Source organism: Ursus maritimus, unplaced genomic scaffold, assembly GCF_017311325.1.
Source record: "Ursus maritimus isolate PB19 unplaced genomic scaffold, ASM1731132v1 scaffold_23, whole genome shotgun sequence".
Lineage (NCBI taxonomy): Eukaryota > Metazoa > Chordata > Mammalia > Carnivora > Ursidae > Ursus > Ursus maritimus.
The window spans coordinates 33,386,036-33,458,124 of record NW_024424786.1 but is presented as its reverse complement, the minus strand read 5'-3'; the positions used below and the strand labels follow the sequence as shown (position 1 = coordinate 33,458,124).

Genomic DNA, 72,089 nt, shown 5'->3' with positions numbered 1-72,089 from the left:
TATTGACCTTTATGTGGTGATGCTGATTTGGTAGTTCTGAGAGGCAGGCTGGGTACCTCTATTCAAATGTGTACAACAGATTTTGGTGTACACTCATCGATCAAGGACTATCAGAAGACAGAACAAAAATGTTTATAAAAACAATTTAAAAAAATAAAAAATAAAAAAAATAAATAATTAAAAAATTTTAAAAAGTTAAAAAATTAAAAAATTAAAAAAAAAATAAAATAAAAAAATTAAAATGTCCCTCTAATGATATAAGGAATTATCACAAACATGATTCCTGGAATGTCTGATGATATCACGATACAGTGCATATATTACACACAATAAAGAAGGCTGATATTTAGAGTAGGGAGAGAGGAAAATCTTACAGAATCTGTTTATGAATCAACATGAAAATATCAACGATTGTACTCTAGGTCTTTCACTAATAAGTTATATACATTATATTAATTGCATTAAAATAATTGCAATCATATTTGGTTAGCATTCAGAATGTTAATTTTATCAGTGGTATTTTTTTTAATCAAACAATATTAAGAAAGAGTTAGAGAGTTCTGTTTTATATATACTTTTCAGTTTAATTTTCCTAACTTGGCTGTGGAAAGGATTTTAGCCATCTGTAATTACAGTTCCTTAGATGGCGTGATCCACTCTACCCCAACATACCCAGTCAGAAAGCAAAAAGGAAGCCAAAGGATAAGAAAGATCAGCTTACTTCTCTCAGCCATGTTGTATTGCTCTGTTCAAACCTATTTAAATTTTTTTTTTTAACTTCTATCTCTCCTGACTCCTGAAAATATTTCTTTCAAATTGGGTACCTACGTATGAAGTTAGTGAATAATTCTTGTTTCTGTTTTAACCTCATATTTCCAAGAACTTCAGTTTACTTTTTAATTCAGTACTTCCCAAATCCCAGCAACTTTTAATTCCTGGAGTTACTTGTAAGCCTATGAGTCAGCCACCCAATGTTTGTTTTCTCTGACATGTGGTACCTTATCTTAACGATCTCATCATTTATCTATGGAGCTCTAAAATTACATTGATTTAAAAGAGCAGCATGAATTTGCCAGAAATCTCTGTAAGGCAGCCTTCACATCCTTATTCCGCAGGCTATAGATCATGGGATTCAACATGGGGATCACCAGTGTATAAAACACGGAAGCAATTTTATCAGTATCCAATGAGTAGTTAGTTTGAGGCTGCAAATACATGAATAGTAGTGTCCCGTAGAAAACCATGACTGCCATCATATGTGACGCACATGTGGAAAAGGCTTTCTTCCTTCCTTCTGATGAACGCATCCTTAGAATGGACAAAACGATGTTGAAATAAGACACTAGAACTATAATCAAGGATAAAACCAAATTTGTAGCTGCAGATATAAATATGATGGTCTCTGGAAGGTAAGTATCAGAACAGGACAACGTCAACAGAGGGACAATATCACAGAAAAAATGATTGATTACATTGGAAGAGCAATAAGACAGAGAAAATATACAAGATGAGACCACAAGAGCTGTGGAAAAGCTGTAGAGGTACGTGAGGGACACCAGCAGTATGCAGACCTGTGGAGAGACCACCACCATGTAGAGCAGGGGGTTGCAAATGGCCACATAGCGGTCGTAGGCCATCACAGCTAACGTGAACACCTCAGCCACAATGAAGACCAAGAACCCTCCCAGTTGCGTGGCACATTCATAGTAGGCAGTGGTTTTCTTCTTTACTAAAAAATTGATCAGCATTTTAGGGGCAATGACAGTAGAATCGCCAAGATTGATGATAGCCAAGTGCCGGAGGAAGAAGTACATGGGTGTTTGAAGTTGAGAGTCAATACTGGTGAGGATGATGATGCCCAGGTTCCCTGCCATAGTTATCCCATAGATCAGCAGGAAAACAAAGAAGAGTGGAATCTGGAGGTCTGGATGGTCTGAGACTCCTGTGAGAATAAACTCGGTGACCTGGGTGAGATTTCTAGGAGCCATGTAAGTGTTTTCATAGTCATCTGTTTTGAGAGGCAAAGGAGAATAGTTACAAACTTTAAGAAATTATTTTCGAGGATGGTCATTAGATGGTATATTCCTTAGGTGAGATTTCCTGGAATCATGTATTTATCCAACTCAGTTATTACAATCAAGGTGCAGGGACTAGGAAATAAATTTTGCAATCATTTGGAAGAGAGAAAAATCAAGTATAACAAACAGATGATCCAGGGTCATGCATTATTTGAGGATTTACTTCCTCACAATCTCATTAAATTGTGAGTATCTTATTAGCTTGCAAACATTGAAGATTCATATCTTCATATCATGTCTTTTGAGTGTGAGAAATGTCTTCTTGTGATTTCCTAATCTAGGACTTGCTTTTTCTGAAGATTGCATGATTCTAGTCTCTGTCCTGCCTCATTCTCTTCATCTTATTTTTCTATAATTTTTATTTGACAGACATTGAATTTGTAATTTCTACCATCCATGTTTGTCAATTGCTTTTTCTCATTTTCCATTTTGTTAACCCAGACAAAAATACATGGAGATATGTCTTTTATTTTTCTGATAACTGATTTTTTCCAGCTTTCAGAAAATGAGATCTGTGAAAATTACAAATTTTTGTAAAACAACCAACTATGCTTTATTGGATACTACTTCCTTTGCCTTCCCTCTCATAGCTTTTCTTCTTCTTCTTTTTTTTTTAAGATTTTATTTATTTATTTGTCAGAAAGAGAGAGAGAGAGTGCGCAAGTGAGCACAAGCACGGAGAGTGGCAGGCAGAGGGAGAAGCAGGCTTCCTACTGAGCAAGGAGTCCATGTGGGACTAGATCCCAGGACCTTGGGATCATGAACTGAGCTGAAGGTAGATGCTTAACTGACTGAGCCACCCAGGTGTCTCATAACTTTTCCTTCTTGTCCCACAAGTTATAAAATTCCTTGTATTCTTTCCACTATGTTTATTTTTAAGTAATATTTTTAATTTATAGAATTTTGTAACATTATTTTTTTAAATGTCTAATATATCTAGACTTCTTTTTCTCAATATATTTTCCTAGTTTTGGCATTTTTCACTACAGTAATGATGATAAACCTCCTTACATTATAGAGCTTCTATGATAATTTCATTGCATATATTTGTCAAAGAATCAGCATGCTATTTTAACATGACTGAATATTCTCCTAGACATGTTTTTTTTAAAAAGATCATCATCTGTTCATAACTAAGCCAATTAGAATCCCTTCCCAATCACAACTGATAGTTCCCATGGTGGGCACCTGGCCCAAAGAAGTCCTATGATTGTGTCTTATCTGAAGACCTGGACTTAAAGTCCAGAGAGTCAAGACTATATCATCATTTAACCTAACATCTACCCTTTAACAACAGTTTAAGTATGCATACACACAAAATAATAATAATAATAATAACAATAATAATGATAATAATAATAAAAGTGGGTGGAAGGAAACATTTGGAGATGATGGATATGGTTATGATACATTGTGGTGATGGTTTCACTGATGTATCTTCAAACTCATCACATTGTACCCATCAAACATGTACACAGTTTTTTGTATGTCAACCTCCACCCACCCCCAGGCCTCTTTCTGATCTTATCCTCTCTGTATTTACAATTTTTAATATTTTATCTGCAGCTTTCAGGCTTTCCATTGTCTTCCTTGGTGAACATATCAAAATGTTAAGCAAAATGATAAGCAAAAAAGAATGTCTCTAAATTATATCAGCTCTTCTATTTCTGCCGAAATCTAATGTGTTGCTGGTTAAATGCTCTATATTAAAGGGCAATAATAAATGTTAAAAAGCAACCATTTTAAAAGACAAACATCCTATTCATCCTCTAATTTTCTCTTTCTAAATTCCGTATGTATTACTGGCCAATTTCCATAAATACTTTTCCATCCTAAACATCCTTCTCTTCATCTTCCTTGGATCAAGCTTTCATTAACACCATCATTGACTATCGCATCCTTCTTGCTTTCCATATCATAATTCTCTCAGATTAGCTGCTAGACAAATGGCAGTCATTAAAGCTTTTGAATCATTAAGGTATGCAATCTGAGCTATTTTTTAAAATAATAATTGCAAAGCACTTTAGCTTTATTTTCAGTGCATTCCACAATCAGGCCCATACCAACTTTCCAGTCATCCTATCCTATCAGCACACACTGAACATAAATTTTCACCTCTGGCCCTCTGTGTTGATTCTTCTGAGATTACTCCATTATTGTGTGTGAGAGGTGACATGTTACCGGAAAGAAGTTCGCTCATCCTTTATAGCAGGGGCCCCATGTGATCAGAAAGTAGAAATGAATATAGTGTCAAATGAAGCTAGCAAACTTTGGATTTTGGAGTATTTAAGAATGTCATTTCTGATCATTCTCTAGATATTTCAAATCTTCTTATGAATACTAATGAGTAACAGGGAGGGTAAAAAAGCGATTTATCTTTAAATTAGTACCAATGTATAATGGCTAATGAGTAATAATAATAGTCTTAAAGTATATATGGAAATAGTTTTCATGCATTTGGAATTTTCTTGTATTATAAAATTATAAGGCAGAATTTTTTAAAAAGCAAATTTATTTTGGGGGCACCTGCATAGCTCAGTCAGTTAAGTGTCTGCCTCCTGATTTTAGCTCAGGTCATGATCTCAGGGTCATGAGATTGAGCCTCAGGTTGGGCTCCATGCTCAGCAGGGAGTCTGCTTGAGAATTTCCCTCTGTCCCTACCCCCACATGCTCACTCTCTCTCTCTTAAATAAATAAATCTTTAAAAGAAAGTAAATTTATTTTTAAATATCTTATTTTGGGTCATGTGAATGAAGGACAACCCAGCAAATGAACATTTTCTTCCTGTGTTGTATTTTCTCCTTGAGAATGTTATAGAAGTTCTGTCCTATCAGACCAGGAATCGAGGTTTGTCTTAATTCTCACTCCCACTTATACGTGTCTTTCCTCAAATAGAAGGTTTTTTTTTTTTTTTTGAGATCTTTTTAAGTGAAATGTTGGCAGATTTATTTTACTATAAGATCGATGGCTTATCTAAATATGTTTTACTATTGCATTGATTACATATTATGCTTCTATACATATTTTTGCCTGGTATTATCAGATTTAATGGAAATTTTCTTGTGAAAATTTGTAATGTTATATTCTCAAAAATCATTTGGAGTTTGGGTAGTTGTGAATCTAGTTTCTTTTCACAGGTTGCCCTGTGAAACATGCAGTTTTCATTTTAGCTAATATTGCAGAAACAAAACTATGATATAAATAAACTCAGTGAGCAAAAATTCATTGTTTCCTCAGAGATATAATTTATTTAAGTACATAAGACATAAAGATTCCAGTTCTGATTCGGAAGCATAAATAGTTGGATCATATTTAACAACATGTATTCCCCCCATAGTTACAAATCTTGGAAACAGACTACTTTAAGTATTGTATTATTTGATTATACATAGTATCAAGTGCCTTCCAAAATGGAAGTGAAACAGTTCAGTGTGAGGGATAGTTTTGGATCTTTCGAAGGCCATTATACAAAAATAAGATAAGTATTTTCTACCTACCTCTAACGGAGAATCTGCTTTAGGCTCTTCGTAGGAATCTCTAAATGGGGTTCAATAAAATACCTGAAGCACAGGTGATTCTAGGATCGACAAATTGCCTTTTATATCCTTGGAGCAGATGCCACTTGGGAATGGCTCCTTAACAAGACTTGCCCCTAGGAATTCAACCAGACCCCCCTTGAGTCATCGTAGTGTCAGTATGGACCTACATTACTGAAGTGAATTCAATTCCCTGACAGCTAAGGGACATGCTGATTAAGGTGTATCTGCCAAAATGACTCATCTGCATTCAGAGATTCATTATTACAAAATGCCAATATTAAAGAGGTAGAAGCCTATGGTCTAGCAGTGAACTTAGAACAAACTCTGTGTAGGGCGCCTGGGTGGCTCAGTTGGTTAAGTGGCTGCCTTCAGCTCTGGTCATGATCACAAGGTCATGGGATCGAGTCCTGTGGCCGGTTCTCTGCTTGGCCAGAAGCCTGCTTCTCCCTCTGCCTGCAGCTCCCTCTGCTTGTTCTTTCTCTCTCTGACAAAAAAACAAAAAAAACCCCTCTATGTATAAGTAGTATTTTTATTATGCCACCATTTCTCTTTTTCCTTCATTTTTACTTCAAAGAATACAATGAGCATAGTCCTTATTTCAGGGAATAGAGTGGCGTGGATGTTCAAAGGAGTAAGTGTCCTACAAAAACAATCCAGAGGTAATAAGATTATTATTTGCATCTTTTACTAATGACTGTATTTCAGGTGAGAAGAGGTAGAACATAACTAGTAGAGAAGAGTCAAACACAGTATTTAAAATGGAAGCGCCTCAGTCATGTTCCTAAACTTCCTGTCACCACATAAATGTTTTAAGCACTGAATATTATATACATATGTTTATTATTATATATAATATTATATATAATATATACATGATATATATATAAATATATATAGTTATATACATATACATAGTTATATACATAAATATATATAGTATTCAGTATTTAAGTATATATTTATTATTATATATAACATTTATGTAACATAAATATATAAGTATATGTGTATATATAAATATATATCATATTCAGTGTTTAAATACATATGTTTATTATTATATATAAATATATAAATAAATATATGTGTATGTATAATATTTAGTGTTTTAATATATATTTATTATATACAACATATATACATATATAAATAAATGTGTGTATATATATAGTGTGTGTGTACATATATGTGTGTGTATAAAAAATATATAATATATAATGCATGAATGACTAACAGGATTATGTAGAAAGGAAACTGTCCTATAAGAACACAAGAAAAACAGATTCACATGAAGTACGTCAAGATGGTTGCCTGGTGGTGGTAGAGGGAACTGAATAAAAAATAAAGATGAATGATGTAGAGTTTGCTAGAGCAGCATAACAAAATACCACAGACCAGGTGGCTTAAACAACAGAAATATATCTTTTCAATTCTGGAGCCTAGAAGTCTAAGATCATGGGGTGAGCAGGTTTGGTTTCTTCTGAGGAGTCTCCTTGCTTGTAGATGGCCACTTTCTTGCTATGTCTTCACATGGTAGTTGTTGGGTCTGGGTGCATGTCTGGTTCTCTGGGTGTCCTAATCTCCTCTTCTTATAAGGACACCAGTCAATATTGGATCAGGGCCCACCTTCCCAAGCCATTTTAATCAAATTACCTAGTTAGAGATTCTATCTCCAAATATAGTTACATTCAGAAATAATGAGGATTAAGCCTTCAACAGGAATTTTGGTGTGACATAATTCAGCTCATAAAAAATTGGAATGAAAAATAAATTAAGAAAAGTAGGAAGTCTGCTTGGGATTCTCTCTCTCTCTCTGCACCCCTGCACTTGTGCTTTCTCTCTCAAATAAATAAATAAATCTTTTTTTAAAGGCCATATTAAAACAGCATAGAGATGTCTCCAAAAGTTAAATATAGAACAACCCTATGATCCAGCAATTGCACTACGAGATGTTTACTTAAAGTATACAAAAATACTAGTTTGAAGGGATACATGCACCCTGATGTTTATAGCAGCATTATGAACAATAGCCAAATTATGGAATGAACCCAAATGTCCATTAACTGATGAATGGATTAAGAAGATGTGTGTGTGTGTATACACACACACATATAGACACATATATATGAATATTAGCCATCAAAAAGAAAGAAATTGTGCCATTTGCAATGACATGGATGGAGCTAGAGTGAAATAAGTCAGTCAGAGAAAGACAAATACCATATGATTTCACTTGTATATGGAATGTAAGAAACAAAACAAACAAATATGGTGGGGGTGGGGGAGAGAGGTAAACCAAGAGACAGACTCTTAACTATAGAGAATATACTGATGGTTACAGAGGGCAGGTCGGTGGGGGCATGGGCTAAATGAGTGATGGGGATTAAGGAAGGCACCTGTGATGAGCACTGGGTGTTATATGTAAGTGACGAATCACTAAATTCTACCCCTGAAACTAATACTACATTGTATGTTAACTAACAGGAATTTAAATAAAAATTTAAATTTAAAAAAGGCCATATTACACTGGTTTCTTTTAAAACAATATATTTTTAAAAATAAAATGAAAAATATAAATTAAACAGTATATTTTTAAGTTATAACTTAGGTAAAATCAAATGCCAAGTATGCATGGTTAGTACTTGAAAAATAACAAATCCTGAGCTACTACTGCTTCCAGTAAGAGAATATTTCAAGACCTTGAAATGCTCCTCAGTGTCTCTTCACAGCAAATTGTCTCACATTATATTCTAAGCCACAATTGCTATGATTTCTGTTACCGTAGATTCATTTTACCTGTTTTGGAACTTCATGTAAATGGAATGGTATAGTTTGCTTGTATCTGGTTTCTTTTGCTCAGCGTAATGCTGCTGAACTACTTGCACTCTCTTGAATGCATGGATAACTTATTCCATTTCACTGCAGAGTCACAGTATACACTGCAATTTATCTTCGTGTCTATTGATGGACAGTAGAAATATTTCCATTCTATACTCTCATGAATACAGTTTCAGTAGCATTAATATACACATATCTTTCTGGACATCTTTTCATTCCCCTTGGGTAAACATCCAGGAGGGCAATTCCTGGGACTTTGATAGTAACCTATTTCTAAAGTGAAGGACTTCTGTACACACCGATCGGCAACATGTGATAATTTTAGGAGCTAAACACAGCAGCTGATAGGATTCTTCGTACTTGGGAATCTAGTTTTTTCAATTTTATCCATGCCAGTGGGTGACAAGTGGTAGCTCATAGTTGTTTAATTTCATTTCTCTGGTGACGAAGGATGTTAGGGTTTTTGGACGTGTGCATTGACCTTTCACATTTCTTCTGCGAAGTGTCTTTTCTGATCCTTTTCTCCAGTTTTATTAGGTTGCCTTTTTATTGATTTGTATATATATATCAATATATATAACATATATTTTATTGATTTGTATTTATATCTATATATCATGGATCTTATTAAATTATTTTGGCTTCTTAGCAGATAATTGAATATACATATGTGCTCATTTTTTGGGCTCTCTATTCTCCTGACTGATGTAGGTTTATTTTTTTTTTTTTAAGATTTTATTTATTTTTATGACAGAGAGACAGCCAGCGAGAGAGGGAACACAGCAGGGGAGTGGGAGAGGAAGAAGCAGTCTCCCAGCAGAGGAGCCCGATGTGGGACTCGATCCCGCAACGCCGGGATCACGCCCTGAGCCGAAGGCAGACGCTTAACGACTGCGCCACCCAGGTGCCCCCTGATGTAGGTTTATAGTTGATCTTACAATCAGTATTGTAAGTTCTCTAACTTTGTTCTTTTTTCGAAAAATTGCTTTAGCTACTTTGGATCTTTTCTGTACTGTATAGAAGCAGGCTTTAAACCAGACATGAGGGACTTATTTATATATTATGAAGTTAGGTTTAAAATTTTCAGATCTGAAAAGGGTCACATTTAGTAGCAGTTATTAAATTATTTTCATATGAGAACTTGATCCTTAACATTGAGTCTTGTTAAAAGTTGTACTTTGGTCTCAAACCTATGGTGCTAAGGACTGAACCACTTGGATGCTTAGGATGACATATTCAGACATCATTTTTCTTTTTTGAGCCAAACCTCTCCAGCTTCTTAAAGCCCAAATGGCTTTCTGTTCCACATGGGAAATCTGAAGTGTTTGAGAAAATCCCTTCCAGAAAGAGTATATCTTGCTCTTTTTTAAAAACAGATGTAATAGGAAAGGAATTCATGAAATCAATGCACAGTCCACGTAGGAAATCAATGTCAAGGACTTTTAGAAATAATTGAAGTGTGAGCTTTTTAATGGAGTCATTAGGGTCTTGAAACTATTGCCATTTAATAATTGATGCAAATATATTCCAATTTCCAAGTTAAGAGCTTGGATGTATGAAGCTATTAATTTGATATGCACTGAAAATACTTCAAGGAAAACTAAAGTTTCTAGCTCTGGGAAAAAGTTTAAGAGTGTACAAATACTAAAGGATTTTCACGTTAAGTTGATATCATTATTTCTAAACTATTTATCATTATAATTATGTTAAGAATATGTACTTCATGGCCATTAAGGACAACGGCCCTATCCAATGAAATTGGAAATATGACACATTTCCTGTAGAAAAGAGGTAATATTTTAGAATCATTCACGTTGTATTTAGAATATCCAATAGCTCATGATATCATCACCTGATGATAATAATCACCCAATTATGCTAATAACCCCCTATTATTGACATTTTGCAATTTTATCATCATGCAATTGCACAATGAAAATGAGATGTCAGGAAATGTTAGTATCCCTTTTTAAGAAATAATAAAATAAAAATACTACTTGGAAAAAATCACAATGCATAGCACTTTTCTTCTGTATTTTCTTTTTTATTTCAAGTTATTATGCATATTTATGAAACATCTACCCAACATATCATTAGACTGTGAGAGAACTCTTACACATTTGTTTTAGAAATAAAAAGCAATAGTATATCATGTCATAAGTACAAGGCTATTTATTATGGCTTTTTTTTTTAATTAATGGTGAAAGAAATAAAAAGCTGCAAACAGTCAAGTGTCCATCAATCAAGGGAGGGCAAATACAGAGTGATTGATGGATACTCCACAGTTGTATGCTGATATTAAAAATTATATTTTATGTTTATTGACCACAAAATGCTTATGACGAATTCTCAAGTAAGAAAAGTAAGTTCAGGGGAATGCTGCATTATGATTTTTTTAAAGCCCTTTTTGTAATGGGTGATATAGGAGAATGCTATGAATATTATTTGACTTTATTTTTAGTTCATGGATAGCAATGGAAAGGATAGAATTTGGGAAAGAAAAATGTATATGACTAAAAAGGACTGTGTAGTATAATATAAAATGTTACCCTAGAAAATAAAATGTATTCATAACAACATATATGCTTAAGGACAGGATCCAAAGCCAACATGGTAAACAAAATTGATATGATCAGAGAACAAAACTTTGTATTTCTTTTATTGTGTTCAATTTATGTTTTATTTTAGTCAGTTTTTTAATTTATAAAAATTTTAGAAATCCAGCTTTATTGAGGTTACAAGTGATAAATAAAAATTGCATATAATTAAGGTGTACAACAATGATGATTTGGTATATGCATATATTGCAAAATAATCACCACAACCAGGCTAATTAACATATCCATCACCTCGCATAGTTTTTCTATTTGTGATGAGAACACTTAAGATCAATTCTGTTAACAAACTACAATGCATTAAAGAAGGGAAAAATAAGCAAAATACATGGATTTGGGACAGGGAGGCCATGGTTCAGACTTGATTTAATTCCCCACAGTTTTAACTTTGAATGCTAAGTAAGATTAAAGCGAACACTATTAGGATAGTGTATATATTTTACAAACCTAAAAAGTGTCCAGTAAACACCAAGGAGTATACAAAGATATAAGGAATCTGTTCATTTGCTGAGTGAGGGCACAATGTGAATGAAGCCTTGTGTTAGCTTAAATCCAAGCAAAATATCATCACTGTATATACAGGCTGATGAAGGAGACAAAATAGACACGAATGTCTCATTTATCTTTAGTTTTTGCTATTACTGCTATAGATTTTTCAAAATGTTGATGTCATTCCGGTAGATGACCAGATAAGTTGTTTATGATGAGTTTGTCGATCCTAAATCAGTTTACCAGCAGGCTATCGTAATTCAAAGTTAGCTGTCTCGTGTGACGATCTGTCAGACTCAGCCAATATTTGTCTCATGCTCTTAATGAAAAAAATCTTCCCACAGGACCACTGTATCCATGAGATAGAAAATATGAACTCAATCCAGTTGAAAATTTCACTCTGAGGTCGTACACTTTATTTTCCATTTAGCCTAGATTCTTGAAACAATTTGTTTGCGTTATGCTGTAATCATACATTTACTTACTTTCTTGCCTCCTGTCTAGCTTACACATTCCTCGTGATTCGATCTTACTTATTGTTAACACAAAGTGACCGCTATAAAATATACATTACTAATTTTCCGATTAATTTTATTCTACTTGGACTAAGGCTTTTTTTTTTTTTTGATGTCTACAAGCCTACTTTCAACGTGATTTGTCTATAAGCTCCAATATGACGTTGGACATCACTTGGGACTTAAATTATCTGACTATAATGTTTATTTATTCAGTTGGAGTGGAGAAGAATATACAAGAAGAAGTGTTTTATTTGGAAAAAGAGAAAAACATCGGGTAAAACGCTTCTACTTTCTGATGCAGTAATTGGACTGGCAGAGTATTAAACAAAGATTTTTGGACCCATCTTTGCAACTGCATAGTAAGACATTAAGTGGGAATTTTGCATCCATTGGTTAAAGTTCTCTTCAGAGCATTTTTTACTTCTTTGTTCCTTAAGCTGTAGATCAATGGATTCAGCATGGGGATCACCAGGGTGTAAAACACAGAGGCCATTTTATCAATATCAAAAGTATGGCTGGATTTGGGTTGCAGGTAAATAAATAGTAATGTCCCATAGAACACTACCACCACTGTCAGATGGGAGCTACAGGTGGAGAAGGCTTTGTATCTCCCCTCAGTTGAGTTCATCCTGAGAATCGCCACAAGAATAAACATGTAGGAGATAAGAACAATCAAGAGGGAAGAGAGCAAATTACAGCCTGAAAAAATTAAAATGATCAATTCTAATTCATTTGAGTCAGAACAGAGCAGGGATATGAGAGGAAGGCAGTCACAGTAAAAATAATTGATAATATTAGAGCCACAGAAGGACAATTTAAACAACTTTATTGTGAGAAAGAGTGACACAAATGTGCTGTAGAGATAGGGAGCAAGGACTAGCACCCAGCGTACTTTCTCTGCCATGATGACCGTGTAGAGGAGAGGCTTACAGATGGCTACGTAGCGATCATAGGCCATTGCTGAAAGAATAAACAGTTCAGTGATCATGAAAATCTCAAAGACTGCCAGTTGGATAGCACACCAATGGTAGGAAATTGTATTTTTGTGCACCACAAAGTTTACCATCATTTTTGGGCCAATGACGGTGGAGTAACCAAGATCAGTAATTGACAAATGCCTAAGGAAAAAGTACATGGGAGTATGTAGCTTCAAGTCCAAATGTGTCAAGATAACTATGCCCAGATTGCCTATCACTGTGACCAAGTATATGACGAGGAAGATTCCAAAGAGAGGTGCTTGCAGCCCAGGGTTGTTGGTGATCCCCATGAGAATAAATTCAGTCACCTCACTCACTGCAGTATGATTCTGTTTCTCCATATGGTTCATCTTGGTAACCTGTGTAAGGTATAAAATCACTATGTATTATATTTGAGATGCTATCTTCTAAGGGAGTTTAAAATATTATGCATGAGATACAGATATCCTTTTTTAAAAGATTTTATTTATTGATTGATTTGAGAGAGAGTGGGAGCAGGGGGCGGGAAAGAGGGAGAGGGAGAGAGAGAATCTCAAGCAGACTCTGTGCACTGAGCATGGAGCCCCATGCAAGGCTGCATCCCAGGTCCCTGAGATCATGACCTGAGCCGAAATCAAGAGTCAGATGCGTAGTGGACTGGGCCACCCAGGCACCCCAATTCAGACATAATTTCTTTATCATAAAACATAAATGGAGACTCCTCTTATCATCAGGCCCAAACTAAACACACCTTCACTCACATTGTAGGGTAAGTGCCTGACAGTCAGCTTTTTTGATTGTAATGTAAATCCCTGAGATTTAGCTTTTCAGCCATAAATTTCAAAAACACAACTAGGTAAAGAGCCAGGCCACCCCACCCATGAAGTCCCCTTTTTGGAAAGCCCTGGGTGACCTAGGGGGGCAACTACTGGAGGGACCCTGCATTTCCCTTCCCAAGCTTTAATTCCTGCTTCTATGTTTTGACTTCACCAAAAAAGAGCAAACTCGTGAAACTCTAGACATTCCATCCTTGACCCCAATAAAGGTAGAACTCCAGGTCCTCCGAGCCCTCTGACGCCAAAAGTAGCATGGGCCCACTGGCATCCCTAGCTGATGGCACCCCTATGATAGACTGAGGTCTACCCACAACACATAGTGATGGAAACTTTGCTCAAGTATTCTTCAAAGGGGCCAAATACTTTGAAGTGGTTGTTTTGATACAATGATCTGCTCTTCTGGTCCCAAAGTTGTTTTAAATATGTCAAAAGACCTATCTATTATACATCAGTCTTTTAAAATTTTGAAGCAAAGAAAATAAATATCCACACCTAAACCATTAGCCTTTCCTTATTGACAATAATCATATCTGTTTAAAGTAGCAAGACATAAAAGAAACAAAAAAGCTTTTCTGCCTATTGAATCACTTTTTCTAATGATCTTCCAATAATACATTCTTCTTTCATAAAAAGGATTTGACCATTCTAATTACTTATGAATTCTTCATGGAGATTCATCTAAAGAGCCCCAGTGGGAAGAAGAATATGTACGGATATCAAGCACTGATAGAGAACTCATTATGTGCTGGACACTCTTCTGAGCACTTTACATATATTCACTTGTATGATGCACACAATACTTCTAGAAAGTAGAGAGTATGACCATATCCATTTGAAAGTCAAGAAAATGACTTAACCAAGGTCATTCAGGGAAGTGGTGGAGTCAAAATTCAAAAAGTTATTCTGTCTTCAGAATTTATTCTCGTAAATACAGTAACAGTCTTTCTCTTAAGGTCACCCTGAGTCATTCGATAGGAAATGAAAAGTGAGACAAGAGGACCATCAGGTTACACAATAAGGATACACAAAGATTCTTGTTAAAAAAGATGACAGAGGCAGTCAGTTAGGTGAAAATGAAGGTGGTCTAAAAAGCACAGCTCAGAGTACCAGAGAGTATAGAACAGGTAATCGTCCGATCACAGAAAAGTATACTGCAAAGGAAGAAACAGTTTCGCAGAGCGTAATGCCTTTCGAGACTTTGGTGATGACCCAATTTAAGCTGTATGTCCTGACATTTTCGAAGACCAGTGTTTTGTACTCACCTCACTGGAGAATCTACTTTGACTTCTGCTTTAATCTTCACTGCTTGCTGCAGAATGTATTTAAACATTGTCCTACTCCCTTGAGACTCATTTTGTTGAAATTTTGATCTAACTCTAGGATAAAAAAAAATTGCATGTAATTACTTGAGGGAGAATACCGTGGGTCTCTGTTTACTCTTGGAATGTCCCATTGAGAAAAATCAGAAAGTATTCTGTGCCTCTATCTAACTGAATAAATAAATTAGATACTATCAGGAACGCTGGAAATCATAAACATGCTTTTGTCAGCACCTCCGTTATGTACCATCATGCATGTATTAGGTATATTACACACACACAATGCATGAGTAAATGAAAGAATGACTTCCTAGAGAAATATTATTTAATATTTGATAATACAGCATCCATTATCCAAGATATTTCTACTGGATATATAATTATGGGTTTATATAAGATAATGCTTTATGACTTGTCTTGTTTTTGCCAATGTATCTGTGGTAAATCTTTTCTTCATCTGTTCATAAAGTATCTTTAATCTCTGTTTTTAAGGATTTCTCTTTATGATCGGTTTGTAGAAATTTGAATATAATGTCGGTATAATTTCCTTTCTATTTACCCTGCTTAGACCAATTTTAGCTTCTTATATCATATATATATATACACACACATATATATACATGTACATATATGTAAATGTATCATATAGTGGTTTTTAATGAATTTGAAAAAAAAATTCTGGCCAACATTTCTCGCAGTGGCTTTTCTGGTCTACATACTCTTTTTTTCCCACTTGAACCTACATTTATTTATTTATTTATTTATTTATTTATTTATTTATTTATTAAAGATTTTATTTATTCATTCGACAGAGATAGGGACAGCCAGCGAGAGAGGGAACACAAGCAGGGGGAGTGGGAGAGGAAGAAGCAGGCTCATAGCAGAGGAGCCTGATGTGGGGCTCGATCCCGGATCGCCGGAATCACGCCCTGAGCTGAAGGCAGACGCTTAACCGCTGTGCCACCCAGGTGCCCCTGAACCTACATTTAAATGTATAGTGTGCAGATTGTTATTGTTCTGCACTTAGTGTTTCTCCAATTTCTGTTTTCTCTCTGGCTTCATTGGGGGTAGCCTCTATTGTGACATGTGTAAGTGTAGTTGTCATCTCTTTTTCCGCTGCTTTACTCTCATCCCATATATATATTTGTTTGCATCTATTATTGTACCTTAATTTATAGAAATTCCATTAGGTCATTTTTTAATTTTTCATTCACATCCTCAAAAGGTGAGGGTTTTATTAAATCATTCTGTATATTGGACATATTTTTAATATATTTTAAAATCCTTGCTTGATAATTCTATAATCACTGTCATTTCAAGACCTGTTTTAATCATCTCCTGGTGGGTTCACACGTTTCTGCCTTCACATATGCACAGTATTTGTAATTGGATGCTAAATATGTGAATTTTATAGTAATGAGTACTATAATTTTTGTGTCTTCCTCAGATAATGTTAAGTTGTAAACCATGTTAAACGATGTTAAGAATGTTATGAACAAGGGTTACTTGGCTTTTTTTGAGACTTGTTTTCAAACTGTATGAAGAGAACTTTTACCTCTGAGATTTCTTTGGATGCCCAGGTATTGAACATGGACTCTACACTCTAGCTTTCTGAGATTCTCGTGTCTTCCTGCCCTGTGTGATCTCTGAAATTGTTCAGCTTATATTTCCATGCTCATTCTTTTAATCACCAGCGGACCTTCTCTGTTGGCATGCCCGAGTTGGTGTTGAGCCACAAACCAAGAAGACCTTGTAATCTAATAACTTTAAATGTAAATAAATTAAATTCTCCCAAGATAGGGATTGAAAGAATGGATTAAACAAATTATGATCCAACTATACGTTATCTGCAGGAGACTCACTTTGTTTACACTTTGTTGTGGGTTCAGAAAATACAGTGAAAACAAGATGGAGAAGATACCTACCTACCCCCACCAAAAAAAAAAAAAAAAAAAAAAAAAAAAAAACCTGACAGAAACAAACACACACTTGGTTTACTGATGCAGTCTTTAATAAGGGTTTTCAGTGGGACAAATGTGAGGTTCTATGGGATAACTAAAAGAAACTTTGAATCAAAAGCAAGGAACGTTTTGGGCGGGTGCATTTTATCAAGATTCAAAATATCAACTGAATATATATAAATAAATTGACTGAATATAAGAGAAAGAATTTGTCTGTACCTTACAATTAGTTTCTGTTCTGGAGCCAAAAAGAATGTAATTGTATCTATTAGATTATTAAGTGGCATTTGCCTTTATCATAGTTTATTAGAACAATATTCCATATTGAATGTTAGATACAAGTTTTGCTTGATTCTTAAAGACCCTGTGGAAGGCATTCTTTACCTCTTTGTTCCTTAAGCTGTAGATGAAGGGGTTAAGCATGGGGATCACTAACGTGTAAAACACGGAGGCCATTTTATCCGTATCAAAGGAATGGGCAGATTTGGGCTGCATGTACATAAATAGTAGAGACCCATAAAACACAACCACCACTGTCAGATGAGAACCGCATGTGGAGAAAGCTTTTTTCCTGCCCTCTGCAGAATGCATTCGAAATATAGATATCAGAATTAGTATATAGGACACTAGGACTACCAGCAGCGAAGAGATCAAATTAAATGCTGAAAATAGTATGATCAACAATTGTATTTCTTGTGCATTTGAGCAGAGCATAAGTAACAAGGGAACATCATCACAATAGAAATGACTGATAACATTAGAACCACAGAAGGTCAATGTAAAAATCTTAATAGTGAACATTAGAGCCTGAAAGGTGCTATAGAGGTATGGAATGCCCACCAGCACACGGCAAAGTCTCTGGGACATAATAACATTGTAGAGCAGAGGGCTGCAGATGGCCAAATAGCGGTCGTAGGCCATAGCTGACAAGATGAAAAATTCACTGATAATGAACATAAGGAAGAAAGCCAACTGTGTGGCACATGCACAATAAGAAATGGTATTTTGATCCACAACAAAATTTACCAGCATCTTGGGACAAATGACAGTAGAATTACCAAGGTCAATGAAAGCCAGGTGCTGGATAAAAAAATACATAGGTGTGTGGAGGCGGGAGTCCACCTGGATCAAGGTGATCATTCCCAGGTTGCCCACCACTGTGATTGTGTAGATGACAAGGAAGACCCCAAACAGGGGAACCTGAAGCTCAGGCTGCCTTGTGATTCCCATCAGAATGAACCCAGTCAGGGATGTGAGATTCTGTTGGCCCATTTAGTCCAGTTAGCTCTTCTAGGAAGAAACAGAGAGGTTGCTATCAGCTTTCATGTAGTATCATTTAAACATATTATAATATTTGTAGACAGAGTATAGATTTTTCTGGGGGTAGAAAAACAATTCCCCCATCTGATTTTGAAACTAAAAGAAATGATAGAATCTTCTACTTCTCAACAGGAGGGATCCCTATGAAACACATGCACTGATATGGCTGATTAAACTCTAAATAGAGTCAACAATATTTGGAACATATCCACTGATTTTTAAAAAGTCACATAAGTATTGATATAGATTTATTAGGCTTTATTTCATCTACACAATGATATCACGATTTTTCTTTAGTATGCTTCCAATTTTGTATGAGAATTCCAGTGAAATTTTGATATTCTTAAAGAAAGAAGCGGAAGTAATATGGAGCTAATGAAGTTTGAGATTTAAATTCCCTCATTAGCATTTTCAAGGCCCTCGGTGGGGACTTAGCAATGATCTAACAAAGTGATATATCTTTGTAAAAGTTGAAAATGTAAAATATTTTAACCTTTTCGCCTTGATCAATTAAGGCCACTTTCTCTCTCCATTCCAGCTTCTGCTCCATCATGCTTCAGCTAATATCAAGATGCATTGGCATGTCTGCAGGCATTTGTGGGGTCCGGTAAAGGGAGATTGAGTAAATAATACTTTATTTGATGGTTAGTGAGTATATCTATATGTTTCAGAATCAATGACATTTATCACTGAATAGTGCTATCCATTTTGGTGTAAGAACAGCTTTTAAGAACACTACCACCAATACGCTGAGATATATGTAGAATTTCATTAATAAAAACATATTTATAGATTTTATGATGCTTCGACTATTAGTTTGTTTACAAGTGAACTTTTAAGATTTTTTTTTACTTTAAATAAACATTGACATTTACGCCTCAATTTACATGTGTAATTTTTATTTCCCTTTTTTTTTTAAAGAAAACTCTCAAATTAGTATAAGCTTCAAAATGCACAATATTTGGGTCCATTCCTGAGGTGCCTGGTGGCAAAGTTGGTTAAGGATCTGACTCTTGGCTTCAGTTCAGGTCGTGGTTTCAGGGTCCTGAGATCTAGTCTTGCATCAGGCTCCCTGCTCAGCAGGAGTCTGCTTAAGACTCTCTCTCCCTCTTACTCTGCCCATCTCCTCCACCAAATAAATATATCTTAAAAAAAAAAAAAGATTTATCTATTCATTTGAGAGAGAGAGAGAGAGAGAGAGCATGAGCAGGGGAAGGGAGCAGGCAAAGGGAGCAGGGAGCCCAACATGGGATTGGATTCCAGGACTCTGGGATCATGACCTGAGCTGAAGGCAGATGCTTAACTGACTGAGCCACCCAGGTGCCCCAATAAATAAAACTTTCAAAAAAAAAAAAAAAAGATGTAGGTCCCTTTCTGCTAAAATATACAATTTAAATCAGTATTCAGGGATTTTCAACATTGAATTTTACATGCTATATTTCCTCTAATATGGTTATTTATATTCATGAATTAATTCTTCCACTGTGGATATAAGGTCTATAAAGCATTTTAACGTATTTATTTGAGCATTTATTATATCAACTTATTCCTTGAATTGTAGAATGGGATATACGTAGAGTATAACACTGTGATTTACAGGGGCGCCTGGGTGGCACAGCGGTTGAGCGTCTGCCTTCGACTCAGGGCGTGATCCCGGTGTTATGGGATCGAGCCCCACATCAGGCTCTTCCACTATGAGCCTGCTTCTTCCTCTCCCACTCCCCCTGCTTGTGTTCCCTCTCTCGCTGGCTGACTCTATCTCTGTCGAATAAATAAATAAAATCTTTAAAAAAAAAAAACACTGTGATTTGCAAATATTTCAGTGATAAGTCTCTCCTTTTTCATTTCATAAAATTTACATGGAAAGTCAGTAAAGCAAAGTGATTGAAGACAGTGAACCTGCTTTAGCTTAATGCACCTGGATTCCCTTCCTTTCACACTCAGTTTCTCAGTGAACATGTAGAATTCTGTAAGCATGATTTTCAACTGGAGAAGTAATTGGAATTGAACATATTTAGTTAGTTAAATGGAGAATAGAATTACTATAATGTAACAAGATATGTAACTTTAGCTTGCCCAGCTATCAGTCTGAATGGGTCAAGTTAGACTCTTCTACTGATCCTATGGAACTCCTGGGGACCTACCTCAAGGTCAGCTGGAGTCTGAAGCTACTTGGTGGCAGTTGGCAGAGTTCTAAGAATCTGCTTATTTTTAGTGTTGATTTAGCCAGTTTCATCCCAGGAATGGGCACGGAGGAGTGAAGACATACTGGAGATTGGTGAACCACTTCTATCCCATTTGGCTTGATGATATTGTCTACTGTTCTTCCATTGGGTCTCACCGAGCTTTCAGGGCCCTTCCTCTTTCACAAACAAGCACCACGTGTTGCAGGACCTGCTATCATGGGTTTTCCCACAGAATGGAAAACGCACTGGGCTAACCAAGGAATTCAGAATTCCAGTACCAATCCTAACACTTTGAAGTCTTTAATGTGTTGCAAAGAATTATTCTAGTGAGTTTATTGAATTTATCTCCTTTTCCAGTGTCAGTTATTACCTCCCTCTGAAGACGTCTGGATTATTTTACCCTGCCCATTCTTTTTTTCATATTAATTCTTATTTTATTGTGGTAAGAATACTTAACGTGAGATCTACCTCATGAAAAGTTGTTTAAATGTGCAATACAGTATTGTAAACTATACGCACAATGTTGTATAACTCATCCCTAGATCTTCTTCATCTTGTGTTAACTGAAACATTATACCTGTTGATTGGCAATTTCCCATATGATCTAGAAACCCTACTTCTTTTTTTTTTTAAGATTTTATTTTTTTATTTGAGACAGAGAAAGAGAGAAGCACAAGCGAGGGGAATGGCAGACGGAGAAGGAGAAGCAGGCTTCCCACTGAGCAGGGAGCCCGACATAGGACTCGATCCCAGGACCCTGGGATCATGACCTGAGCCGAAGGCAGACGCTTAACCGCCTGAGCCACCCAGGTGCCCGAGAAACCCTACTTCTGAGTATTTATCAAAAAGAATTGCTATTAAGATCTTAAAGAGATAGTAATACCCTGTCCATTCTTCTTTGTTGAAAAGGATATCTGATCAGTTTTGAACACCATGATGGAAACATTTTAAATACTTCCATTTAGGGCTAACTAGTAGAGTACACAGGATATAAAAATATGCAAAGAGATGACTTATTAATCTTTAGGCATGGTAATATTAGTAAGGAGTTATTTGAAGTTCAGGGCTTTGTCCATAACTCTTAGAAGTTATTCTATTTTTTGCCAGTCTACTCAATCAGTTTGTAAAGCCCATTCTGCACAAATAAAACAAGTAGTAAGTAGCCCAGTTAGGAAAACAAAGGAATAACTAGAATATCTACACGCTCATGCCTGTGCGTCCTTAAATAACAACTATTTGTAGTTTATAAAATACTGCATGGGACCTATATATATCTTAAAATACTCTTTTTCAAATAATTTCACTGGATATATTTATAGGAAAGGATATTATTATTTTTTTTTTAAAGATTTTTTATTTATTCATTCGACAGAGATAGAGACAGCCAGCGAGAGAGGGAACACAAACGGGGAGTGGGAGAGGAAGAAGCAGGCTCATAGCAGAGGAGCCTGACGCGGGGCTCGATCCCATAACGCCGGGATCATGCCCTGAGCCGAAGGCAGACGCTTAACCGCCGTGCCACCCAGGCGCCCCTAGGAAAGGATATTATTAAACATTATATAAGACATATACTAAAAATTATTTTCTGTTTATCTGAAATTCATACATAACCTTTTATTCTGTATTTTATCTAGGAATCCTAGCCTTAACAGTTTCCAGTTGATGAGACCAGTGATGATTTTCTTTAGATATTTCTAACTTCCTCTTCACTTGTTCCTCTTCCACTATTGATTCTCACTAATCAAATGGATCTATGATATCTAGTCAATTCATAGGATTTAGTGCCCTAAAAAGACCATTCCACCGCAGGAAACCACAGTTAACAAAAAATGTAATACATTTTTGTGGTGTATTAGAAAGAATCAGCTGTCAGTGACCGTAAGAGTGTCCATGGTTGGAAGCCAGGAATCATGGGAAATTGCCAAGACCCTGGTGATAATCAAAATTAACAAGTCCTAACCACTCACCTTTAGTGAACTGGGTTTTCTTCTTCTAAATTACTTTTGCTTTTTCTTTGGGTAGGGAGAATTTATGCTTCTCTTCTCCTTGTGAGGCTCCCGGAGGAAGTAGCATGTAATTCATCCAGAGGATGATGCCCAAATCATCTGAGAGATTTTTTAAAATTGTTATGTGTTACCTACCAATTATCCAGGACACCCTACATATTCCCTAGCGAAAAATGTAAATGCAAGGGACAACTTGAGGAGAAGAACAAACAACATAAATGATCTGGAGAGTTCCATGGAGACTTACATGATACAAATGCACTCATTTACACATTGTTGATGATTAAAGTAACAACGGAACATACTTTGACACCAGCTTTATCCCAGTAAAACTGGAACAGTTCCAAAAACCATGGATAAATTTGAAAATAACATCATAATCAAACAGGATTTTTTTTCTTTGAATTTATTATTCAAATACAAATATATCAGTGGCCACTGGGTTAAAATATGTCATTTAATGTCAGTAAGATAGATATTACTATTGCCATATTCAGAGGACACCAAGCTCAGATAATTTGCCCAAAGTCACATGGTTGACAACTAGAAGATTTGAAATTAAAGCCTCATCTTTACATGACTAATATACATACCTTGTCCTTTCATATGGCAAAGCTGTAATAATATTGTAATGCAGTGAGTTACTATAATGTTTACCTCAATGGTAGTGTCTCCTGAGCTGAGATCCCACCAGCTTTGGATGTTTAGTGCAACCTCATTAAGAGTAAAATCTATTGACTTGTTTTCAAATTCACTAATTCTTTTTCTGCAATGTCTAGTCTGCTGTTAAAAAGTGAATAATAAATGTTCATGTCTGATATTACCTCCTAATAACTCATTTGGGTTCTCTATCATAATTCCTGTTTCTCTTTTTAATATTTGTGTTTGCCTTTAAATTCTTGCAAACATTTGCAGCTGTTTTAAAGCCCTTATCTGCTAATTCTATTATTTCTGTTATTCCTAGGTCTAGTACTGATGATTTGTTTTTTTTTTTTTAAATTGATTAATTCTTTTTTTTTTTTTTAAGATTTTATTTATTTATTCGACAGGATAGAGACAGTCAGTGAGAGAGGGAACACAAGCAAGGGGGAGTGGGAGAGGAAGAAGCAGGCTCATAGCAGAGGAGCCTGATGTGGGGCTCGATCCCATAACGCCGGGATCACGCCCTGAGCCGAAGGCAGACGCTTAACCGCTGTGCCACCCAGGCGCCCCTGATGATTTGTTTTTACTGGGGTTATGGATACATTTTCCTGCTTCCTCAAAGTGCAGAGAAATATAACTTTGCATGCTAAACATTGCAAACATTCTGTAGTTGAGTAGGGAATTTTTAAATCTTTTTAAAACAGTGTTGAGTTTTATTTTGGCAAGGAGTTTGTTTACTTTTATTTACTTGCAAATAGACTTAATCCTTTTGAGAGTTAAAGTTGAGCTCTGTTAGAATGGAGTATAGTGAATCCTTTCCTCTGGGGCAAGTTCTCTCTTTCGGTGTCTCCACTGGAAGCCCTTAGATATTCAATGCTTCCTCACTAAGATTTGACAGAATTTGAATTTATCTCGCCCTGTGCGAATCACTCCTTTTCATCATACAGATCCCTGGTAGGTTCTTTCTTCCTGGTAGTTGCTCCTGATCTGGGCTTATGGGGTCTCACCTTAATATGTGCACTTTAGAAGTCATCCAAAGTCTCAAACTCCATGTTAACACCTTAATCACTTTGCTTAGGTCTTGCTACCCCGGTAATCAGCTCCCACATTCCAGCACCTCAACCCTTCCTGATGATTTTGTGCTTTCATTTCAACTTGACTACTGTCTTCTCCATGCGCCCCAACCACTGCCCCACGTCAGAAATCAGTTAATGCGCCCCTCTTCTCACAGATCACAGTCCTGAACCTCCATTCATCAAATATCTGAAAACATTTGTTATATGTGCATTGTCCAATTTTCCAGTTGTTTTCAGCAGCAGAGTTATTAAAATCCAAGATTCCAGTTACAGAGATTGACAAAAGCCCTGAGGAAACACATGCTACCAATTTTCCCTTATCAGTCTGATTTTTAGCATCCATCTTGATGTAGGAAAGACATTACAGTTCGAAGCCAACAGCCAAGGAAGAATTCTTGAGATGTGTTTGTTGCAAAAAGGTGGTTTTATTAAAGCACAGGGTAGGACCCATGGGCAGAAAGAGCTGCACTGGGGTCGTGAGGAGCAGCCCATAATATACTTTCGAGTTGGGAGCTGGTTAGGGATAGCATAAGCCTCCCAGATATTTTGGAAACAAGGTTTTTAGGACCTTAAGAGGGCAAGCTATTGTCAGGCAAGGTCATTTATTGCTGTTTAGTAAAAACTCAGTCCTGAGACCCTTCAGATGTAGATCAGTGGGTCATATGCTTGGAGGATGATGGTTAACATGCACCTTGGGGGGTTTAGAGATAAAGGAAGTTTCCAAAGGAATTTTTATACTTTAAAGTAGACTTTCAGGATCCTGGGGGGTTGGGATAATGCTAAGCTAAGATTGCCTTTTGCCCTTAGCAAAGTATTAACATCTAGGCAGCGGAGTTCCTAGAGGAATGTCCCTCTGCCTGTTTCAAGGACTTGTCAATGAGCTGTTAGATAGTAAGGAAATGTTATAATTTTTCTTCTGCCTTTGTTTCCCACGTCATTTCTCATTATGCCCCATGATCATTATCCACTCTTTTTCAGATCAGATTTCTACATATTCTGATGTAAGTGTCTTTGGGAAGATATTTATTCTTCAATCATTCTAGAAGTGAATATTCCATTATTTTTTATAACCCCTTATCTCCAGTGCACAACATAATGACTAGAGTCTATCATCCATCAGTGAATATTAGTTTGATGAGTGTAAGTGACTTGGAAAGCAAAGGCAAAAGAAAAAAAATAAATTTCCTTACTTCCTACAGCCCATTGACAAGCCCTTGAAACAAATATTGAGTAAACTTCCTCCGGGAGCTCAGCTGCCTCAATGTTAATACTTTGCTAAGGGCAAAAAGCAATCTTAGCTTAACATTATCCCAACCCCCCAGGATACTGTAAATCTACTTTAATGTATAAAAATTCCTTTGGAAACTTCTTTTATCTCTAACCCCCCCCAAGGTGCATGTTAACAATCACCCTCCAAGGATGTGACCCACTGATCTACATCTGAAGGGTCTCAGGACTGAGTTTTTACTAAACAGTAATAAATGGCTTTTTCCTAACAATAGCTTGCCCTCTTAAGGTCCTAAAAACCTTGTTTCCAAAATACCTGGGAGGCTTATGCTCTCCCTAACCCCCTCAACTTGAAAGTAAATAATGGGCTGCTCCTCATGACCCCAGTGCAGCTCTTTCTGCCCATGGGTCCTGTCCCTGTGCCTTAATAAAACCACCTTTCCGCACTAAAGATGTCTCAAGAATTCCATCTTGGCTGTCAGCTGCAAAACCCAACATCTTCCCTACATCATAAACACAGACTCTGAACAGGATTTCTAGCAAGGTTTCTTCCAACCCCTTCTGCATGTTAAACTGACAATAGAGATAGGTGTCCCAACCGTCAGAATTTGCTTGTTTACCGTGTGTGTCTGTGTTGCTCTAAAGTAGTAACATTTGTCAGTTTCCTTATCTTGAACATCTGCGTAAAGACAAAGTGTGTAACAACCCTAGGAACGTCTATTTATCATTTCAGTAATTTACTTTTCTATTGAACAGATTATCTTCATTGTTGTTCCTATTACATTTTACTGATTTCAAAAATCTCCCCATCTTTTGCTTGATATTTCCTTAAGTTCTTTGTAGCATTTTAGTTAATAACACACATTAGGGAGGTATATGAACCATGGGAAAATGTAAAGTCCCTTGAGAAGCAGTGCTTCCTAAGGTTTCATTAGTTACCCTATAACGTGGAAGTGGTACTAGAGGTCCTTAGGGGCTCATGTAAAGGGTGTATTAATAAATAGCTGTCCCTTCTATCCAAATGTGTCCTCTTAGAGGAAAAAATTGAATATGTTAAAACTGTATTTATTAGTTTGTTATTCTGCTTGTCGTTCATTCATAGATAAGATTTGCCTTCAATTATTTTACCTGGGGTTATCTTCACATATATACTATTAATATAATAACTCTGTATATCATATAATCATTAACTTAAATTATTTTTGACTAAAGACTGAAAAACAGACAAAAGGGTATGAAGTTTCTAAAGTTGAAAGTTTAAAATATTTTTTGGTAAGTTCAATTTATTTTGTAATTTTTTTTTCTTTTTCCTTTGAATTTCCTCCTATGTAGTAGATCAATTAGAAAATTTGTTTTAAATCTGATAGAATCATATGAGTCTTAAAAATGTTAGAGGTCGTTTCATCTAACTCTGCAGCCTATCATTCAATTCTATTTCAATATCATCTTTAATTTTGAAGAGGACGGGCATCGCTGAAAAAGCAATGTAATCAAATTTCTAAATTCCTTTTGGAAGTGCCGTTTTTTAAAAATTATGCAAACTCTAACCAATACAACTTTCTGCAGCAATGGAAATGTCTATAATTTGTGCCGTTCAGGATAATGATTACTAGTCATATATGGATATTGAGCACTTGAATGGGGACTAGTTCACAGAATTGAAATTTGATTCAGTTTCAGTTTCTATGTAAATATTCACTTGAATAGCTACTGCATAAGATAGTTCAGATGTGATGGACAGATGTTATATTCAGTTTTGAAAATCTGAGATTAACATTATTTGCTGAAAGGACTCATACACTTGGCAAATGTTTAGGTAGTTTCTAAGCAGCATATGAGAAATTGTGAAAATTTATGGGCTAGTAATTTATCAAAGGAAATGTAAAATCATCCATATGCATACATTTAAATGCCATTTACATAAAATGGACCAGAGATTTAAAATTGGGGAAAGATAAATTGGCTGATTAAAGTATTTTTTTCATGATTTATATTCATCCACATCTTCCTTTTAAAAAAACCTCACATAGCAATTGCCTATCAATATATTGCGTACCTACCTACTTATCTATCATCTATTACCTATCTATCATCTATCCATCATCTATCTCTATGATCTTTCTATTACATATCTATCTTACTATCTTATCTATAATTTGAGTACTTATACACTCAAAGCAACATTTAACATTTTGCTTGCAGTATCTCCTATTTTTCTTCAATAATCATGTGATGTAGGTGGAATTATATTCGGTCTGAGAGAAGATAAATGTATTTGCTAAAGTCAGTAAGTGATAGCAACATATTTGAATCATTGGGTTAATGTTAACCATTTCTTTTTCATGGCAAATAAAATATATTAATTAAAATAAGTCAAAAGAATATAAATAAGCCAAATTTTATTATTGTTTTCATTTCATTTCTAAAAACACACTTTTAACTTTTAAATGTAGAATATGGGAGAGTTCTATTCTATTATGGATCTATCAATTCTTACAGAAATAGAATACAAGTTGAATAAAACTAATGAAAATTGGATTTAGAAAACCAAAATTGTCATATATTTATCATTGTATGAAGGATATGAGAAAAGTGTTCCAGAGCGATGATTGTGGCTACATGCATTTTAGATCTTATTTTTTCCATATATATATTGTGTGTGAGAGCTTGTATACACATAGACCTATATTTATATATACATGTACATAGCAAATAATTAAGTACATTAAATAGTATACACTTTATCTGTATAAACATTTATATAATGACAAGTTAACAGCAAAAGTAAATATATAATTTATTTATTCAAAGCCTCAGGTAACTTCTGAAATCTTCTAACTGTTCCATTTAGGCAAGACGTAGTTTTCAGTGCTCTGGATCTCAGAGAAACTGATTCCACTGAGGGTGTCTTTCCATGTCATGTGCTGTCACCTGCCCTATAGAGGCAGCACTTCAGAACAGACTGACATTTTGGAGAGCATAAAGGCTTTTGCACATATTTCCTTATGGGATAGAATCATAAGTAACACTGAAAAAAAATTGAGAATCTAATCAAGTCCCTACTGTTATAAATGAGAAGACTTCCGGGCTCCTGGGTGGCTCGTTGGTTAAGCATCTACCCTGGGCTCAGGTCATGATCTCAGGGTCCTGGGATCCCCAGAATCTGGTTCCCTCCTCAGCAGGGGTCTGCTTCTACCTCTTTCTCCCACTGCCCTTCCCCCCTATTCTTGCTCTCTCTCTTTCTCTCAAATAAATAAATAAATAAAATCTTTAGGGGAGCCTGGGAGGCTCAGTCGTTAAGCATCTGCCTTCGGCTCAGGGTGTGATCCCAGAGTCCCGGGATCCAGCCCCACATCGGGCTCCCTGCTCCACTGGGAGCCTGCTTCTTCCTCTCCCACTCCCCCTGCTTGTGTTCCCTCTCTCCCTGGCTGTCTCTCTCTGTCCAATAAATAAATAAAATCTTAAAATAAGTAAATAAATACATAAATAAATAAAATCTTTAAAAATAAATAAATGAAGAGACTTAGATTCAGCAAAATAATAATTTATTCAAGGACACACCTCTATGTATGTTTCTACTTGTCTTTAATAAATACCAGATTGTCCTGTTCCTTCTAATCCCTTGTTTTTTCATCCCAGATTTCAAGATAAGGAATTACCAAATGGCTGAAGAGAATTCCACAGCTGTTACTGAATTTATTCTTTTGGGACTGACAGACCGTGCTGACCTGAAAATTATATTTTTTGTGTTGTTCTTGGTGATTTACGTCATTACCTTGGTGGGGAATCTGGGCATGATTTTCTTAATCCAAACCACTCCCAAGCTCCACACACCCATGTACTGTTTCCTCAGCTGCCTTTCATTTGTAGATGCCTGCTATTCATCTGTTATTGCACCAAAAATGCTGATCAGCTTCTGGGTTGTGAGGGGAACCATCTCATTCTCTGGCTGCATAGTGCAGCATTTGTGTTTTGGGGTGTTTATCACCACAGAAGGCTTCTTGTTGTCGGTGATGGCGTACGACCAGTATGTGGCCATTGTCAACCCTTTGCTTTACGGTGTAGCCATGTCTAAGAGGAAGTGTGTAGGACTGGTCACTGGGTCATTCGTAGGTGGAATGATTAACTCATTGACACACACGATAAGCTTGGGCAGACTGTCCTTTTGTGGGTCCAATGTTGTCAGCCACTTCTTCTGTGATGTTCCCCCACTGTTAAAGCTGTCATGTTCTGATACTTCCTTGAATGAGCTGTTGCTCTTAACCTTCTCTGGAGTCATTGCCATGGCCACCTTCTTGATTGTGATCATTTCCTATGTGTTCATTGTTTTCGCTATCCTGAGGATCCGCTCAGCGGCAGGCAGACAGAAAGCCTTCTCCACCTGTGCCTCCCACCTGACTGCGGTGACCATATTCTATGGTACCTTAAGCTTTAGTTACATCCAGCCAAGTTCCCAGTATTCTGCAGAACAGGAGAAGGTGGTTTCTGTGTTCTACACGCTAGTGATTCCCATGCTAAACCCACTGATTTACAGTCTGAGAAACAAAGAGGTAAAGGATGCTGTGGCAAGGGCCATAGAAATGAAACATTTCCCCTGTTAATTTCAACTCCCTGCTAATCCTACAACAGTCTATCAGTCCGTTCTTCACTTACTAACATTCCCATGAATTTAACTAAGTGTAGAGTTTCCAAGTATAGTACAAACCATTTTATTCTGCATGCTCATTTCCATGTGAGGAAACAAGAGTACAAAGTAGAAGTGATTTAATTCATAACTGTATTTGAGAATAGATAACTCAAATCTCAGCTCATGTGAGATACTAGACTATTGATAATCTGCATTGATTTTAGTAAGTTCAATAAACTATTTTTTCAATATATAGAATTATAAATTTTCTAATATCTGGAAACCTAAAAGAAAAAATATGCATATACTTTTGGAGATATGAAGAATTAGGGATTTTTCTAAGATATATAAAATTATTTGCTCAGAAAATTAAGATAATTGTATATATTTTTCTTTTATTTTCAAAACTTGCTTTAAATTTTAAATATTGGTAAATCTCCATGTTAACAAAAAAGGTGTTATTCCAAATGATATTTTCAAACTAGTAGTTACTTGTCTATTCATCTTCAACTTGTGTATCAGTGACCTCAGCAACAAAGATGGGGAATGAGACAATTATAGTTACAATCCTCAGCTTACAATAATGAGCTTGCCCTCCCCTCCCAAAAAAATCCATCCAAAAAGATAGACACATGTATAAAATGATTCCATTTTAAAGTAGGAAAAATTCAGCACTCTTCCCGTCTATATCTCCCTTCAAGGTTCTACTTCATGTTCTTTCCTGATTAAAAAAAAAAGTCCAGCATTCTGAAATGTCATGTGATGGATATTAATACCCGCCTAGAAGTTTAGTTCTACAATGATGAATTGCTTGATCATGTAACTTCATTACTTCCCTCCATTTTAGAAATGCTGATCTTTTACCAAAAAGTGCTGTAAATAATATTATAATACATTAAAAATAAAAAGTATTTCTGTTATGTACAGTGTTCTGTATGTGGAGCTCTATTACTATGGATATCAGAGGAGACAACCTGAGGTGTTTAAAACTAGTGAGGAAGTTTTTAAAGTAGCTAAACAGTTTTACATTTGTGAGTTCATACCTGACGGTGAAGACATTGCCAATATGCCAGAAGAGTGACAAGATCTAGAAAAGGAAAAGTGATTTTTGTCTTTCCTATGAACAATGACAATAACAAAGCTATTGTAAAAGTAGTTGTTTTTATATATTTGTGTTGTAAGACCTGGGGCAGGAAAGTAGGTTGATTTCAAAGAAATGTGCTGTTCATTCAAAGAAATGTGCTGGGATATAAGTCACATTCCATGTAGGTGTAGTCTCAAATAGAATAATCATCTTCATCATTGTAAAGCTAATAATACATCATAGAATAATGTGTTTTTTTTTTTTCCGAGAGAGAGCATAAGTGGGGTGGGGGGAGGGGGCAGAGAGAGAGGGAGAAGCAGGCTCCCTGCTGAGCAGGGAGACTGATTCTGGGCTCTATTCAGGACCCTGGGATCATGACCTGAGCCAAAGGCAGACTCTTAAACCAAATGAGCCACTTAGGTGCCCCTAAAATAATGTGTTTTATTGAAGTAACACCCTGATTTCTAGGACAAGCAAACATATATGCATACAGATCTCCATGTATATTCCTATAACCTAAAAAGAAGAATTAATATAAAAAAAAAGATCAGTGGAAGAAAATCAATTTTCCCATACTCTATTTTTTAAAAGATTTAAGAGAGAGAGCATGTGAGTAGGGGAGGGATAGAAAGGGAGGGAGGGAGGGAGAGAATCTTAAGCAGGCGCCATGGCCAGTGCAGAGCCTAACATGGGGCTCATCCGAAGACCCTGAAGTCATGATCTGAGCTGAAACTGAGTCAGAAGCTCAAGCGACTGAGGCAACCAGACAACCCTTCCTATGCTCTTTTTAGATAACCTCGTTTGTCATTCATATTTACAAAGAAATCTGGTACAGTCACTATTTTTAGTATATTCCTGAAAAGGGAAATTTACAGATCCCACTAATTAATTCAGATGCATCAAAATTTAAAATTTGAACATATGCCTAATAATTTTAACCTTTAGTTATTTTATTTTAATCATCTTTTAACATTTTTCTTGAGCCCTCTTTGTTGTTAATATAGGTATGCTATTTTTCTTCATTTAATATTTCTTAGTATGCATTTCTTATTCTTTATCTTTCAAATTGGTCATGTCATTAAATTTTAGTTTTTGCATTTATTCATGTATATTTTCTCATATGTATGTGTTATTCAAATATCTGAAATTGTTTTTGACTGAAGTCCACTTTTTTTTTTCTTCAGGCACACGAAGGCTTGCTTCTATGCCTAGTTAATAATATTCATGCAAGTACATTTTTTTTCCCCTAAAATTCTGGGAATCCTATGGTCTTCAGAGTAACCAGCTTAATAGGTTTAATTTTTTAAGAATTATTAAATCTGCTTCTGCTGAGTGCCAGAAGTACTCCTATGTTTATCCTGGAGTCTCGCAGTCAACTCAGTCAGACATAATCTCATTCCCATGCTGATTCTGGTTTTATTGCTATGGCAATAACTCCCCGTTTCAGCTCAAAATGTTTTGTTTGCTTTATTCTTTTTGTTTGTTGGCTTTTTTTTTTAAAGATTTTATTTCTTTATTTGACAGAGATAGTGACAGCCAGCGAGAGAGGGAACACAAGCAGGGGGAGTGGGAGAGGAAGAAGCAGGCTCATAGCGGAGGAACCTGATGTGGGGCTCGATCCCATAACGCCGGGATCACGCCCTGAGCCGAAGGCAGAGGCTTAACCGCTGTGCCACCCAGGCGCCCCTGTCTGTTGGCTTTTGAGGGTCTTTGGCTTTCATTCAGCACAGCTATGTTTTGAAATCCATGGCTCATCCTGGATGCAGTTATAGTGTGACAAGGGTATCGTTTTGGAGAACTTGTCCAGTATACAGTTAGGAGGGTAAATCTTGCTACAAGTTACCGACATTCTCCTCTGATCTTTTTAAGGATGCGTAATACACATGTTAAGTTCCTGATTTGTTTCTTTGGTTATGTCAGGGTTTTTCTTTTTCTTTCTTTTTCTGTTAGAGGAAGTAGAATTAGAAATTTACCCTTTTCATTTTTATTTTTTAAAGATTTATTAATTATTTATTTCAGAGAGAGAGCACAAGCAGGGAGGGGGCAGAGGGAGAGGGAGAGAAGCAGACTCCTAGCTAAGCATGGACACTGATGTGGGGCTCAATCTCACGAACCTGAAATCAGGAACTGAGGTGAAATCAAGAGTTGAACACTTAACCAACTGAACCACCCAGGTGCCCCAGAAAGTTACCCTTTTTGAGATGCCTAGTTATTTCCCCTGTTGAATTCCTCTGGAGAATTCTTTTTCTGGAACCACCATCTTTATCTTGGAGAAAGGGGATCAAGTCCTAACTCGGTGTGCTATGAAGGGAAAGCTCTTCCTCCTGGCAAGAGAACCCCAGTTGTCATTTAACATCCCTCCCATAATGCCATCCATCTTATTACACTGACTGTCCCCCACCAAAAGACCTCCTTTTAAGTTTTCCCACTATACTTATAAAAACCTTGTAGTCTTCAAGGTTAATGAGAGGACAGAAAGGACTATCAGAAAGGAGAAATATGCAGTGCTCCTCTACTGAGTCTTATATGTTATCCTTTTTGTCCACAACCTAAAGTTTGCTATGGATCCCAATGGCCAAACTGGGTTGGCCTTGCCTGATACCAGAGTCAATGGTGATAATCTAATAAATTCTGCCAGAACATTTTTGGAGGGGAGAAAATGAACAACTTCACATCTCTTCCTCAAACTAGTTTCTTGTTATGGTCTAATCCGTCTCACAACTCTGGGCCAGTGTATATTTCCCACACCAAGACACAACTTCTGTTTAGCTAGATTTTCTCACAGGTATCACTCATTTATTCTTTCTTCCTGATTTCTTCTTTAGTACATTGCCAGTCAACCTACAACCCTGGTCTTTTTGGAAGATGTTTTTTCCCCTTTGCTTTTTCCCTTTTAACAATTTGACAACTTTATTTTGTTTTTATTTTATTTATTTATTTATTTTTATTTTTTATTTTTTTAAAGATTTTATTTATTTATTCGACAGAGATAGAGACAGCCAGTGAGAGAGGGAACACAAGCAGGGGGAGTGGGAGAGGAAGAAGCAGGCTCATAGCAGAGGAGCCTGATGTGGGGTTCGATCCCAGATCGCCGGGATCACGCCCTGAGCCGAAGGCAGACGCTTAACCGCTGTGCCACCCAGGCGCCCCTTATTTTGTTTTTAAACATTTTAAATATATTTATTGTTTTCTAGACTCTTCATTTAGGAGGCTTTCTTTGTCATTGTGTTTTGCAGTTGAATGGTGAGTTCATGTTTAATAGGATCTTTGCTGGGTAATCCTGGGTGGCCGATTCCATCAGTGGTCCTGAGTGGTACGACTCAGACCACTGTATTTAATTTCTCAGCTAGAAGTTTCCTCACTTAGGCAGACAGCAAAATCCAAATGTCCACCCATATGAGAAAAGACTGTGGCTACTGATTCTCAGGTGAGATGTTTTTCCTACAAGATGCCAGATGATGGTAGGCAAGTTTATTTATAATTTGTTCTGATAAGCAGATTTATTTCGTTAGAATTTGAATGAAATGCCAGTCTTTCAAAGATAGTGGATTTATATTTGGGTTTTAGTGGAGTTCTGTGTTGTTCATGGACCCAAATTCTTACCATCTTTTTGAACAAACTGAATATTACTTATAAAGTTATAAAGTTTTGCAAATGTCCACAGGAGAGTCATGGTGTCAGTGTCTATGTTTACATTTGATTTTTTTTTACATTTTTTCCCTTTGAGCCCAAAACAATCCCATTTACTTATTTGTTATCTACAAATGTTATGGTATGTTTTATTTTTATATTCAGCATTTCAATGGATTCTCTTTCAAAGTATTTTTTGAGGATGGTAGAGTTATATCTAGTCTTCCATTTGCTAGAAGCAGAAGTACAACCATGTTTGCTTGTTTGTTTGTTTTCGATAATGCCAATCTTTCTAGCACCTAACACAATGTCTAGCTTTCCTTGGTCCTCAAGAAATAGTTGTGAAATAGGGGTGCCTGGGTGGTTATTTCTGTTAAGCATGACTCTTGACTTCAGCTCAAGTCATGATCTCAGGTCATGATCTCAGGGTTGTGAGATTGAGCCCTGCGTGGAACTCTGCTCAGTGCGGAGTCTGCTTGAGAGTCTCTCTCTCCCTCTTCCTCTGCTGCTCCTCTCCTACTCATACACACACACTCTCTAAAAACAAAACAAAAAAAACAAACTAGAAAACAGCCCTCCAAAACCCCTCAAAAATTACAAAAAAAATCTTTAGAAAAAGAAGTATTGTTAAATGAATGAAAATATTGTTGAAGCTAAATATAATATCTTATAGGAATAAGACATGGCCTTCTTCCAATCCTTATATTCATTATATTCATTATATAGAATGAAGAATTAGACTCTGAACAGAATTGTGTGGATATGGGTGATGGGGTGCTGCTTCCTAACTTTTTAGAAATAATATCCATTATGAAGCAGGATTCTGCTTGTGCAATTTTTCCTTGCTAAGACTTGGCCCAGTCCATATGATATCTTAATGAAATGTTATCCATTTTATGCAAATTATTTATAATCAATATTTCTATTTTCTCACACTTGGTTCTCTGTTCCTTTCCACTCTTTTTAACATTTTTCATGTTACACATCTTAGAGAAACTAGTCTCATTGGAATACCTTGAGAGAGTCCCTGAGAAACCAGAATGCAATCAAAGGGTAATTTTGTTGTTGTTGCTTTAGAGTAATTGGTATCTGAACTATAGGGCTTCTGGCCTAATTAGAAAAACAACAAGAAAATACATATTTATATCCATATGTACTTGCCCCTTCTTTCAAATTTGTCCTCTATGAGGAAAGAATTAAAGATGTAAAACTATTGCTTCTTTTTTCCATTATGTTTGTTTTGTAATGTGTTACCTGATATATTTTTTAACCTGGAATTATCTTCAGTTATCTATCATTAAAATATTGATCATTCTGATTCTCAGAAAAAATATTCATTGATTTGATTTCTAAGAAAAGAGTAAGAAACAATGGAGATAGATCTGAGTATTCTAAATAAACTAATATCCTAAAATTTTCCATCTTTGGTAGGATAAATTCAATCCTTTTAATATCTTTCTTTTTAATTTCTTTCTTTTCTTCTCTTTTTTACTATTCATCATTCTTTCTGCAGATAATTGAAAATTTCAAATATGGTAGAATCATATCAATGTTTTGATTCTTAAAGTTTATGTAAGTCAAGTCCATATCATTTTATATAATTCAATTTACAATATTGCCATCACCTTTTGGTGCTAAAGTTATATAGTTTTATATTTGGGTAATTAATTTAATTTTTAATTACTTTTAAATATGCTTTTTCCTAAGTTATAGTTTATAACAAAATTCATATTTGTAAGTGATCCTTCTTTGTTAACAAAATCATTTCTTTTTTTTTTTTTAAGATTTTATTTATTTATTTGACAGAGACAGCCAGCGAGAGAGGGAACACAAGCAGGGGGAGTGGAAGAGGAAGAAGAAGGCTCATAGCGGAGGAGCCTGATGTGGGGCTTGATCCCATAACGCCAAGATCACCCCCTGAGCCGAAGGCAGACACTTAAAGACTGAACCACCCAGGAGCCCCAACAAAATCATTTCATTTAATACTCTAAGAGCAGCAGAAGAAAGAGCAGGTATAAGATCTATGAAAATGCAGTTTTGAAATACTCAGACGTCATTTGTTGTACATACTCTTCCATATTGTGATGGTAATCTTTAAAGAGCATGTCAGAGATCATGAATATATTTTCTATATAATATCTAGTATATATATTTACTATACTATATTAGATAGCATATAGTATATATAATATAGTATTATATATACTATAGTATATATAATATATACTCTATATATTTACATTATATAGTGTAAATTATATATATTTTATATAAAAATTATATATATTTATATATTATAATACAAATAAATATATATATATTTCCCTAATAAACTGTCATTCCTCTATCTTTTTTCACAGCAGCTTTAATGAGAAGAAACAAACAAATGGCTGAAGAGAATTATACATCTGTTACTGAGTTTATTCTTTTGGGACTGACAGACCGTGCTGACCTGAAAATTATGCTTTTTGTGTTGTTCTTGGTGATTTACGTCATTACCTTGGTGGGGAATCTGGGCATGATTTTCTTAATCCAAACCACTCCCAAGCTCCACACACCCATGTACTGTTTCCTCAGCTGCCTTTCATTTGTAGATGCCTGCTATTCATCTGCAATCGCTCCAAAAATGCTGATCAACCTTCTAGTTGTGAGGGGAACCATTACTTTCTCTGCTTGTATGGTACAACATTTGTGTTTTGGGGTGTTTGTCACCACAGAAGGCTTTTTGTTGTCGGTGATGGCATATGACCGGTATGTGGCCATTGTCAACCCTTTGCTTTACGGGTGAAAACCAGAGGTGTCAACAGAGACTAAGTGGGGAATCTGGCCTTCTTTTTTCCATCTGGCAGTCATAAGGCGGTTCCCTCCGTCCCCTGCTAGAGCATTGCCAGAGAAACTCAATTAAACAGGCAATGTAATATAAAATCCAATGTCTTATATAAAAATGTTCAAGTTTCAGATCTGTAAAAGATCCCAGACACAAAGGTACCAATATTGTGTAAGTACATGTCTATGAAATGCCCCGATGGGTGACATCATAGGGACAGGAAAGAGATTGTTGTTGCTTGAGGCTGGGGTTTGGAGGTGTTGACAGGAAGTGAGGACTAGCTACTAATAGGTACAAGGCCTCTTTCTGGGGTAATGAAAATGTCCTAAAATTGATTGTGGTATAGGTCATACAACTCTGTGAATATACTATAATCCTTGAATTGTACACTTAAAATGGGTATAGTGTGTGGCTTCTAAATTATATCTCAATTAAACTGCTATAAAAATAAAATTAGCAACAGGAAAAAAAATCAACTTATGTGACTATTACTAGATCTGAAATCAGGAGGTTAATCTATATAACCCACCCTGCAAGAGACAGAAACCACATTTATTTAATAAGTATTAAGTTCTTTATGGCTAGATGAAATATGCGAAGTTTGATAACTTCATAAAAAAATAAAACCTTGAAAGATATCTTCATATTCTTCTATTCCTAAATCATTTTTTTTAAAAATAAATCTATAATATCTATGGAATCAATGTGCACTGTGACGGCTGCGGAAAAATTCTATGAATAGGTAGTTTTTAAAAATGCCAACATTTTCTTTTTTTTTTTTTTAAAGATTTTATTTATTTATTCGACAGAGATAGAGACAGCCAGCGAGAGAGGGAACACAAGCAGGGGGAGTGGGAGAGGAAGAAGCAGGCTCATAGCAGAAGAGCCTGATGTGGGGCTCGATCCCAGATGGCCAGGATCACACCCTGAGCTGAAGGCAGACGCTTAACCGCTGTGCCACCCAGGCGCCCCCAAAATGCCAACATTTTCTATGACAGAATAAAAACTGAATTTTTCCTTTGTCTACTCTATGGTTGATCAATTTCTATTATTCTGAGTTATAAACAAGATATTGAGCTATGAATTATATAAATAGGCAGATCTCTCTGACCATACAGTTTGCTATTATTTCATGCATCCTGTCATGTAAGTTTGTTGGGATTTAAAGAATATCATACGATATATTTTAATCCTTATCATCAAGGAGACAATAAAGGTAAGACTGACTGTAAATATAAGATGAAATTCTTTTTTTTTTTAAAGATATTATTTATTTATTTGACAGAGATAGAGACAGCCAGCAAGAGAGGGAACACAAGCGGGGGGAGTGGGAGAGGAAGAAGCAGGCTCATAGCAGAAGAGCCTGATGTGGGGCTCGATCCCATAACGCCGGGATCACGCCCTGAGCCGAAGGCAGACGCTTAACTGCTGTGCCACCCAGGCGCCCCTAAGGTGAAATTCTGCTCAGATATGACACAGGAAGGATTGGGAAGGCATGCCCATATAGTTCCAGAATGTGTCATTCATACATACTAGAAATTCGAATAGAGTTCCTCCTGTAATATGACATCTAAGTCTTCTCTATCTCACTGCATTCCTATTCTGCTCTTCAGTGGTTCCTCTATCTCCAGGGAATTCTGAGATATATGTGGTACTGGTTGTCATTTCCCATAACCTTCTTTCCCAATGGTGCCCTTCTCCAATTAAGAAATCATATGCAGATGCAGCTTGACACCTGGGAATATTATGATTATAGTGGGTCATTAAATATTTAATGAATCACATATTATTCTTTATTCTAAATATAATAACATTTAACTTTCATACTCAAGCTTCTCAATTAGTAATCTCTCTCTGGTATTTTCAGGAGCTCTTTCAATACTGCCTGTATAGGTTGATTAAAAAACTTTTTTTGTTTTCACGAGGTTGTTAGAGCTATAGCTTATTCTTTTTATCTGTGTAATCACTGTGGTGGGAAGCCGTTGGATGCTTACATGAATCAGGGCAATATTCAAAATATTGTACTTCTTTGGGGAGGTACTTTTCACATCTTAGTCTATACGGATGGCACGCTCTAAAATAACATGGTGGCCAACCTTCACAACTGGATGTGATGGTCTGCCTTTCCCCACTGTTCAGAATGTTTATTTCCATGTGTGTAATGGGTCACTCCACACACACTGGCTCAAGATAGAGGGTTTCATTTAAAAAAGTGATGGACTGTTGAGCTCTGTGGCTTTCCCTAGCTCCATAGCACAACAGTGTCAGAGTCAATACATTCTTTCGTCCTTAAGTTGATTTCCCGAATGGCTGAAGCTCAGATAAAATTTCTGCAAAGCCTAAGGAGCAGAAGATGATAGAGAATAAATATTTCCCTACAGGCCTTTCTTTTCTTTGGGAAAGAATATCTATCTCTCATACTGCCCTGGTAGGATTCCTACTACAAATCATTAGCAATAGACTTTTTGGTGTTTTTTGGAATTCTGCTTCTTCTCCTTACCCTTCGTTTCTCGAAGGTAGCCGAACATCTTAGAACAGAAATCATTTCTTAACATAGAAACCGCCTTGTTTGTTTCTTTTTAGGAAGTTTCTGACAACCTAATGCTAATTCTTGTCCCTCTGATTTATTACAGATTGACTCAGGCTTTGTCCTGCATTCACTTTGCGATGGCTTTCTATCTGAGCAAAATCACTCATATGAAATGCCTGATTAATTACTGTGAGTCAATTTATTTCTTTTTAATTGACTAATTTTATGCTTCTTGAATTCTTTTTCTTTTTCTTTCTTTTTTTAAAAGATCTTAGTTATTTATTTGAGAGAGGGAGAGAGTGTGAGAGAGCTCAGGAGCAGTGGGGAGGAGCAGAGGGAGAAGCAGACTCCCCAGTGAGCAGGGAGCCCAGCGTGGGGCTCGATTCCAGGACCCTGAGATCATGACCTGAGCTGAAGACAGACACTTGACTGACTGAGCCACCCAGGCGCCTCTAGAATTCTTCTTCTATGCAGACATGGCTTTCACTATTTTATGAATTTCTTTGCTGTTCCTCCTCTTCTAATCTGACATCTGCCAAAGTGAAATGTTACTCTCTGTCATCTCTGGGATGACATAAGTGGAGCATAAAAAGGACATTAAGAGACAATATAGGATACTTCTTAAGGGCGAGAAGTCTCGAGTATGAACTAGACCACCTGGCTTTGAACCTAACACCTAATGCATTGTGTACTCTGAGAATTTACTTAACCTTTCTGAATCAACATTTCATAATATAAAAAATAAAAACTTTAATAGACTCTATCTCAGACAGTTGTCATGAGGAAAATTAATCCAGACGTGAAGGATGCCTGTCATATAGTACCCAAAGATGAAATGTTATTACCCAGTAGTCTTTATGACAATCACAAAGGTTCTTTTCAAGTACATCAACAGTTTGATAATATTTATCCTCACATGACACTGTTGATGCAATATTTTTTTTTTATCTTGAGACTTTATTTTTTAGAGAAGTTTTAGGTTCACTGCAAACTTAAGAAGAAGGTACAGTTTTCCCATATATTCCTTGCCCCCACAAACGCATAGCCTCCCATCCCATTATCCACATCCCCCACTAGAGCGGTACATTTGTTACAATCAATGAACCTACACTGTTATATCATTTTCATTGAAACTCCATCATTTACATCAGGGTTCCCCTTTGGGATTTCACCTTCTATTGCTTTGGACAAATATATAATGACTTGTCTCTACCATTGTTGCTTCAAACAAAGTATTTTTACTGCCCTAAAAATTTTCTTTGCTCCTCTATTCATCCTGTCCTCTGTTCTAACTCCTATCAGCCATTGATCTCTGTACTGTCTCCATAGTTTTGCCTTTTTCAGAGTGTTGTATAGTTGGAATCATACAGCATCCATTCACTTAAGGTTGTACCATATCTTTTCATGGCTTGGTAGCTCCTTTCTTTTTAGCGCTGAATACTATCCCATTGTCTGCATGTGTCCTAGTTTACTTACCCATACATCTACTGAAGGGCATCTTGGTTGCTTCATATCATGCACTTTTAAAATTTTATTCCAATGAATTCTTTTTATTAAATGGTCATTAAACAGAAAATTTTATTGCATCATGGTGAACAAAGCAAATATTACAAACTAATAACTACAGTAAAATCCCAGAACTATTAAGAAGAATAAAAATAAGCAAAAGGAAGATAAAAATAAAAATAAGTGCACAGGAAAATGTGGAATAATGTATAGCAACTGTGCACAAAAGTCAAGGTCAATATCTCTTTGCCATGTATCAGTCCTCATTTACCTTAGAAATGTGGCATAGTGCAAATGACAGGATTATTTTCCTCGGCTTCCCACAAGTAGGACAATCAATCAATGTAATTAAATGATGACAGCCAATTAAACTATAGTACACAATCAATATTGATAAATATTGGGAAACATCAATCCTAGGAAAGAGAGGCAATGCAATGAATGCACTGTAGAATAGTCCTCTTATGCAAGGATACAAAAACAACTGGGGCATACTTGTTAAACATGAATAATTACTCTTTTATAAAAAGGTAAGGAAATGTTACAATACTCTAGACCAAAGAGCCAGTTATTAAGAAAGAACAGGGACTCCTGGGTTAAGCATTGGATACTTGGTTTTGGCTCAAGTCATGATCTCATGGGTCATGAGATTGAGCCCCACATCTGGCTCCACACTTAGCGTGGAGTCTGCTTGAAGATTCTCTCCTTCTGCCCCTCCTCCCCATAAAGAAATAAATCTTAAAAAAATAAAAGAAAAAGAAACAACCATTGAGGGAAAAGCACAAACTGAGGAGCCCTCAAAATATGACCTTAATCTGAACATTCTCTGATATCAACATGGACTTTTTGAGACAAACCATGTGCCAATTAGATTGCTGGATTACAAAGTATGTTCCGCCAATAGACTTACACACTGATGAGGAAAAAGATGGGATCCCAATGCTTGTAGTAAGGGTGTTTGAACAAGCTAATATGAGTACCTCAAATCATTAGGTATCACAGAAACAACCAGTACTAACTCTAATTCTAAAACATACTTAGGGAAGAGTGTGGGTAAAACAGAAGGAAAGGACTTACACACACACACAGACACACATGCACACACACACATACATAGGGATGGCAATTTTATTCTAATAGGTGAGAAAAACACCAAAACCTTGACAGCTTTGTGTGTGCACGTGTGTACACCCATCTAACACATTCTACTGTACTGTAGTATTTACTTGATTAGCGTATAAAATCTACCTTTTGCTCTGAAGGAAGGCAATTTTATTTTAGGAAGGCAAAGCTTTCTACGTTGTTCACAAATCAATTTACAACAGTTAGAAGTGTCTAGCACATGTAAGACAATCTATAAATAGATAATATATCTTGAACTCATTTGTATTTGCTCTTTTCTTTGGAGGCACATAGAACACAATTTAAAGTCCACAACCGGGATGCCTGGGTGGCTCAGTCGGTTAAGCATCTGCCTTCAGCTCAGGTCATGATCCCAGGGTCCTGGGATCAAGTCCCCCATCAGGCTCCTTGCTCAGTGGGGAGCCTGCTTCTCCCTCTACCTGCCTCTCCCTATGCTTATGCTCTCTCTCTGTCTCTCTCTCTCTGACAAATAAATAAATAAAACCTTTACAAAATAAAGTCCATAACCTAGTTTATAGGAATCATATTAGATAGTGAATTTTAAGAAAAAATACTACATAGTTTTTTCCACATCCTCCGTCTTGCATATTTTACATCTTTGTTCCTCAGGCTATAGATCAAGGGATTCAGCATGGGGATAACGAGGGTGTAAAATACGGACGCCACTTTGTCAGTGTCAGAAAATGACTGGACTCGGGTTGCACATACATGAATATCAAAGTCCCGTAGAACACTGTGGCCACTGTCAGGTGGGACCCACAGGTGGAAAAGGCCTTGTGCCGCCCCTCAGCTGAGTTCATCCTGATGATGGCTACCAGGATCAGCAGGTAAGACACCAGAACTATCAGAAGGGATGAAATCAAATCAAAACCAGCTAAGATCAGAATAATCATTTCAGTTTCATGTGTATTTGAGCAGAGCAAAGTTAACAAGGGGACACAGTCACAGTAGAAATGACTGATGACATTGTAGCCACAGAAGGATAAACTAAAAATATTTATGGTGACTATGAGAGACACAAATGTGCTGTAGAGGTAGGGGATGGCCACCAGCACGTGACACACCCTTTGTGACATGATGACAGGGTAGAGCAGAGGGTTACAGATGGCCACGTAGCGGTCATAGGACATTGCGGTTAGAATAAAAAGTTCACTAACAATGAACATAAGAAAGAAAGCTAGTTGTATAGCACAAAAATAGTAAGAAATTGTATTTTGATCCACAACAAAATTTACTAACATTTTGGGTCCCACGGTTGTTGAATAACCAAGATCAGTGAAAGCCAGGTGTCTGAGGAAGAAGTACATGGGTGTTTGGAGCCTGGGGTCCACCTTGGTAAGGATGATCATGCCCAGGTTCCCCACCACTGAGACTGTGTAGATGATGAGGAAGAGCCCAAATAATGGAGCCTGCAGCTCAGGTTTGTCTGTGATCCCCATGAGAATGAACTCATTGAGCACTGTTAGATTTGGAGTTTCCATGCAGGCTTATCACGAAACCTATTCTGGATGGAGACATCAGCATGGTCAGTAGATTTCATGCATTATCACCTGAGTGATTTTTAGCATGCAAAACTAGCACAAATAAAATACATCCAAACTTTCCAATTTCAGATATTTGAAAATAAAACCATCTCCCACAAAGACTAATGTAGATAAACACAGATAGGCAATGGTTCTCAACTGAAGGTGATTTTGCTAACCAGGTGACATTTTATCAATGTCTAGAAGACATTTTGGTTGTCACACCTGGAAGGTGGGGTTCTACTGGCTAATGATGGTTAAAGGTCGGTTATGTTTCTAAACATCCTACTAGACCCAATATCCAGTCCAAAATATCAATAGTGCCAAGTTTGAGAAACCAAGATGGTATTGATAGTTAAATAATAAAGAGGAAGAGAGGGAGGGAGAAATAGAAACATAGGTAGATACAGACATGTATAGATATATAAATATAGAGACAGAGACATAGAAACATATAGGAATAATTAAAAACATCAAAACTATATTAAAATTTGGGTGTAACATATAAACTATATGGTGCTATATTTTAAAGTTTTCTACTAAAAATAAAGCTTTCTATTAGTCATTTATATATTTGCAATTACACAACAACTTTTATAAATTGCACTTAATAGTATGACTCTATACATATGTCAATATATAATAAATTATATTATACAATTACATAATGATTACAAATAAAAATTTAAAACCACAAATTCTAAAAATACACAGAACTCGCTACTCCAACACCTAAACCAATAAAATGCTTTAGCCCCACAGGTGATACGGGCTGAAACAGTTGACATCCTTGACAGATACTGGACAAGTGAGTAAATAAGAAAACTATAACAAATCGTAGTTGAGAATTGTCTTTATCGCATAAATATATGACATATATTTATGTAGATAGAGTGAGTGTTATGCCTCTACTTATGGCATACATGAAAGTTACTTTGGGCCAATAATTTAAACTTATTTAAAACTCCATTCTCATATACAAAACAATACTTCCTTACATAGGGCTATTGAGAGGGATGAATGAAGATGAAATGATTCAGTGTGCCTACATAGTGGTTCTTTGTTTTTGTTTTTTAAATGGTGACCATAACTTAGCTCAAAGCAGATTTCTTTACATAGTTGTATGTAAATCCTTCTGGGCTCTGAGATATCTTCTTTGCCTAGGCTATGATGATGAACAGGAAGAGGTCAAGTAAGATGGAATGTGACATAATGCAGGCCCTGCCCGATCCCTTCTCTGTAACTAAATGGAACCATCAAGGTGCTATTCTTTTAATTACTTATCTTCTAATTTTCTAACTATTTTAACAAAATGCCAATATAAGTTAATTTTGATAGAACTTTTCTTAAAACGTTAATCTTCCCCTAGGGGCCTTTTCATTATAATTGACATGTACTCACTTGTATGTGACAAATCAAAAACATTTCATCATACAAGAACCTAGGAGAAAATGAAGAAGTCATTTTCATGGGCAAATTGGGAGAATGAGGAGCACCTGGGTGGCTCAGTTGGTTAAGTGTCTGACTTTGGCTCAGGTCATGATCCCAGGGTTCTGGGATTGAGTCCCTGCTTCCTGGCTCCTGGCCCCCCTTCTCTCTGCCCCTCCCCCTGCTCCTGTTCTCTCTCTCTGTTTATTTTTTTATTTTTATTTATTTATTTATTTTAAAGATTTTATTTATTTGTTTATTTGACAGAGACAGCCAGCCAGTGAGAGAGGGAACACAGGCAGGGGGAGTGGGAGAGGAAGAAGCAGGCTCTTAGAGGAGGAGCCTGATGTGGGGCTCAATCCCAGAGCGCTGGGATCACGCCCTGAGCCGAAGGCAGACGCTTAAGGACTGCGCCACCCAGGCGCCCCTCTCTCTCTCTATTTAGTAAATAAATAAAATCTTTAAAAAAATTGGGTGAATGAGCAGACACTGGCATTGTTTTCATATGATAAAGATTCATAAAAAACTTCCTTTGGATAAAGAGATACTGTACTTTAAAAACTGAAGAAAGTCACTGTGTTATAGGATACCATAGAGGCAAAATAAAATACACTAAAGATGAGATATTCATGGATTCTTTGATATTACATTAAATTCTCCTATACCTTAGGGCCACAGGAACTTTTCCAAACTATAATACAAAACGCAGATATACACTGTAATCAAATAAAAATGTATCTATTCCTAATAATATACTGATTAAGAATATACCACTAAGAACTGAATGGCAGATTAAGATAAGAGAATTCTTAAGTTTAAAATATTGCAAGCATGAGTCCTTTCTTAAGAAAAAAATAAATAGAGGGGCACCTGGGTCAGTTAAAGCATCTGACTCTTGGTTTCCGCTGTCATGACCTTAGGGTTGTGGGATCAAGGCCAGAGTCAGGCTCCCTGCTGAGCGTGGAGTCTGCTTGTCCTTCTCTCTGTGCTCCTCCCCTACCCATGTGTTTCTCTCAAAACTTATTAATTAATTAATTAATCTTAAAAAAAGAAACAGCAATGTACTGGTTAAAATGAAAACTTACATTAGGAGATGTAGGGACATTATAATATAGTTGCATTGCATAATCACAGCAGTCTCTGCTCCACAAGAAAATAGAAATATACAATTTTAGGACATTAAATATAGAAGTGATTATATAAACTTTGCATTTAATTCACTTAAAATATTGCTTCTAATGTTATGAACTCCTGATCACGTATCCTGCCTTGATGTGTGCGACTTTCTTACATCAGAAAGATGGAAATGTGTATCAGTAGTTAGTAATTTCAGAAAAATCTCTTCAACAAATGCGGTAAGAAGTGGTATAAACCCTGTTTTTCCTTGTTTCATTTTGTTTTGCAAATATGAAAGGCTGAGAAAAATCAGACTTGGCAAGTTCCACTTTTTCTGTAACATAAAGAAAGATAAACATGTCTTTTTATTTTCCTTTCAGCTTTCGAGTTCTAGGAAAAGAACCAAATTGCTTTTTCATAGTTTGACATCTTTGTTGAAGACGGATTGTTACTTATTGTTTTTAAGGCTACATTCTTGGAGATAATTGTATCTGCTTCTTGTTGGATCCTACCTAAAACCGAAGCACATGCTGAACATTGTACCATTACCATAAAGCTGGGTACTTAAAAATCTGCTAACATCCAAAGAATGCTTTTCACATCCCAGTGGGAAGTTGAAATCCCCTTTTGTGTCATCAAGCAATCTGGAAAGCATCATATGTATATTTTATTTAAAAAATCGTTAAATCTTAAATTATGTTGAGAGGGTCACAAAAAAGAACCTGGGGCAACTAAATAATGAAGAATTTGGAAGGACATCAGAATGCAAGACTGAATACAGGCAGCTTCTTAATTTGCCAATTTTAAAAAATGAATCTCTCTAGTTATGCTTCATTCGCTCTCAATTTTGGCCTGCATTGGAGATGAAATTATTTATATAAAATGAATGGTTTATAAGCAATAGCATGATGTTGCTTCAGAGATGTTTTTGAATGGTTAGTCTGTCGATCCAGGCGAAAATAGTAAAAAAAAATAATGTGGATAGAAAAGGACAAGTGTCCTATTCCTGCTCAGGCATTATGGAGTTCTAGAAAGCAAAGCAAAGCAAAGCAAAAACAAACCCCAAAACTAAATCATAAATGGCAACTTTTTGCTAGAGCTTTGCTCTTGAACTAAAGCAGAACCTTGCTATGCCACTTGATCATTGTCGATCTTAGTGCATAAGACAGCCCATGCAATATTCTATCATTTTACCTGCAGTGAAGCCTCTGTCTTGACTCCCTCATGTGTTTCTTATGGGGCATAGTGAGAAGAATTTATGGATTTGTTTTTACCTTTTGAGACTCTCCCTGAGGAGATTCCAAGCAATTTGTTGATTATCCCTAAAGTATTTCAGAGCATAACAAAATGTCTGGAGGTTGTCCTTTAATTATCAGAGAAAATTTGTGTTCACTCTTGCTTTCTCTTTTTTTTTTCCTATTTCTTTCTTTTTGACTTCCTTCCTGACTTGCACCCTTCCTCCCTCCCTTCCTTCCTCTTTTCCTATTTTTCACTCATGGTTAACTTTCCTTTTGTAGCACATGGGACTCTTGATGAAAATATCACATCTATAGGACACGCCATCAAGAATCTGCATTTCCATGGTGGTCTCCTCAAATGAATGGCACAGTGTAGAAGAGTTTAAACACTGCCTTGTCACATTATGTTAAAGTTCATAGGGAATTAAAATAATACATTATGAAGATAGGAGCTGCCTTGATTTGTTGCTCAAGTTGTTTTCACTTTTCCTTTAGGGATAGAAATTAGTTACTGTTACTTCTCATTTCATTGTGAGTTTCCATCTGTCTGTTCACCATTTTTCTTTTTTTGTTTTTTGTTTTTCCTTTTACTGCATATTGTACCTAAAATTTCAGTGATTTCATTCTGTGCACCCCCCCTCCTTAAAAACGGATCTCTTCCCTTGACATAAAGTTCAATCCGGCTGCCCCTTTATAGGGACACCCCCTGACTCTGCCTCTGTCACTGTTCCTAACTCCTAGTAATCACTATTCTCTTTTCCATCATTCTATTTTTGTCATTTAAAGAATGTTTTATAAATAATACACTATTTGTAATCTTCTGAGATGGGATTTTTTTCATCCAACAGACTTCTCTTGAGATTCACTTGTGTTTTGTGTGTACACCTCATTTGTTCCTTTATTGTTGCTGAGTAGTATGCCATGATACTGAGGACAGAATTTGTTTAACCACTCACTCACTGAAAGGCATTTGGGTTCTTTCTAGTTTTCAACTATTATGAGTAAAACATCTCTAAACATTCACTTAAAGATGATTGCATGAAGATAACGTCTCATTCCCTTCAGGTAAGTATCCAAGAGGGTGACTGGTGGGTTGTTTTAATTCGGACCAAGTCCAGTTTACCAGCATTTACTTTAATAGATTATGGTTTTGATGTCATGTCTATAAACTCTTCACTAGTCCAAGGTGCTGAATACAGGCTTTCCCCTATGCTTTTATCTAAGTGTATTATATAGTTTGCCATTTTATACTTCAGTTGTCATTCAATCTTTGTATAAGGTTTAGCCTAGCATTGTTTGTTAAATTTCATCTCTGTATTCCCGATTACAATATCACTAATTTTTTAGAAGATTTTTATTTATTTATTTATTTATTTATTTAATTAATTTATTTATTTTAGTGCAAACATGGGGAGGGGCAGAGGGAGAGGGAGAGAATCTCAAGCAGATTCCATGCTGTACAAGAAGGCTGTCTGGAGGCTTGATCTCAAGGCCCTGAGATCATGACCTGAGCTGAAGTCAAGAATTATTTGCTCAACCAAATGAACCACCCAGACATCCCAACACCACTTTTTTTTCTTTTTTTTAAGGCTATTCTCCTGCTGTTGAATTATCTTTGCATCTTTTGGAAAACTGGTAGAAGTATTTCCAAAGGTCTATTTCTGTCTAGTCATGTGACATTGATTTATGTGTTTGTATCTCCACCAAGGTCACGTAGTCTCCATTATTGTGGCTACGTAGTGAACCTCAACACGGAGTAGATTTTCTTACTTGTTATGCTACACTTTAAAATGTGTTTTATCTCTGCTCATTCCCTGAACTTTCATGTATATTTCAGTATAAAAGTCTTGCCAGGTTTGCATTAAATCTATAGCTCAGCTTATAAAGAATTGATATTTTTAGCATATTGTCTTTTAATCTATGAACTCAATATGTCTACTAATTTGTCAGATCTTTTTCGATTTCTTTAATCACTATTTTGTACTTCTCTGCATTCAGATCCTGTACACAATTTGCTTGTTTCTATCTCCATATTTCAGGTGGGGGACTTTTATGTGCATATTTGCCATCTTTATGTATTTGGTGACATACTTTTCAAATGTTTTGCCCATTCTGGAGGTCTATTATTGTTATCATTGAGTTTTGAGACATCTGTGTATATTGTGGAACAAGCCCTTTATGAAATACACTACCTAAATACACTATTGTCTTCCAGAACGTAAACAGGTTTTACACCTTCTTAAGAGTATCTTTTGAAGAGTGAAATATATCATTTTGATGTCTTACAATGTAAGAAATTGTGTTGCGTTGGTTTTACTCTGGGTATCGTACTTAAGAAATCTTTCCTAACCTGAGATCATGAATATATTCTACTATGTTTCCTCCCGAAATTTTTAGATTTTTAGATATTACATTTACATCTAAGATCCATTGTTGGCGAATCTTTATATGAGTTATTTGTCAACATTCAATATTTTATATATACCCATCTAGTTAGTCCATCATCATTTGTTGAAAGGTCTAGTTTTTTTCAACAAATGACCTTTTTCTTTTGCCCTGTGGAAAATTTATTGTTCATACCTGTGGGGGTCTGTTTCTGGTCTATCAATTTTGTTTCATTGATCTATTTGTCAATTTTTATACCAGTGCCACACCCTTTTAACAACTGTAGCTTTGGATAGGGCTTGAAAGCAGTTAAGAGTTGCTGTAATGTTTTTATTACAACTCTGTTTCTCTTTTAAAGTTAATTCAGCTATTCTAGGTCTTTGCGTTTCTTTCTATTTTTTAGTTTCATACAATTTAGCATTAGCTAACATCTCCATCATGTTACTGACCTAAACATACCTACCAAAACATAATGCCTGCTTGAATTTTTATTTGAGTTACATTGAATCTCTAGGTACATTTGAGAAAGTTTGATATTTTAGCAATATTGAATATTCCAGAAACTAAACATCGTATATCTTTCACTTATTTACATCTTCTTTAGTGTCTAATAGCAATGTTTCTTAATGTTGTGTACATGTAATTTTCATATTTATCTTTAAGTAATTTCAGTTTTCCATACACTTTCAGCACATATTTTAAAATCTCATTTTCAGGGGTGCCTGGTTGGTTCAGTTGGCTAAGCACCTGACTCTTGACTTCTGGCTCAGGTTGTGATCTCAACGTTGTGAGATTGGGCCCTGTGTTTGGCTCCCTGTGGGCTCTGCTTGATATTCTCTCTCTCTCTGCCCCTGCCCTGCACTCTCTTTCTCTCTCTCTTTCAAATAAATAAATAAGAAAATAAATATTCCATTTCTAATTTGTCCTTGGTAGTGTAGAGAATTAAACATTATTTTGTATCCTGATCCTCCTTTTGAAACAACACTAAATTCACTAGTATGGTCAAAGTTTTTACCTTTAATGGACAGTGAAACTTTAAAATGTTTTGCTGCATTTATTGAGAGGTTAGCATTTTTTCCCCTGTTTCTTTTTTTTTTCTTTTTAAGATTCTATATATTTATTTGAGAAAGAGAGAGAGAGAGAACACAAGAGGGGGAGGGGCAAAGGGAGGGGGGACACTGAGTGGCTAGCCTGTTGGGGTCTTGATTCCAGCACCCTGGGATCATGACCTGAACAGAAGGCCTATGCTTAACCAACTGAGCCCGTCAGGTGCCCCTTTTTTTCTCTTTTTAGTTTTTAATATGGTGATTTTATTTTTAAATGTTAAATCATCTGTACATTTCTGGGGTAAGCCTAATATGGGGCATTATTGTTTTTACATACTGCTAGATTTCATTTGCTAAAACTCTTATTACAATTGTTGCATAAGTGATCATGACTGATATTGCTCTGTTGTTTTCTTTTCTTATGAAGCTTTTGTTTTTGATATCAGGGAAAAGTGTTCCTCAAAGAAAGCCGAGTTTTCACTTCAATTTTCTAGAAGAAAATGTATATAACTGGTTTCTTTATTTTCCCTAAGTACTTGGAGTTCCCCAGTTAAGACTCCTAGGCGTGATTTTAGATTAGTGAGAGTTATTTTTCATGTATATTTCCATATTGAGATCCTTTCCATCTTGGATTTTTTTGTACAGTGTTTCTTCGTGTCCGTATACAAATGTGCCCTTCTTAATACCTGACCTGAAACATGGATTTTTTTTTTACATGCATCCTTAGTGTCTCTAAATTTCTTGTACTTTTAGTATTCTAAATTTTGTTAATTTTTCTGAATCATCACTGCATATCTATAAAATTCTAATATTCTTCATAATTTCACATAAAAGTTTCAGTTACGTACCAATTCTTTATTTGTTTGAATTTTTCCATTTTATGGGAAAATACTAAACTTTCTGAAATGTAAATGTGATAAAATATGCCAAAAATAAGGAAGAAGGTCAAATTTTAGAAGGGTTAGGAGGAAGTCTTCCAGAAGATATAACATATACTATGTAAATTGTTGCATATCCTACCTAAATTCCGCTAGAAATATACTATAGACCAAATTATGGGATTATCTCCTATTGCTTCCTAAGGAGGGATTATCAAATTGATGCAGTGAAACAATGGACCCTAATGAAAATATTTTACACATTTATACGAACCAATATTGAGGAAAGTTATCCCGTGAAAAGGCGACAAACCTAATTCAACATAGAATAGACCTCTTATGCAAAGATACAAAACCAATTCAATAACTAATTTTAAACAAGAAGTATTCTTAAGTTTCAGAGATGAGAAAGTGTAACAATCCCATTAGACAAAAATAAGCAGTTAGAAATCAAGACCCCAATCAAACATAAAATTGAAAATCAAAAGTTGGAAGCTTCTATGGGAGACCTCAAGAAATTTGTTTTTTTCTCCAGCTTTATTGAGATATAAATGACATATAACAAGTGTAAGGTGTAAGAGGTGTTGATTTGATACACTTCTGTACTGCAATATGATTACAATTTAGCATTAGCTAACGTCTCCATCATGTTACATAAGTATGATTTTTTATTCTTGCATTGAGGACGTTTAAGATTTACTCTCTTAACAACTTTAAAGCATATAATGGTGTACTGTTAACTATAATCAAGAAAATTTATCTTCATTTGTATATGCACTGGTATAAAGAAATGGGTTGATTAAGACAAATGAGATGTTGCACTGATATTGTGAGTTCCTGAATTGCCAAGTATGTTGAGTTAATAGATTTCCTAGGGCTCATAAACAAATGCACTGATGAGGACAGCAGGACCCTGAGATCCCCCACATGGTACTGGAGTATTTGAGCAAATTCACATGACTGATGACTTCCAATCATAGTTCTACACTGAGCCTCCTTGAAATCCACAGTAAGTTTGATTTCAACACATGCCATAAAAAGAGTATAAAGACAGGTGCCTGGGAGGTTCAGGCAGTTAAGCATCTGCCTTCAGCTCAGCTATGATCCCAAGGTCATGGCATCAAGTCCCACATGGGGCGCCTTGCTCAGTGTGGAGTCTGCTTCTCCCTCTCCCTCTACCCCTCCCCACTGCTCATCCTCTTGCTTTTGCTCTCTCTTAAAAAAATAAAAAAATAAATAAATAAATAAAATAAATGAAATCTTTAAAAAATGAAGAGTATAAAGGCTAAAAGAGAAGAATGAACTTACACAAACACATGCACGTGCACAATGACACACGGTCACTGGGATATTTATTCTGTTAATTGGGAATAACACAAGAATCATCTGAACCCCCCTTTGTGCCTCCTATTCTTCCTCACCCCCACACAGCAGACCCACTCTCTTATCTGCTTTTATGGACTTTGGTGTCTTAACCAATTCAACTCTACTATAAATTGTACCTAATTATTATATTTATAATTTATCTCTCCCCCTCAAGGAAAGCAAGCGCTTTTCCTGTTTTATATACTAATGTATTTACAGCCCATAGAATGGTGACTGGCCCTTAGAAGATAACCTCTACATGTATGATGAACTCATTTGTGTTTCCTATTATTACTTCTAGAGACATACAGAACAATTTTGAAGTCCATAACCTAATTTATGGAGACTGTATCGTATATAAACTTAAAGAAAAAAGATTGCATAGTTTTTTCCACATCCTCCGTCTTGCATATTTTACATCTTTGTTCCTCAAGCTATAGATCAAGGGATTCAGCATGGGGATAACGAGGGTGTAAAATACGGACGCCACTTTGTCAGTGTCAAAGGAATGACTGGACTCGGGTTGCACATACATGAATATCAAAGTCCCGTAGAACACTGTGGCCACTGTCAGGTGGGACCCACAGGTGGAAAAAGCCTTGTGCCGCCCCTCAGCTGAGTTCATCCTGACGATGGCTACCAGGATCAGCAGGTAAGACACCAGAACTATCAGAAGGGAGAAAATCAAATTAAAGCCTGCTAAGATCAGAATAATCAGTTCAATTTCATGTGTATTTGAGCAAAGCAAAGCTAACAAGGGGAGACTGTCACAGTAGAAATGACTGATGACATTGTAACCACAGAAGAATGAACTAAAAATCTTGACGGTGACTAGAAGAGACACAAATGTGCTGTAGAGGTAGGGGATGACCACCAGCACATGACACACCCTTTGTGACATGATGACAGGGTAGAGCAGAGGGTTACAGATGGCCACGTAGCGGTCATAGGACATTGCCGACAGAATGAACAGCTCACTAATGATGAACACAAGAAAGCAAGCCAGTTGTATAGCACAAAAACAATAAGAGATTGTATTTTGGTCCACAACAAAATTTACTAACATTTTGGGTCCTATGGTTGTTGAATAACCAAGATCAGTGAAAGCCAGGTGTCTGAGGAAGAAGTACATGGGTGTTTGGAGCCTGGAGTCCACCTTGGTGAGGATGATCATGCCCAGGTTGCCCACCACTGAGATCAAATAGATGATGAGGAACAGCCCAAATAATGGAGCCTGCAGCTCAGGACGGTCTGTGATCCCCATGAGAATGAATTCATTCAGCACTGTCAGATTGTGTTTTTCCATCCAGGGTTATTAGAACATCTATTCTGGATAAATACATCATCATAGTCAGTAGATTTCACGCATTAACTCCTGGGAGATGTTTTAGTAGGGCAAACTGGTATAAATAATATACATCCAAACTTTCTAGTTTAGGATATTTGAAAACAAACCCATCCCCCACAAAGACTACTATCATAGGTAGAGAAAGAAAGAGAATGGAAATAGATGAGTAATTCTCAACTGGAGCCATTTTACTCCAAAAGAATATTTTCCAATGTGTGGAGATATTTTAGTTGTCACAACTGGGAGTTGGGATGCTACTGACTTCTAATGGTTAGACACCTGTTAAGCTGCTAAATATCTTATCCTATCAAATATCTAGGCCATAAAAATATTGAGCTAGGAATAACAACAGTAAGAGTTAAGACATTCTGATGATATAGTTAGATAGAAGATAGATAGATGATAGATCATAGATGGATTGATAAATATGGATTCTAAAGCAAAAATAACAAAAGTTAAAACTTCCAGGATTAGATAAATGGGTGATAGTTTTAGTATTCTTGAAAGTATTCTATCATTTATATGACACAATCACAAAATGACACTTATCAAATACATCAATCATATGACCTAATACATATGTCAATTATGTAATAAAAATTTTAAGTCACGAATTCCCTAAAGGCATAATACCCACTCCTCAAAACATAATTCTATGAAATATATGCCTACAGTTGAAATTGGCTGGAAAGTTGACATACTTGACAGATATTTGACAGGTGTATGAATAAGAAAAGCATAACAGATCATAGTGGGAATTACTTATACGGTAAAACATACCAGGAGATACAGTTTTTGCTGTACTCTATTTTATAGTATATACAAAGGGTTAATTGGGGCAAAACGTGTAAGTTCTCTAAAACTCTTCATTCTCATATATAAAACAGACATTTCCTTGAAGAGCTTTTTGGGTAGGATAAATGAAATTTCAATAGTTCCATATGTTCTATGTTACCTGGAAATAGTTCTCAAAAATCAAGTACACTGTGGGCTTTTGTTTGTTTCCTTGCTTGCTTGTTTAATAGTGACAGTAACTTACCAGAAATGCTTCTGTTCTCTTTACTTATATACCTGTACCTTCTCTGGACTGTGACTTCGGTTCCTTGTCAAGGCTCTCGTGTGAATCGGTGAGGGCCCGGTTAAGCAGGATGTGACACATGCAACTCGTCCCAGTCCTTACCTCACTCCCTATGACATGACTAACTGAACAATCATTTGCTACTTTTTGGATTACTTATCTTCTAATTTTCTTGTCTATTTTAATAATGTTTTAGTATAAGCTATGTTAATATAAATTTGCTTAAAATATTATTCTTGCCTTTGTGGCCTTTTCATTAAAATAGAGATAAACTAGCTTGTACATAACAAATCAGATGCAATTTATCGAGCAAGAAACTAAGGGAACATGGTGAAATTGGGAGGATAAAGAGGCTACTAGCAGAGGTTTCACATAATGAAGGTTCATAGACATTCCCTTTGAATTAAAAGATATGATACTTTAAAGAAAGAAAAAGTTGAAAGTCACTGTGATACACAATCCGATAGAGACACAATAAAATACACTAAAGGTGAGGTGTATGTGGATCCCTGGATGGGACTGAAATCGTTCTGTACATTAAGTCCACGGGAACCCCTTCAAACTACGAAATAGCGCATAATGGAGATAAACAAGTACATAATCACATACCATGTATCTAAATATCCTAAAAACACAGATAAAAACTATGCCAGAGTGGGAGGTGGATGGCATGCTAAGGTAAGAGAATTATTTTTGGTTTACAAAAATTGGGGGGGGGCACCTGGGTGGCTCAGTTGGTTCAGCATCTGCCTTTGGCTCAGGTCAGGATCTCAGGGTCCTGGGATGGAGCTCAGCGGGGAGTCTGCAACTCCCTCTCCCTCTTCCTCTCCCTCTCCCTCTGCCTCTCTCCTGGCTTGTGCTCTCTCTCTTTCTCTCTCTCCCTCTCATTCTCTCTCTCAAAAAAATAAAGAAAGTCTTAAAAAAAGAATATCTGAAAAGATATTTAAAAAGTAAAAAATAAAAACTTGTGGGCATCAATGCTTTGGTTTACAGTAAAAGGAAATGCTACTGCCTGCAATCAAATTGCTAGACCGAAGTCTCTGAGCGAGCTGTATACAAGCAGACGGAAACATACAATTCCAGTTTAAATGTCAAGGTAATTATATGTACTTTCCACTTAAATTCACTTGTGAACTTACTTATAAGTTTGTGACCTCTTGCTATTCTGCACGCTCTGATGCACACACCTTTCTTATATTAGAAAGACGATCATGTGTGTCAGTAGATTATGTTAGAGAAACAGTAAGTGCAATGGAAAAGCAGTATGAATCTTGGGTTTTCCTTGTTTCTTTTCTTTCTGCTTTGTTTCATCTTCCTTTCCAATCGTGGAAAGCTAAAAAAATAAATATCATTTTTATAAGGATTACTAGTCATCCTTTTATTCATTTATTTAAATTTTTTAAACTAAGAACTTTGTTTTATTTTTTTTAAGTTATTAATTTTTTTATTATGTTATGTTAGTCACCGTACAGTACATCCTTAGTTTTTGATGTAGTGTTCCATGATTCATTGTTTGAGTATAACACCCAGTATTATTTGAATTCTTAAATTTTTAAATGATTTTTTTTTTTTTTTTAGGGGGATTCAGAGGGAGCGAGCAGGGGAGGGGCAGACAGAGAGGGAGAGAGAGATTTCTAAACTGTGAGCTGAGCCACATAACGGGGCTCGATCTCACTACCCTGAGATCATGACCTGAGCTGATTCAAGACTCAGAAGCTTAGCCTGAGCCACCCCTGTGCCCCTAAATAGCATTTTTTAAGTACCAATTTTTCTATGAGGTGAAGAAAGATAGAAAGATTTCCTCTCATCTTTTCTGTGAAAAGAATCACATTGCTTTTCCATAGTTTACTATCTCTGTTGAATATTAGATATTTATTTTTTTAAGATACATGCTTTGCGATAATTATACCTGCTATCTGTCAGAACCCACTGGAAAATAAAGAAAATTGTGACTATTGTTCCATTACCATAGAGCTTGATCCTGAAGTGTCTTCTAATAGTCAAATAGCGCTTTGCACACCTCAGCGGGAGGTTGCAACCCCTCTTCTCCTTATCAAGATATCAGGTGCTAATTATATGAATCCATTATGTAAATAGTCATTAAATATGAAGTTATTTTCAAGAGAACCACAAAAAGTGTCTGGAGTCACTGAATAAGCATTTGGAATGACCTAACAATGAGAGAAAACACCTGTCAGTTTTTAAATTTTGCCACTTAAAAAAATATCATTTTCTTTACCTGTGCATCCTTTGCTCTCAGTTTTGGCTTCTCTCTGAAACAAAATGATTGCTATTAAACAGAAGTATTTTAGAACAGTATGAAAACGAAGTTTCAAAGATGCACTGGAGTATTTAGCCTCTCATTCCACGTGAAAACGTTCCAAAAATTCACAAGAAAGGAAAAGGAGGTAAGTCCTACTCTTTCTCAGGCACCAGGGTGGCTGGAAAGCAGAGCCAACTGAACCAGAAGGGTCCCGTTTCGCCTGGGCTTTGCCGTGGAGTTCGGGCGGAACTTTACGAGCATCACTGAATCATTGTGGGCATTTCGTAGCTTCAGGCGCCACACAGGTATTCTCTCATTTTTACCTGTAATGAAGTCTCCGTCCTGACTCCCGAATGTGTTTCTTAACATGGCATATTGAGAACAATTTATGGATGTTTTTCACCTTTGAGACTCTCCCTCGGGAGATGCGAGCAATTTGTTTACTATTGTTAATGCGTATGAGAGCGTTAAAAAAATGCCTGGAGGTTGTCCATTCCTAAGCAGAGACAATTTGTACTTACCCGTGAATTAATTATCTCCCTACCTATCATCTATCACCTATTATCTATCCATCCATCATCTGTTGAAGTATTTATTTATTGTCTATGTCACTCCTATTTTTCACTCTAATTTAACTTTTCCTTGGCACCTCCCAGGACTCTTGATTGAAACGTCATATATTTCCAGCAGGCTCCTCCAGAGTCCCTATTTCCACACTGGTCTCCTCAAATGGGTGACGCGGCGGAGAAATGATAAATTCTGTGCTATAAGTTTACTTTAAAATTGTAAATGGAATAAAAATGATACGTTAGGCACATGTGACATGGTGTTTCCTTGATTTTCATTGTCGTTTTCAATATTTTTTCCCCGCCAAAGCAGAAACTAGCTAGGCATCCTCCTCACTGCGTCGTTGCCATGGCTGACTCGTTACTCCTGCTGCTTTGACTTTACTTTTTCTCCTCAATTTCACATTGCAGCACTTCAGTTATTTCCTTCTGTGCAACCCCATTCCAATGTTTTTTTTCCACCTTGAAATATGCTCTGTGGTACTTGATATATGCCTAGATTATCAATTTGTCCCTGCAACAATATAATATTTTACTTACATAGAACAATGTGTGTGTGTTATTTTTCTATAGATTTCATTCTGCATTGAAGTCACTTTTCTCACTTGCTGTGTATAGATGATAGGACACTTTTTGCTTCATTTTGTATTATAATCCCTGATATATATTTAACGAATTTCACTTAATATTTTATTGATAAATATTTTGTTTCCAACTCTTGCATATTGCCAACATTACAGTGTAGGGCCTCAATGAACACCCCTGAGTTTGTTCCATTAAAAATTGTATATAAAAATAAATAAGTAAATAAAAATTATATATGTGCATTCTTAATAAGAGAGAGTAAAATATATTCATTAATTTTCCAAAATATTTCAGATGTATTATCCCAATATACTCTTGTATTAATAAGCACAAGAGGGGTGCCTGGGTGGCTCAGTCAGTTAAGCATCCAACTTTTGATCTCAGCTCAGGTCTTGATCCTTTTATGCTAGTAGCAGTTCCTGATTTCCAATAATTATATTCTTTGAAAAATATAATACTTTTTGATTTGAACTATGTATCTACTTAATAATGAAATAGAGACCAATTTTTAAGTGAATGAACTATATTATCAAAATTTATAAATCTTAATACATATTTTTCTCTTTTTGGCTTATATCTGAGGGCTAATCAAAGACACTCGAATATTTATTTTAGGAGTGGGATATCGTGATCCTTTTATTCATGGTTTGGTTTTTGCAAATCCATATATTATTAACATTTCACTGTAACTCTGTCTAATGTATAGAATCTAAGAAAAAACATTTTCTTATATTTATATATGTATATGTCATACTTAGGTATATAATTTTTCTTAATAATTAAAAAATAAACCATAAAGGCCCTCTTAATATTTATGCTTACATGACGATATATACATGTGTGTGCGTGTGTGTGTGTGCGTGTATGTGTATTTTCTTATGAATTATTTTTATTTGAATTTTGTTGACTTTGCAGATAATTTCATTCCATAATGGTGGACTCAGAAAACAGTCCCTTCTCTCTGTGATGTAAATATGTCTACTGAATGTTAAAAAATAATAAAAATAAACAAAAAATAAGGGGATTTGGGAGGATTATGTAGGAAGTATGCCCCAAATGCACACTAAGTATATAAATGGCTATATATCATGCCACATGTTCACTGGCCAAGTCATGGACTCCTCTCCTTTTATTGTCTTCAGGCAGGATCATCAAATCAATGTAGTCAAACAATATATCCTAATAAAAATATAGTGCACACTCATTTGAACCAGATTTGTGGAAAAAGAGAGGATACACCCTCATTTATGATAGAGTAGACTTCATATGTAAGCATACAGAAACAACTAGAATATGAGTTATTTTTAAAAGATATTTATTTATTTATTTATTTATTTATTTATTTATTTATTTATTCATTCATTCATTCATTTATTTGAGAGAGAGCACAGGAGCAGGAGGGGAGCTGCAGAGGGAGAGGTAGCAGCAGACTCTCTGCTGAGCAGGGAGCCAGACATGGGGCCGGATCCCAGCATGCCAGGATCATGATCATGACATGAGCCAAAGGCAGAAGCTTAACCAACTGAGCCACCCAGGAGCCCCTGGACTGTGCCTTTTACACAATAGTTATCCTTGTTTTTCAGAGAGATAAGAAGGAGTAACTCCATTGAACAAAAACAAGCATTTAAGAATCAAGATCAAGCTGGTAGGAAAAATAAGAAATCCTGTAGGGGTCTATGGCAGACTGCATGAAACTTAATTCAATTGTTCTACCTGCTGTTACATGCAACGGGAAGATTTAGACAAGATGAGATGTTGTGCGATCTTCTGGATTGCTGAAATGCCAAGTGTGGTAGTTGATAGGCTCTCTAGGGCTCCTTTGTGAAAGTCATGGGACTCAGGAGGAAAGAGCAGGGCACAAAGACCCCTTGTGGAATGGAGATATTTGAGCAAATTCAGATGACTGATGACTTCAAGTTAGTGCAATACCCTGAACCTCCTTAAAGCTACCAACAAGTGTGTTTTTGACACCCCACAGAAGCCACATCGGCTAATCAGAAAGGATGTACTTACAGAAAAAACACCTACATACACATCATACATGGACACTGGAACGTTTATTCTGATAGTTGATAACAATGCAAGTCATTTGAGCTCTCTTTCTCTACCAGCTATTCTTTACTCCCACACAGCGTACCCACACTCCTTGCTTGGTGTTACAGCCTTTAGTCTCCTCACTCACCCTACTGTGCTAACATGTTGCCCAGTTTTTATGCTTATCACGCATCTCTTTGCCTCAGGAAGGGAAAATATGTTTATTTTTTACTCACAATGTGAATAAAAATTTAGAGTACGTAGATGTCAATCTTTAGATACATGTTGAACTCATTTACGCTGGCTTTTCCCTCTGAAGGAACATATAGAAATGCTTATGTTGATAGTCTATTTCTTAGGAACCACGTAGTGTACAATAAAGTTAGGAAAGGTATTGCATAATTTCTTCCGTATCCTATGTAAAGCAGATTTCACATCTTTGTTCCTCAAGCTATAGATCAAGGGATTCAGCATGGGGATAACGAGGGTGTAAAATACGGACGCCACTTTGTCAGTGTCAAAGGAATGACTGGACTCAGGTTGCACATACATGAATATCAAAGTCCCATAGAACACTGTGACCACTGTCAGGTGGGACCCACAGGTGGAAAAAGCCTTGTGCAGACCCTCAGCTGAGTTCATCCTGATGATGGCTACCAGGATCAGCAGGTAAGACACCAGAACTATCAGAAGGGATGAAATCAAATTTAAAACAGAGAAAATCAAAATTGTCAATTCAACTTCATGAGCATTTGAGCAGAGCAAAGATAGCAAGGGGACACAATCACAGTAGAAATGATTGACAATATTGAAGCCACAGAAGAGCGAATTAAAAATCCTCACGGTGACTGTAAGAGACACAAATGTGCTGTAGAGGTAGGGGATGGCCACCAGCACATGACACACCCTTTGTGACATGATGACAGGGTAGAGCAGAGGGTTACAGATGGCCACGTAGCGGTCATAGGACATTGCTGACAGAATGAACAGCTCACTAACAATGAACATAATGTAGAAAGCTCCCTGTGTGGCACACAAATAATAGGAAATCGTGTTTTCTTCCACAATGAAACTTACTAACATTTTTGGTCCCACAGTTGTCGAATAACCAAGATCACTGAAAGCCAGGTGTCTGAGGAAGAAGTACATGGGTGTTTGGAGCCTGGGGTCCACCTTAGTGAGGATGATCATGCCCAGGTTGCCCACCACTGAGATCAAATAGATGATGAGGAAGAGCCCAAATAATGGAGCCTGCAGCTCAGGACGATGTGTGATCCCCATGAGAATGAATTCATTCAGCACTGTCAGATTGTGTTTTTCCATCCAGGGTTATTGGAAAACCTGTGGGTAATCAGATAGTAAATAGCTTTCATGTTACCTCATCTGGTAGTGTTTTATCTTGAATACAAGTTAAATAGAGGTGTCAGGAGTCTGTGAGTGAGCTATAAGAAAGCAACAGAAAAATACAGCATTGTAACATTAAATAATAAACACGTTTCTAGAAAATCCACATTGACCTCACATAAAACATTGCTGATAAGATTGTCAGCTTCTGATAAACTACCCCAGACCCAAGTACACACATTCTTATGTCAGAAACCCTGAGCTGTTAGAAAAAACTGTTTTAAATGAACAGAAGAAGAAACTATGTAAGTGTTGAGGTGCAAGGATGAGAGGTGAAAGAAAAAATGACATGACAAGTGCTGATTTTGTGTGAGATAAGGCGAGAGAGAAGGGGTTTCTCTCTCCAGTTTGAGACACCTAGGGAAAGCGTCAAATTGCTTTTTGATAGTTTACTATATGTTTCAATGATCAGATCATTGTTTTTTAAAGTTACACCCTTTAAGAAAAGTATCTGTGCTTCCTGTCAGATTCCACCGGAAATTGAACGTGCTGTACCTTGTACCGTCAACACAAAACTGGGCACTTAAAAGTATCCTAGCCTCCAAATATTGCTCTTCACATCTCAATGTGAGGTGGAATTTCTCCTTTTACTCCTTATGAATTAGAAAAAACCCCAGCTTTATAAATAAGTTGATTGAAATAACTCTCAATATTTTTGAGAAGGAAATAAGAAAAATATAGTCACTAAACGACTGAGGATTTAGGTATCAAACAAGCACCTGATTAGTTACAGTTTCATAATTCTGCCATAATTTCTCTTTTTTTGTTTTTTATTCCTGACTCTTTAGTTAGGGTTTATGGTCTCTCAGTTCTGACCTGTATTGTTTATATAATCAAGTATTTACATGAAACATACATTTACATAAGCAATATGTCCCCGACATTTCAAAAATGCCTATTAGCCCTTGTGAAAATACTTGGACAGTAATGTGAAGAGAACGGAGAGCACTCTTGCTCTGTCATGCATTAGCAATAGTAGGATGCAGAAGTGAATCAGAAATCCGAATATTTTGCTATGCTTTGACATGGAATAAAAGTGTGACCTTGCAAATGTCACCAAAACTATTTGGATATAGGCATAATACAGCAGCACATGAAATACTCTGTTTACCTGTGATGAGACCTCTGTCTTGGCTTCCCGTGTACTTCATAATATGAAGATGTGGGATCAATTTATGGATTCTTTTCGCCCTCTGAATCTCTCCCTGAGGATATGCCGAGCAATTTCTTAATCATCCCTAAAGCATTTGAAAGCTTAATAGAATGCAAGGAGGGTTTATTAATTGTCTAGAACAATTTATATTCACCAATGAATTAAGTTTTTTTGTTAGTGTACTACATTCATACATCTTACTTTTGAGTAACTCTTTCTTCCCCCTGCTTTGATGGTTAATTTTATGTATTCAGTTGGCTAGTCTAGGGTGCCCAGTTGTTTAGTCAAAAATTAGTTCAGATGTTGTTATAAAGATATTTTTTACATGTGATTAAAATTCAAATTAATGGACTTTGAGTATAGCCATGTACCTTCTGGAATGTAGGTGGGCCTCATTCAATCAGTTGAAAGCCTTATGGAACAAAAGATGAGGTCCCCCAAAGACAAACAAATTATGCTCTGACTGAAATATAGAAAATCTACCTTAGTTCCCCCCTTTTGTACTCAAGACTGCAGTGCCAACTCTTGTAATCCTAGGCTACTCCATAGATTTTGCCTTGCCAATCCCAACAATCGTATGTGTTAATTTCTTAAAATATCTCCCTCTCTCTCTCAAACCTATATTATCATATATTATATATAATTATATATGTATTAATACATTGTATAAAATATGTTACATATATAAAATATTATATATCCATACATATGCATATATATATATATATATATATATAAACTCCTTTAGGTTTTATTCCTCTGAAGTACCTTAACCAAAACAAACATATAGGAAATGGATTAATTTATGTTATCTATACACCAAGCTTTCCAGTATTCCTGCAGTTCTACAACGGTCTCCTTAGATGGATGACACAATGGACGCCTCAGATGACACAGGGGGTCATATTCAAGCACTGTCTTTTTTTTTTTTTTTAAGATTTTATTTATTTATTTGACAGAGATAGAAACAGCGAGCGAGAGAGGGAACACAAGCAGGGGGAGTGGGAGAGGAAGAAGCAGGCTCACAGCGGAAGAGCCTGATGCGGGGCTCGATCCCATAACGCCGGGATCACGCCCTGAGCCGAAGGCAGGCGCTTAACCGCTGTGCCACCCAGGCGCCCCTCAAGCACTGTCTTATTGCATTATTCAATGATTAAATGAGGGGCCCCTGGGTGGTTCAGTCAGTTAAGCATCCAACTCTTGGTCTCAGATCAGGTCATGATTTCAGGGTCCTGAGATCGAGTCCCCCATGGCCTGGCGTGCCCTGCAGGGTCTGCTTGTCCCATTCCCTCTGCTCCTCCCACCCACACCCCTCTCAAATAAATAAATAAAATCTTAAAAAAATAAACATTTAAATGAACTAAAAGTAATAAGATACTGTGTATATAAGGTGCTGTGTCCTTTCTTTTTCTTTCTTTCTTTCTTTCTTTCTTTCTTTCTTTCTTTCTTTTCTTTTCTTTTTTTTCTTTCCTTTTTTTTTTTTTTGGCTATAGAGAATGAAATTAGTTACTCTTATTTCTCATTCTTTTTTCACAGTAACTTCTCCTTGTCTGTTTAGGTCTTCTTTTTTATTTTATTTGTCTGTATTAGAGCTCAATATTTCTTGTTTTTCCATCATGCCTAATATCCATTCCAATTATTTTTTTCTCCATCGTCACCTGCTCTACTGTACTTGATGTATATAGTACAAGATCAATATATTCTGCAAATATATAATATTTTATATGCATATGTTTTGCTATGTTATTTTGCTATAAATTGTGTAGCTGCATTTTACCTCACATCACCTATTTGTGATGTTCTCATGTTGTGATTTCTTTTTGCTTCTTTCTTCATTACAGTCAACAATATATAATGAATTTTATGGATCTATTCTTGGTATGTGCTTGTCTCCAACCTCAGTTATCATCAATGCTAGTCCAACACAGAGTTCCATGAAAAGCCTTGACTCGCCATGTAAATATGTTGCAAACAAAATTATCCATGGTACACATTTCACATACCTGTCTCTGGATGTGTGTGTGTGTGTGTGTGTGTGTGTGTGTTGATATACATAGAGATCCATCTACATGTATGCATATGACCACACATAAACACCCACACAGCACAATGATCACTTGGAAAGAGAAAACAATTCATTTAATTTTGTTAAATATTCCAGATTGGTTGTACCAGTACCAATATCCTCTTGTACCAACAAATAGATGAGGTTCTTGGGTCTTCACATCTATGACAGGTGCCTGAATTATGTTCTCTCCTGTTAACTGAATACTACTTTTTAAAAAAGATTTAATTAATTAATTAATTTAGGGGGAGTGAGGGAACAAGGGACGGGGCAGAGGAGAAGAAGAGAGAGAATCTCAAGCAGACTCCATGTTGAATGCAGAGCCTGACAAAGGGCTTGATCTCACAACCCTGAGATCATGACCTGATCTAAAATCAAGAGCTGGTCACTTAACCAACAGCTACCCCAGCACCCCTCTTAACTGGATAATAGTTAAAATATGCTTGTATTACCAACTTTTCCCTTGGTTTTGGTTTGATCTCTTGGCATGGTTAGTAATGAAGTGAAACAACTTAGGTAGGTATCATTGAAAATAATACACTGCACATATATAAAGTATAAAATTTGATAAGTTTTAACATATGTATGTATGTATGTATCTCTCCATGTAATATTTCCATGCTACCTCATCCTACCCCATAATGTCTCAGACAGACTTGGATTTAATTTAACTTTTTATTTTGAAAAAGTTACAAAATTATAAGAAGCTGGAGCAAAGGAGTACAGAGCTCCTGCATCTCACTTAGTGTCCACTCGTGGTAACAACTTGCATCAATATCGTACAATACAGATTGTACCATGGAAATCATGAAATTAATATTGGTACAATACTCTGCCTATTCAGGTCACCAGTTTTTTTGTGTGTGATCATTTTTGTGTTTGCACTGAACTATATACGTGTGTATATATATATACATACACACACACACAGTATATATACACACACATATATACCTTCATACCTATACAGTTTTAATCAGACGTACACATGTGTAATCAGCATAACAATCAACAGACAGGCTTATTCCATCGCTACATGGGTCACTTATGCCATTCCTTCATAGCCACCCCTCTTCCCTTCCCTCCTTCCTTTGTCCTTAATCCCTGTCAACCACTAATCCATTTTTTATCACTATACTTTCTGGGTACAAAATTCTCAGTTGACAGTTATTTTGTTTCAATATTTTAATGATGATGCTCCATTGTCTTCTCACTTGCAGTGCTTCTGATGATAAATCCATTATCTTTATTCCTCTGTATATAAAGTGTCTTTGCTTTTTCACTGCTAAATGTTTTATTTATCACTGGCTTCGAGAAATTTGATGGTGAGGTGCCTTCAGGTAGTTGTCTATGTGTTTCTTGTATCGGGGGTTTGTTAATCTTCTTGAATCTGAGGTCTTTTAATTTTTATCATGTTTGATTATTTTTTACCTGTATTTTCTTCAATTAATTCTAATGACATTTTTCTTTGGGGAAATCAGTTGTATGCATACTTGGCTGCTTGAAACTGTCTCCCAGTTTATTATAATTCTTTTTATGTTTTTGGGTCATTTCACTCCCTGTGTTTCATTTTGATACTTTTTATTGCTGTCTCTATAGACTCACTAATCGTTATTTCTGTGATGTCTAATCTGCTGTAAATACAATCCCATTTATCTTTCACCTTGAACATGGTACTTTTTATCTCTAGAAGTTGAGATTCATTTTTTAATGCCTTCATGTCTCTAGTTACCTTTTTGAAAATATGATATACAATAACAGTTTTTTGCCCTTGTTTGCTATTTCAAACATATGTGCAAGTTCTTGATCAGTTTCCATTGATTGTCTATTCTATTCATTATAGATCATGTATTCCTGCTTCTTTGTATGCCTGATAACTATAGAATGTCTTTCATTTATTGTGAACCTTTCTTGATGGATACTGGATTAATTTATATTTAAAAAATATTCCTTGAATTTTGTTCTAGGATATAGTTATTTGGAAATAGTTTAATTCTTTCAGATACTGTTTTTATAACTTCTTAGGTGGGACCAGAGCAGCAAGCAATTTAGGGCTAATTATTCCACTTACTGAAGGAAGACCTCCTTGAGTACTCTACCGAAAGCCCTATAAACTATGAGGTTTTCTACTCCCTCTGCAATACATTGGCACAATTTCTACCTCTGTTTGAGTTCCGGAAACCGTTGCCTTTCATCTTCTTAGACGATTCTTTCTCTCACCTGGATGGTTTCCTCTTGCATGCACTGATCACTAATCTGCACAATAATTGAGGAAGACTTTCTGCAGAGATCCAGTGTTCGTTCTCTGTACAGCTCTCCTAGTGTTGGCACTATGTCTTGCAAAATTGAGCTACCATAGTCTTACTGGACTCTCAGATTTGTGTTTTCAACTCATCAGGCAGGTAAAGCAATCAATCATAGGATTCACCTCATTTGTTCCTCATCCATCAGGGAAACTAGACTTTGTTGCTTGATTTCAATGTTGTGACAACTTGTTTCATATATCTTGTCTCTGCTTTTGTTTGGTTTGGTGCTTTTTTTTCCTTCTTCTTGTTTTAATGGGAAGTTAAGGCCATATTAATTGAAAGCAGAAAACAGTATTCAGCATATCTTAAGATGAGCCCTGGAACTAGTCTTTTCATTCTTCTTAAATAATTATTTCCCTTTTTATGCCTCTTATACCCTACATAAATGCGAAGAAATAGAGATTTTCTTAAAAATATGTTAAGAATTTAATCACTTCTATCTTCTGACTGTTCTTGTCCTGGATTAAATCTCTATTCTCTCTCAAATGTATCATGATTAATCCCTAAGAATTTTCAATTTCTATTCTTTGAGTCTGCCATCCATTATTTCCACAGCAATCATAGCTGTCCCTTAATCAAAGATCGATCAAGCCACTCCTTAGCTCAAAATCCTCCAAAAGCTTTATTATCATTCAGAATACAAGGCAAGTTTTACAATGGTCTATATAGCCCTACAAGATCAAATTCTATGTTACAAGTTCATTATGTCTCTTTTATTTCCTAATCATGTTTACGCTCCCACCACCTTTGACTCTGGTGTTCTTCAGCACATGAGGCATGGAGAACTGCTGCTATGTCAGCTCTGTCCCCGTGGAACAGACTTCCACTAGGTAGCCAGAGTCTACTCACTCAGCTCCTCAAGTGTTTGTTTCAATGCCATCTTTGCAGAGTGCTCCCTGACAACCTTAATTGAAAGGTGACCCCCATCCTAGTTACTTGTTCGATCTCATTTTCATATTGCTCATTTCAATCCATCCCACTGTACAGACCACTTCTCCATTTTTTTTTAAAGGGTTACTTGATATTCTTGTCAACGTGAAGTCCAAAGCTTTACACTATAGCTCCCTTTGAGCAGAGCCCTGTAATTCATATAAAAACCTTCTAAGACATGGGTTGTAGATAATTTCAGTCAATATAGTTTAAGGAGTATGCAGTGTCATACAATGTGCAGACCACTTCTTACGCTATTTTCTGTAAGCCCCATAAAGGAAGGATTTTGGTTGTTCAACTTCATAATATATGTTTATTTCCTTGATCAATCCATTCATATAATATCTATCAGGTACCTTCTTTATGTGGGACTTTTACTATGCTAGACAGTTATAGATAAGGTTGTGAAAGGGATATACAGACTCCCAGGTTTTATAAAAAGAAGTGTTTAGTGGAAGAGACAGACAAATAGGGTAGTGCGAGAACATGTAGGAATGGCACTAGACCTGGAATTGAAACTAAATTAGGTTAGTATCTGAAGTGTGAGAAAGATGAAACAATCTGTTGGTGATTATCCTCATTTGAATTTGAAAATAATGAATAATTTTCTATACTTCTATGCTTATCAAACATTGATTCTTGCCCATCCCTTGGAAGCAAGACTACAGCAAAGTTAATTATAATATACATTGCCTAATACATAGTTATTTGTTTGTGTATCCTACAGTGAATTTTAAATAGAACATTTGCAAACATTCTGCAGGCCCTATACAGGGCATTTTTCACCTCTTTGTTCCTCAAGCTGTAGATCATGGGATTCAGCATGGGGATAACCAAAGTGTAGAATAAGGAGGCTATTTTATCAGTATCAAATGAATGACTCGATTTGGGCTGCACATACATAAAAAATAGAGTACCGTAAAATATGACTATCACTGTCAGATGGGATCCACAGGTGGAGAAAGCCTTGTGCCTGCCCTCTGTAGAGTTCATCCTGAGCACAGCAACAAGTATCAGAATGTAAGACACAAGGACTATCAGAAGAGATGACACCAAATTAAAAGCTGAAAAGATCAGAATTATCAACTTAATTTCATGTGTGCCTGAGCAGAGCAAAGCTATCAATGGGAGACTATCACAGTAGAAATGTCTGATGACATTATAGCCACCAAACGATGAAAGGAAAATTTTTATAATGGTCAGCAAAGACAAAAGGATGCTGTATAGATAGGAGATTGCCACCAGCAACTGACATAATCTATGTGACATGATGACTGTGTAGAGCAGAGGGTTACAGATGGCCACATAGCGGTCATAGGCCATTGCTGACAAAATGAAAATTTCACTAGTAATAAACATACTGAAGAAAGTGAGTTGGGTAGCACACCAGTTATAAGAGATGGTAGGCCGATCTACAGCAAAGTTTACCAGCATGTTGGGTCCCACAGCTGTTGAATAACCCAGATCAGTGAGAGCCAGGTGTCTGAGGAAGAAGTACATGGGTGTTTGTAGTCCAGAGTCTATCTTGGTGAGGATGATCAAGCTCAGGTTACCCACCACCGAGACCAGGTAAACAGTGAGGAAGAGTCCAAACAATGGAGCCTGAAGCTCAGGGGGTCCTGTGATTCCCAGTAGAATGAATTCTTTCCATCTCGTTAGGTTGTGTTTCTCTGTGCAGGCCATTTGGGAAACCTACACTGGGAATAAATATAAAAATAATCATTAACTTGCTTGACATATGACTAAGATGACCATTGTAGAAAGCGAATAAAGGCTGAAATCTTGCATTTATGGCCTGTTGCTTTACATTTGCTGTTCCAACACCTGGCAGCTCAATTCTCTCTCTCCCAGCTGAACTCCTTACAGCTTTCTTAGATATGACACCAAAAGCACAAACAGCAAAAGTAAAAATAGATAAATGGACATAATCAAAATTAAAAAAAAAAAAAAACAAAATGAAAAACAGACAAACTTTTGTGTATCAGAGAACACTACCAAAGAATGAAAAGATGACCCACACAATGGAGGAGATTGCAAATCACATATCCTGTAAAGCTCTATTATATAGAATATATAAAAGATTCTTCAATTCAATAGCAAAAAAACCAAACAACCCAAATTAGAAAACAGGCTAAAGGCTTGAACAGACATTTCTCACAGAAGATATACAAATGGCCAATAAGCACATGAAGAAAGGTTCAACACCATTAGTCATTAGAAAAATGCAGATCAAAACTACGAGACACCACCTCACACCCCATAGAATGGTTATTTTTTTAGATATTTTATTTATTTATTTATTTGAGAGAGTGAGAGAGAGCACAAGCCGGGGGGGAAAGGCAGAGGGAGAAGCAGACTCCCTGCTGAGCAGGGAGCCCAATGTGGGGCTCCATCCCAGGACCCTGGTATCATGATCTGAGCTGAA

At 36.3% G+C, this 72,089-nt stretch overlaps 8 protein-coding genes across 8 annotated transcripts; 1 reads left to right on the top strand and 7 right to left on the bottom strand.

The window, feature by feature from the left end:
* Nucleotides 1-950: 950 nt before the first annotated feature.
* Nucleotides 951-2,033, bottom strand: LOC103666077 (olfactory receptor 8J3-like). The gene has a single exon (XM_008694104.2). It carries the CDS (start codon nt 1,986-1,988, stop codon nt 1,041-1,043), a length of 948 nt encoding a protein of 315 aa, XP_008692326.2. The 5' UTR covers nt 1,989-2,033; the 3' UTR covers nt 951-1,040.
* A 10,117-nt stretch (nt 2,034-12,150) lies between these two features.
* LOC103666076 (olfactory receptor 8K1) lies at nt 12,151-13,445 on the bottom strand. The gene has a single exon (XM_008694102.1). It carries the CDS (start codon nt 13,402-13,404, stop codon nt 12,445-12,447), a length of 960 nt encoding a protein of 319 aa, XP_008692324.1. The 5' UTR covers nt 13,405-13,445; the 3' UTR covers nt 12,151-12,444.
* A 4,010-nt stretch (nt 13,446-17,455) lies between these two features.
* Nucleotides 17,456-18,577, bottom strand: LOC103666229 (olfactory receptor 8K5). Its single transcript, XM_008694246.1, has one exon. The coding sequence runs from the start codon at nt 18,419-18,421 to the stop codon at nt 17,456-17,458; it is 966 nt and encodes a 321-aa protein (XP_008692468.1). The 5' UTR covers nt 18,422-18,577.
* Nucleotides 18,578-29,262: 10,685 nt separating this feature from the next.
* Nucleotides 29,263-30,207, top strand: LOC103666228 (olfactory receptor 1052). The gene has a single exon (XM_008694244.2). It carries the CDS (start codon nt 29,269-29,271, stop codon nt 30,205-30,207), a length of 939 nt encoding a protein of 312 aa, XP_008692466.1. The 5' UTR covers nt 29,263-29,268.
* Nucleotides 30,208-43,493: 13,286 nt separating this feature from the next.
* LOC103666075 (olfactory receptor 8K3-like) lies at nt 43,494-44,434 on the bottom strand. The gene is given in 2 exon segments (XM_008694101.2): nt 43,494-43,636; nt 43,639-44,434. Coding segments are annotated over 2 exon segments (939 nt in total).
* A 9,835-nt stretch (nt 44,435-54,269) lies between these two features.
* On the bottom strand, nt 54,270-55,238 carry LOC103666227 (olfactory receptor 8K3-like). The gene has a single exon (XM_008694243.1). It carries the CDS (start codon nt 55,236-55,238, stop codon nt 54,270-54,272), a length of 969 nt encoding a protein of 322 aa, XP_008692465.1.
* Nucleotides 55,239-62,154: 6,916 nt separating this feature from the next.
* LOC103666226 (olfactory receptor 8K3-like) lies at nt 62,155-63,164 on the bottom strand. Its single transcript, XM_008694242.1, has one exon. It carries the CDS (start codon nt 63,127-63,129, stop codon nt 62,155-62,157), a length of 975 nt encoding a protein of 324 aa, XP_008692464.1. The 5' UTR covers nt 63,130-63,164.
* Nucleotides 63,165-67,613: 4,449 nt separating this feature from the next.
* Nucleotides 67,614-71,562, bottom strand: LOC103666225 (olfactory receptor 8K3-like). Its single transcript, XM_040638759.1, has 2 exons — nt 70,419-71,562; nt 67,614-67,818 (listed from the first exon to the last, which is right to left on the bottom strand). Exons 1-2 carry the CDS (start codon nt 71,345-71,347, stop codon nt 67,614-67,616), a joined length of 1,134 nt encoding a protein of 377 aa, XP_040494693.1. The 5' UTR covers nt 71,348-71,562.
* Nucleotides 71,563-72,089: the final 527 nt, after the last annotated feature.

Bases quoted from the DNA above. Each gene is read 5' to 3' on its own strand.
- LOC103666077 (XM_008694104.2), bottom strand. From the start codon at position 1,988: ATGGCTCCTAGAAATCTCACCCAGGTCACCGAGTTTATTCTCACAGGA.
- LOC103666076 (XM_008694102.1), bottom strand. From the start codon at position 13,404: ATGAACCATATGGAGAAACAGAATCATACTGCAGTGAGTGAGGTGACT.
- LOC103666229 (XM_008694246.1), bottom strand. From the start codon at position 18,421: ATGGGCCAACAGAATCTCACATCCCTGACTGGGTTCATTCTGATGGGA.
- LOC103666228 (XM_008694244.2), top strand. From the start codon at position 29,269: ATGGCTGAAGAGAATTCCACAGCTGTTACTGAATTTATTCTTTTGGGA.
- LOC103666227 (XM_008694243.1), bottom strand. From the start codon at position 55,238: ATGGAAAAACACAATCTGACAGTGCTGAATGAATTCATTCTCATGGGG.
- LOC103666226 (XM_008694242.1), bottom strand. From the start codon at position 63,129: ATGGAAAAACACAATCTGACAGTGCTGAATGAATTCATTCTCATGGGG.
- LOC103666225 (XM_040638759.1), bottom strand. From the start codon at position 71,347: ATGGCCTGCACAGAGAAACACAACCTAACGAGATGGAAAGAATTCATT. The intron at 67,819-70,418 runs GTTTGCAAATGT...AAAAGACCTCAG, and splicing joins CTGTATAGGGCCTGCAGAAT to ATTCAAGAAGATTAACAAAC.